Source organism: Cryptomeria japonica, chromosome 3 (assembly GCF_030272615.1).
Source record: "Cryptomeria japonica chromosome 3, Sugi_1.0, whole genome shotgun sequence".
Classification (NCBI taxonomy): Eukaryota; Viridiplantae; Streptophyta; class Pinopsida; order Cupressales; family Cupressaceae; genus Cryptomeria; species Cryptomeria japonica.
The window spans coordinates 323376779-323448867 of record NC_081407.1 but is presented as its reverse complement, the minus strand read 5'-3'; the positions used below and the strand labels follow the sequence as shown (position 1 = coordinate 323448867).

The 72089-nt window shown below is 37.4% G+C and overlaps 2 protein-coding genes across 2 annotated transcripts; both read right to left on the bottom strand.

Moving 5' to 3' along the window:
• Positions 1-38320: 38320 nt before the first annotated feature.
• LOC131036018 (uncharacterized) lies at positions 38321-40550 on the bottom strand. Its single transcript, XM_057967812.2, has 6 exons — positions 39378-40550; positions 39199-39276; positions 39013-39081; positions 38821-38904; positions 38632-38721; positions 38321-38527 (listed from the first exon to the last, which is right to left on the bottom strand). The coding sequence occupies exons 1-6, from the start codon at positions 39561-39563 to the stop codon at positions 38465-38467; spliced, it is 570 nt and encodes a 189-aa protein (XP_057823795.2). The 5' UTR covers positions 39564-40550; the 3' UTR covers positions 38321-38464.
• Positions 40551-50536: 9986 nt separating this feature from the next.
• Positions 50537-57837, bottom strand: LOC131035957 (ARF guanine-nucleotide exchange factor GNOM). Its single transcript, XM_057967746.2, has 3 exons — positions 57572-57837; positions 55418-56362; positions 50537-55224 (listed from the first exon to the last, which is right to left on the bottom strand). The coding sequence occupies exons 2-3, from the start codon at positions 56195-56197 to the stop codon at positions 51586-51588; spliced, it is 4419 nt and encodes a 1472-aa protein (XP_057823729.2). The 5' UTR covers positions 56198-56362; positions 57572-57837; the 3' UTR covers positions 50537-51585.
• Between the last annotated feature and the right edge of the window lie 14252 nt (positions 57838-72089).

The following is a 72089-nucleotide window of genomic DNA, read 5'->3' as shown; positions in this document are numbered from 1 at the left end:
GGGATGTCTCTGACTAGAGATTCTATCTCCAGGATGTCTTTGACTAGAAAGGCGAGGATGGGGTATCGTCACCTATTTGCATTTGCTGTCTGTGGATTGTCTCTTAGTAATGCTATGACTTGTCCAAGGATATGAGGACACTGTGAGTCTAGTATGAACTGGGGCATTCCTTGTTTGTGACTGTCTTATCTCCATGCAAACAGGTACAATGACTTTCTGGGCCGAACAAATGCCTCGATTGTCATAACCTATTTTGCCATAATAAAGCTCAATGATGATAACGCACAAGAAGCTCTTTCATGTTCATATTTCCTGTCTTCCATCCCCCTTTCTCGATTGACTTCCATTGTCCTTCTCGAGTCCGCGTAGCCCGCTATCACATGACTGAGTATAATGACACACCAAAAACATTTGCATTTCATATAGCTACATCTGCATCACCACATATAAGCATTTCATACATACATATAGATATCACAATTGCATCGCATCCTGCATACACATGTTAGCACATCTCACATTTTCATTATGTAAATAATCATTTGCATTATCATATTCATTTGCATTACATACATTCACATTTGCATCATGCATCACATATACAACATAAAAGAACAAAAATATATTGCATTGCATCATATAAGCATCCATATCATAAAACATGTATCACATGAAAACACTTCATCACATAAGGTACACGTGCATATAGCTGCCGCAAAAATGGATCATCTCTCATATATAATCAAATGTGTCATAATACAATGATGTCAAAAGAATCATATGGCTACAAAAGAATCACCCGCAGGTGTCTACAATACAATCATGGTACATATACTGATACAATGGGAGCCCACTATAGCTATGAGGAACTCCCTCCCTCGGAGCCGCCTCGCCTCGACGGAGTCTGAGCTGTAGATGGACCTGCCCCAGGATCCCCCTGCCTCTCTGGTGGTGGTGGAGGCCCCATAACCCCACCGCTGGATGCCTGTCTCCTGTGGCTCCCTCCCGTAGCCGTCGCTGTGCGCGACGATCTATGAAAGCTCCTAGCCCGCTGATCTGCTGGCACGGCTGCATAGTATAGATCCCTCCAGTAGGCGATCTCCTCTCCAACTCGCAAAACATATGCGTAGCTTGCCCCTGCATCCTCTGCTGCCCGCCTACCTGCCCTCAGAGCTGTCTCGGCCTCGGTGTATCTCTGGATGGCCTGATCCCTCTCCCGCTCTGTGTCTCGGACCCTGATCCTGAGGTGGTTCCTCTCTCGAACCAAATCCTCAATCTCATCTGCCTGGCCCTGGCAGATCTCCCGCAGCCTAAGCACCTCATCCTCCTCAGAGTCTCCGCTCTCCGTCCCTGCCTGTGGCTCCTCCTCTACAGGTGCCTGTCCCTGTGCCTCTGCCTGCACCTGTCCCTGTGCCTGTATAGGTACCTGTGGCTGTACCTGTCTCTGTCCCTCTGGCTGCACCTGTCTCTGTCCCTCTCTGGGACCCTGTGCTGCTGGCACCTGTAGGGGCAGTCCACCCCGCCCTCTCACCACTGGAGCTGCTCTCTCCTGTCCTCCCTCCCTCCGAGGTGCTACCCGTCTCTCTCCCACCACTCCCCTCTGCCTCCGCCGGCCCCTGCCTCCATCCCCTCCTCCATCATCATCCTCTCCTCCACCCTCTCCATCTACTGGCTCTACTGGATCTGTCAATCTAGGAAATGGATGCTCTGCCCAGTACGCAGAGTACTCTGCGTCCATCCCTGCATCATCTACCTCTGGCCACATGTCCCATGGCATCGGCATCATCTCCGCTAGCTGCATCACTGCCTGATCATATGATAGCAGTGGGCCAAACTGCACCTGATCTTGGACCGTACAGGCATACATGCCCGAGCCTCGGGGCATCCTCTGAATCCTGCCATACTGCCTGCATACCCTATCCACTAGATGTCTCTCTAATATATAGGGCGTCCGCCCAATCAAGTACCTGCTCCGGAAGGTGTAGGGCAGCTCCAATGCGTCGTCCTCCCACTCCTCGCACCCCAGGTATGGCCTCCAGATCACCAAGTCAATGTCATCAATGACTCTCCTCCAGTACTCCAATCTCCCAATCCGAGGCTGGGATGTAATCATGGCATATAGGTGTACAAAACTCTGTCCCTGTCCTCTGCCTCTGAAGTGAATCGGCCGTGTGATGGGAAGGTGCTCATAGGCCCACACCTGCAAGAGAGTCACACCACAGCCCAAACCCACTGATCCATGATATACAAACTGATGCAGCTCATAATACAAATGTGCTAGGACACATGGCCCCCATGCATACCTAGTGTGCTCTGCCATCAGCGTCTCCAAGGCCCCTCCCCAGCCCACTACCAATCCTCGTGTGGCCCTGTCTGGACACAAGTATCCACTGATGACTCCCCCAACAACTGCCGGCAATGCTAATCCTATGGCAGTCATGGTGTCCCAGGCTACATGACCTGCTCGCATCTCCAACCCGGGATCCTGAAACACCCATCGCAATGCCTCCCTGTCCCCGTCACGGTCGTAGGGGATCAACTCTCCATCAATGGGAACATGTAGTATCCTGTATACATCCTCCAGTGTCACTGTCATCTCACCCATCGGCAGGTGAAACGTGCATGTCTCTGAGTGCCATCTCTCGGCCAACGCAGTCAGCAACCCCATGTTTGCCCGAAACTCGGGCACATAGAGCATATGTGTGAGACCCATCTCCTCTATGGAAACCATGTCCTGGATAGACAACTCTGGTCGCAGTCTCTGAGTCGATGGGAATCTCTCCCGTGACTCCAACATCGGCAAATACTCCTGCAGTCAAGCAAATCAATCATGTCAGTTATCGTGGCATTCACTATTTATCACAAAATGCTACTTGCTACTTAAATGCATCTGGTTATCTACCCTAGTGACACTCACTGTTCATCACAAAGTGTTGCTATTTATCCTAGTAGTGCTCCCTGTTCATCACAAAGTACTACGTGTGTGATATTCCCTGTTCATCACAAAGTGTCACTCACATTCGCACTCCCTGTTCATCACAAAGTGCTGCCTATCCTGGTGCTCCCTGTTCATCACAAAGTGCCTTGATCTATCCTAATCTTCCTAGAGGACCTGCTTGAGTGTATCCTCTCAGCAGCTTATCCAATCGACAGCGTATGTTCATCACAGAACTGCCGATTTGACCTAAAGGACTAAAACCATGCATTTAAACACACAAACGCACTGTTTCAACACACACGCGCTTTTAACTCATAAACGCGCTTACAGATTTCATACACGCGCCTCTGCAACACAGACGCGCTTCTTGAACACAAACATGCCTATGCCAGACACAAACGCGACCAGGGAACACAGACGTCCCTACATGACATAAACGCTACTACAAATCACAAACGCTTCTGCATTTCACAAACGCGTCCGCATTCAACACAAACGCGGTTCCAGGCACAGACGCGCCTGAACCCGACACAGACGCGCCTGGCGCTGACACAGACGCGGTTGCGCGTTTTTGCAATTTTAAACTATCCTATTCCTAGCGCATTTATTGCTCCTAAACATGCATTTATGACAAAACTCGAAATGCGTGAAAGTACGAGGAGGTTTTCGGGTACTTACCGGCTCTCCTGCATCAGCTGGTCGCTGGAATCGGCGGACACGGTCGAATCTATGAACGAATGCCATCGCTGCTGACTGCTGTTGCTCTTTTCTCGCTCTGCACTGTGATCTTCTAAGGGTGTGGATGACAATGAGGATGTCTTTTGCCCGTGGTCTATCTTATAGCCTACCCTAGCCCTGCCCTTCATTTCCTGAGTCAGTATTCTTCATCCTGTGACTTTGTCACATTATCCACTCAACCCATTCTATCCCGTCTTTCTTATCGAGAGATTGTCTGCAATCTTTTCAGACATTTTCATCCAATCTCTTGAGGGGGCAAATAATTCCTTATTCTGGGGCAACTCTGTATCAGTTCATCTTATCTTCTTTGAAACAACGCGACAAGCCGCATTGTCTCAAAGAGGGGCAAAATGTAGACACCCAAAATTGTCATGTTTAATTAAATAAATATTTTATTTATTTAATTATCTAAGCCTAATTCTTCTATTAATTAAATAAATCTTTATTTATTTAATTAATTCATTTATCCTCTTCTAGCCTTATTTCTCATTTGAAATACATTTATTTATTTAAATTATCCCTTTCCTAAATTAAATAAATATTTTATTTATTTAATTGTTCTATTTCTTCTATTAATTAAATAAATCTTTATTTATTTAATTAGTTCATTATCTTTTTCTACACATGACACATGTCATTCATCTCTTAATTCCTACACTACCTACCTCTTTCATTATTTTGGTATTTCTTATACCTACCCTCTAATCCTAGCCGACCTCTCTTTTTACACCTCTCAATCTTAACCCTCCATTTCATATTGTGTCTTCTATTTAAGAAGATGCTTTCTTCATTGTAAAACCCTAACTACTTGATCAATTGACTACACTACAATTCTACTGGCAACCACATTCCGTTCTTTGTTGAGCTCTTGTGCATACAAAAATCTGAGAGCAAGCATATCAAACAAGATCAATGGAGATAGGAAGAATGGAGATCAAAACCCTAGTGGACATGTGATGGTATAATCTTTGTGATTTTGAGTTATTTGCATTGTCTTAGGTTATCTTCATATGTTATGGTGGATCTTTGTTCATTGTTAGGCTAGGGTTTTGTGGTTGAATCCATTTTAGTCTTTCAAATATTGTTGTTTATTGCTATCCATTTTCACCATATACAATAAGGAATAAGGCTAGATTGGTTTGTAAAGGATATTCTCAAAAGGAAGGAATTGATTATGGAGAGACTTTTGGACATGTAGCTAGGATTGAAGCTGTAATATTATTCCTTGTCTATGTTGCTTACAAAAACTACAAAGTTTATCAGATTGATGTTAAATGTGCATTCTTGGATGGAGATCTTGATGAGGAAGTTTATATTGAGCAACCTGATGGTTTTTCACTATTAGATGATACCGATATGGTTTTCGGGTTAAAGAAAGCTTCATATGGATTGAAACAAGCACCTAGAGCTTGGTATGCAAGGTTGGATAAATATCTTTTGAAGCTTGGTTTTACTAAGGGAAATACTAACAGTAATTTATATTATAAAATCATTGATGATGATATATTGATTGTTGAAGTATTTATTGATAACATTATTTTTTGAGGTGAAGATAAATTATGCATAGAATTTTCTAAGAATATGGAGAAAGAATTTGAGATGTCTATGATTGGTGAGATGAAATTTTTCTTAGGTTTGTAGATTACTCAGACTGACAAAGGCATTTTTATTTGTCAAACTAAATATGCTAAGGAATTGTTGAAGAAATTTGGTATGGGAGATTCTAAACCAGTAAGTACACCTATGGTTACAAGTGAGAAATTGACAACGAACGATGTTTCTGCACCGGTAAATCCAACAAGATACAAATCTATAATTGGTGGTCTGCTCTATTTGAATCAAACTAGGCCTGACATTATGAATGTTGTTTGTATTGTTTCAAGATTCTAGAGTGATCCTAGAGAAAATCATGAGATGGCGGTGAAAATGATTTTTAGATACTTGCAAGGTACATCAGAATATGGTTTGTGCTACCCTAAGGATGATAACTTTACTTTGTGTGCATATGCAAATGCTGACTGGGATGGATATGTTGATGATCGGAAAAGTACTTCCGGCAGAGTTTTCTTTCGTGGAAAGAAGTTGGTTTCATGGATCAGCAAGAAACAGACATGTACTTCTCTATCTACTGCTAAAGCTGAGTATGTTGTTGTTGCTACTAATTGTACACAAGTTTTATGGATGAAGCAAATGTTGAAGGATATAAAGGTGGATTGTGATGCACCGGTAGTTATTCACTATGATAACTATTTTGTTATTGATATATCAAAGAATCTGGTATTTCATTCTAAAACAAAACACATATCTATCAAGTATAAATTTTTGAAGGAGAAGGTGGAAGCAAATGAAGTCAGACTGGTTTATGTGAACACTAAAGAATAGATTACAGATATTTTCACTAAACCTTTATCCAAGGAATAATTTGAGTACTTGAGAGACAAACTGGGGGTTTCCGCCCCTCCAGTAGAGACTTGATTGATGCAGTTTGGCATCAGTCCGACATGCATTATCTGAGATACTATTCATTTCGGCACTGATGTGGGATGCTACTACTCAGGGGGAGTAGTCAGCTTTGAGATTCAGAGGCTTATGTTTTTGTTTTTATATTTCTATCAGATTTATGGCATTGATGTCAAAGGGGGAGTGATATTGATGTGAAAAAGTAAAAGTCAAATGGGAGATATTGATAAGGGAGAGATATTTAGAATTCTATGTGGGTGATTGTTGGATGTCTTCCATAGGGGGAGACTTGTTTGGTGTTTCTCGGTACTTATATGTTTTTCACATCTAGTGTTGCCATCAACTCCAAAGGGGGAGTGTTGGCCATTTGGTGGAATTGATTATGTGTTGCATTGATGTTTTGTCATTGATGTCAACATTATCTGTTTGGATGCTTTACCGGCACCCTTCTGGTCCCAATAGGTTGAGTAGTTTCTGGTTAACTTGGATATGGCTTGATCTAGTAGGCTCTAGTATAATTTGGTGATGGAATTGGCTTGTTCATGATACTCATACTCATATTTGATCAGTTGGTTTTGGTCTGGTGATCAGATGTTGTCCTGCTTGCTTAGAAGCTTGGTTTCTGGTTCCAACGAGGGTTTCACCGATAGAGCTTTTGGTGGAGATCTTTCATGAAATGCATAAGTGGTATTGGTGCAGCTTCTGATGATGTTTTAGGATTTCTTTGGTGATCATGTTCGAGACTTGGCATTTGGAGATCATTGCTGAAGCGTGTGGACCTATACTTGGTCCCAGTTGATCTAGGTTATGGACCGGAATTTATTTTACGTGTGGATAGGACCTATTGATGTATTTCTGGGATGTCTTATGTGTTGATATTACCTGCTTGGTCTAAGGCCGACATGTTTGTAATTATGTAATTATTTTTTTGTCTGGTGGCCAACCTGATTGTTTGTGGTCGAGGGTTTGTATAAATAAATGTAAGATCTCATTGTAGATCATCATGGTTAATGTAAGAGGTCATGGTCAAGGAATGTAATGTGTGAATAATGTAATATCATTCAAGTAGAGGATTTGGTTGATCATTGGAGATCGAATTGGGTTTGTGTAAGGGGATTTAGTCCTCCGGTATTGAGCTTAACCAAAACTGTACTCAGGCATAGGAGATGCTATCTTTTTCAATTCAACATTTCTCTGGATTGTAGTCTAGATTTATATGTAGTCAGTGAGACTCCTTTTGTGATGAGCAGTGTGCTCTAAGCTATTGGCCTTCCTGCAAGTGCATGCCCCTTCATTTTAATTCACATACTTACTGCATAATTATTATCAGACTTTGGGTAGGCTTCCCACCGTGGTTTTTCCCTTTATCAGGTTTTCCATGTATAAATCTTGATGTTGTGTGGATGGCTTTTATTTTGTGATTATTGTTTATGCTTAATTGGATTAACTACTATTTTGGTATTATTGTTTTGGGTTCTGATATTAAAGTTTAAATTGTTGATTGCTTCTGGTAATCTGTGACAATTGATTCACCCCCCCTCTCAGTTGTCTTCCGGTTATCTGAACTATCTAACAACCTCATTGTCTTACTAAATAGAGTTATGGGAAGCCAGCAAGGTGCTCCCTTTCAACCATGGATGTACTAATTTATCCATGAAGTTACAGCTGGCGCAAAGATGATCAACTGGGCTAGGATCATTAGTGATAACTTGGATTATCAACTTAGGAACCTAGAGAAGAATAGAACATTTTACATGTGTTCCTACTTTATCTATTCCTTGGCCAGAACATATAAATACATAGGCCTAGTATGTAGAGTAATAGTGGGAAACAAGAAGAACCAGTTCCTTATTTATGACTACTACCCACAGTTGCACCTAGAAGAAAATTTTCATTTTAAGAGGGTCAATGGTGTATTTCTTAAGCATATCACAAGAACCCTTCAGGGATGCCTTCATCAATGCCTCTCAAAAGAGTCCAAGGATTTGATTAGAATATTTGGATATTGGTATATCCAATACCCTAGGTTCACATATTTACGAATCCAAGGATTTGCCAGATCCATGTACAAGTTGCCCATGTTTCTCACAAACAGGATGGTTTTACTTGAGGTAATAAGGCAATTGAAGACTTTTTTAATTGTGCAGAGAGGAAAGAAAAAGATAGGACCGTCTTTTCTTCTTAATGTTGGAAAAGGATTAGAGTCTTGTCCATCAACCCAATCTGCCACACATGTCGACAAAGAGATTCAATGGTACCTATTTCTGCAGTATCAAGAAAGGAGTCATTTTCATCTTTTTCATCAGATGGGAATGGTTAATGGAGATAATTTTGAGCATAGGTCAGACCTTGAAGATTATTGGGCCAATGCTACTGACAACTTTGAGATAAGGAAGAGATTATGATCTATAATCCCATTGAATTTGATCAGGTCATCTGAGGTATTCTGAGTGGCTGACCAAATTGAAGAAGATGATGAATTCAAGCAACCACATTTTGCTAATTTGAGAAACGAGCCCCTTGCTCTATATCACTGGACACATTTTGAAAGATATAACCTGGGAGATCTAATAAGGCATGTGATTGAATACTCCAAATGGTGGGCATCTTAGAAAATAAAATAACTCAAAGCAAGGAATATCACCCTCACTTATGATCTCATGAGGACTGATGAGTCCATGTTTTCTAATCACTGTGTGACATCTAGTGGCCCAAGGAATTCAAAAAGTCTTGGATCGAGGAAGAGGAAGGAGCCCACTGAGAACTCAATAAGGGAAAAAGGAAAGAAGATTGTTGGAGAGATAGATGTGAACAAGTGGCAGAAGTCAAATGAAGGCCATTCGACTATCAGCACTTCATCCACTACTCCAATCAAAATTTTGATTCATGAAGATGAAGAAGATAGCGAAATGGGAGGCAACGAGATGGAGATTTCACCTCCCATTATTGAGGAACCAATTCAAGAGCCCATTCCCACAAAAGTTGTACAAGCAAATAACCTTGAACTTGAAGGAGAATTCCTAGATGGCATAATCTTTGGTGAAAGGAATTATGATAGCGGCATGGAACAATCAACCATCCTTGATTGGTTGAAAGAGAGGATCAAAGATAAGGTTCCTGAGAAAGTTCACCAGGAAGATAAAACAATAGCACTCTTGATTAAATTGAACAAACCAAGTGAAAAGAAAGCACCCAAGCCAGCCAAAAAGTTTTCTTTGATTCAAAGAAACAGTGCAGGATTCAGGTCAGTTCAAGTAGTAGTACCGAAAGTAGATAAATCTCAGCACAATATCACTCCTAAGGAATATGAGGTCACTACCATAATTCTGGGAAAGACCACCAAAATCCAAATAGTCCAGGAGTTTGATGATTCCTACAACACTCTCAAGATGAGATTGAACAAGGAAGTTGAAAAGAGAAAAAAACTAGAGGTTGAAAATGAGCAGTGGAAGAGGTATGGTCAGCACTTGACAAACCCCATTGATTGAGAGGAGGTAGCAGTTAGTCCACCCACTCCCCTTCCACATGAATCAATGAAAGAATATGAGGATATGAGAACAACTTTTGGATAATTCAAAGGATGGACTTTAGATGCCTTAGAGCATGATGATATACTTGTTGAGAACCTAGTGTCAGCATATGATTCCACCTCTTCACTCTTGAGCAAAATCCAGGATATATATGAAGCTTGTGAGGGCATTGAAGACATTTAGAATAGAATAATATTATGTTTTAAGACCATTAGAGGGCTTCCCCAATAGGATTTAATTGATGGAAAGGTTATTCATCCTTGTGACATATATGACTTCAACACTTGGTACTTTGCCTTGACTACCTGAGTTGAATCTCTGAGGAAATCAAAAGCTAAATGTTTGGAGATAGAAAAGACTATCATGAGTATTCAAGACAAGGTCTTCCTAATGGAAGAAAATATATTCTAGTAGGGTGAAGTGCGAGGGGAACATTTACGTGCAGAGAATCTGAAGGCCAACATTCAAGGAAACTTCTTCAAAGTTTTAGGATTGATTCTGAAGGATGATCTCACCAGGATTTCAAGTTTCTTTCTCATTGATGAGAACTTCCTAGCACAAGCAGCTAACTGGGAGAACACTCTTGCCACATGTATCGATGACATGGACATGGTTGATTACCAAATTGGCAGCTTGCCACATGTCACCATGGAGGAAGTTTGAGCGCTCGCGTCTAGATACATTGAATTTGCAACTTCCAGAAAGGAAACTAGATGCCCACTTTACTAAAATTAGCAGTTGTGCTACTTGTTTCATTTTCTCTTGTTTGAACTAATAGAGTTCTAGGAAACCCTAATAAGGGTTTTGATATCTCGGCCCTTGATCACTGTTCGATCTCAGTCATTCAAAACTTTGTGTGTAGAGGTTTCCTCCTCTCATTTGGAGAGTGAGGTTTTTGATAGATTGTTGCGAGAGGTCATTTTGGATAATACATTGCTTGTGTGCTTCTAGGTCTTGTAATCTCTTTTATCTTAATGATTGGCATGGTTTACAATTTCTTCAACAGAATAGATTAGAATTTTCTTTAAGTTGTTAAATGGAATGCAAGATTTGATAAGTGTTGATTCAAGGTGAAGTTATTTTCTCATACTTTTGATGAGTGGATGATTTTCATTCATTATGCAAAGTTAGCCTGAGGTATTTTATGTGGATTTTTAACTTTTGTCTAAGTCTATTGTCACACCCCGCTATGAGGCCAAGAGGACTTAAACAACAAAACAAAGAATATGCGAATAATTTTTTTTTTTTAAAGATAGTATTACATATGCAAGAGAGATACATCCATCGAGATAAATAGTGATACACAATTAACAACTAGCATTCATCCTCAAGGCCCCATAACGATGTAACTCAAGGTAGAACAACAACCAATACTCATCAAGAAACATATATACATAAAACATCATTGTTCGTTACATAAATACAAGATACAAATTACATTGTTGAAGAATATACAAATGAACATCAATACATTAAAATGGATCCTCAAGATACAAATATCCAAGAGTCTCAAGATGGGATGAATGCATGAATCTAGTACAATAATAATAGTCTTGAATCTAAACATGCAAAAATATTCTCTTCCTCCTCTCACTCACGTAACCCAAAATACACATATCCCCGAAAAACTTCACGGGGAAAGGCATCCCAAAACAACCTCCTCCCCCCAATTTTCAAAATCAATCTCCCCCCCCAAAAAAAAAAAAAGAACCTTTGCCATGCATGTGAGATTCCTCTCCAAAAAAGTCATTTAATTATTTCTTTAACTCTCAACATGCACCAGAATAGTTAAATGCCCATATCCGATTTTTTATTTTTTTAAAATATTATAATTATTTTAATAAAAGAGGGGAATTTATTTATTTATTCTTTTTTTTTAAATAAAGAAATAATTATAGAAGTAGATTCACATAACAACTAAATTATTAAAATGCATATATAAATATATATATTTAAAATCTTAATATCTTAAAAGCAATAACCAATTTAATTAATCAAAATAATTTAAACAAACATTATAACATGTGTGGGGGAAAAAGTGACACTAAGCAAACATGCCCTAATCTCACTTTCAATCACACACTTGTGGAATACGAAAGAGCCTAGAGGTATCACACAATTGGCTACTTATTTTTGTGGAAGAGAGAGCCACGGGCTACCTATTAGGATTTCTATTCCTTTGTTGTAATTGAAAGATAAAATGATGCAAGTTCAATTCCCAACCCCAAAGTGCAAGTATGAACTAATAACAAGATTGCAGAATTGAACTTAAACAATGGAAAGTTGTAAACACAAGGACAAGACAAGAATGTAAATGCGTACCCGGTGTTAAAATATGAATGAAAATGTTCAGGACGGGGGCGTGGGCGCCACTGTCCTGATTCTGCCCCTGAAATTGCTCTGGAAACTGCTGTTTTGCAACCTGGAAAGCTGTCAAAAATGCTGAAAAACTGTTGTCTGTCAAGGGGACCAGGGCGCCTAGCGCCCCTGTCCTGGCAGGACCAGGGTGCCCCATGCCCCTGTCCTGATCTTCTGCTCCAAAATTTGGTGTGAAGTTCGGTCTTAGTCTGCTTCTCCTCGATCTGCAACCTGCGGCGTCGTCCGAGTCCTGAAACCTGCACTTATATCTGAAAAGGGTATGGTGGGCGGCTATATAGGGTTTTGCCTTAGTCAAACCCCTGCTTCGGTGATTTCCACCTCCACGAATAGCCAAGTTGTATTGTAATAGTAATGTGTGTGCAGACCTTGTGTGTGTGCAAGATCCTAAAATGCAAGTAAGCAAACTAGAGCAACCTAGAAAGTAAACCCTAATTGCTTGTAAATGATAATGTAAATGCTCCAAATCAAGATGCAAAGTGATCTAAAGCATGAATACAAATGATATAATGAAGCTTATGCAAAGACATGAAAACAACATGAAATCATACCCAACCCCAAGGGAGGGGTACAAGCCAATCTTCAGTCGGTAATCCCCTATTGCTCTTCAATGTCTTCAAAGCCCTAAATGGATGAATGAAATTGATGAATGCTTGATGGATGGATATTGAATGTTGTTGAAGTCTTCAAAGATCTGCTCTTTCGCTGCATAGAAGGTCCTTGAAACCAAAAATCGGATCCTTTCAAATGAAGAAAGAGAGCTCTTATGTATGAAACCCTAGGTCGTAATTTCGACTTTTGGCCGACCTAGAGATTGAATCTCTCGCCAATATCTTGGGGTTAAGCTTTATTTTATGATTGGATCGTGCTCCTAAAATTTTGGGAAAAATGTCCGGGACCATGTGCACGCCGGGCACCATGGTCCAGACAACTTTTCACCAAATTTTCAGGGCCGTCAGATATGATGATTTTAGAGAGAATCCCGAAGTTACAAGTGATTTCGAGATGTTTTGACCCCCGAAATCAAGCCCCCAAGTTCAAAATAGGACCTAATTAGGGTTTTTGATTAAATGATGTATTGGAAGAATAAAATGAAAGGGGCACACTTTAATGAAAAGGGCCCAACTTTATGATATGGGAGATGATAAAATAGAACCTTAGACCTAATTAATTTAATTAATTAAGTGCTAAGGGGAAATGCAATGCAAAATGCAAAATGCGCCAAGGCGGGTGCTAAACTAGGTGTGAAATTGTACCACCCTAGCAAGTGCGTACAATTTATGACGCTACATTTAGCCCCCACTTTAGCAGTCATATGAGTACTACGTGCATATGCAAGCTAAAGTACAGAAAAGTAAACATTATTTGAAAAAGGATATATCCATAAGTCTGTCAAACGAAGCCCCTAGCGGTATCTGCAGTACACAGTTAGGAACCGCACCCTACAAAACACACGTTAGATCACAAAATCACCTAATGCTTACTAAGGAAGGTGATGAAAATTCAAGGGCAGCTATATGCCCCCCCTGTTTAGGCTTGCTAATTTTAGTGAGTTGAAACAGGGTATCATGTTTACCACTTCGAATTGTTAAAGAATATTGATGAAAAATGCTCACAAGAAGATTTGATATGAGATCAAAAACTAATGGAGAATCATTTGGTAAGAAAGAGGACTAAATCTCAATTCCAACACAACAAAGAGCATGAGGATTTGAGAGTTCTCTAACACAAGATGAAGTATGTAAATGGAAACAAAATGCAAAGAGAAGAAAAGAAAGGAAAAAAGCATGAATACACACATTGGTGATCCATGAAAAGAATAGTGAGAGAGAAAACATGGACTTCTCGCCCCTAGACCTTGTCTAGGTGATCCATGAAAAAAAGGACATGGAAAACTAGCCCCTAGAGTCTGTCTAGGTGATCCATGTAAGGGAGGAGAGTGAGAAAGTCTAGCCTTATGCCGCTAGTTCCACTCAACCTCGTGCATGTGTGTGTAAGTGAGGTTAGAAGCGTCTCATAGGAGTCTATGCCCGAGTATGCTACAACCTGTATATGTATAGTACAAAAGCGTGACATCTCGCTCTAAGAGTCTGTGCTCTGGTTCCGAGAATAATCACCTTGCATAAAAGAAAAATGGAGAAATCTCGCTCTAAGAGTCTATGCTCTGGTTCTGAGAAATACCCATTGCTCAAAAAGTGTAATGTTTATATCATAAGCAAAGTAGAACAAGGATACCTACCTTCATCACAAAAGAAGATACCCCAAAAATGCAACAATGTCATAGATCCAAGCAAGAGAGTTTTGCACTCTTTAAGCAAGGATAAGATAGTTGAAAAGGGATGTCTTGTAGTATGTGTAAAGGAGATCCTTAGAGGAGAAGAGATCTTTGTACAAAAGACACCTATCCCTGAGAGGAATTGTCTTAGACAAAGAAGAGAATAAGAATGCAATACTTCCTTCTTTTGTGAGGTGAAAGTGATTCTTAATGAAGGATGATGCTTTTTTTAACCCAATTGGGAGAGTGAATTCATTATGGATGTATTTTACCAAGTGCAAAAGAGGTTGTAGTCAAGGACTTACACCTCTTGTAAGAGAGAATCCTTGAACAAACAACAACAAATGCATACAAGGAATAACATCAAGTAATAAAGTTCACACCATCCACAAAATAAGAAAAAAAGTGGATCCTTAGATAAAAATAAGAAAAGATCATTGCCTCCCAAGGATAAGGACAATGAGAAGGACTTACACAATCTTCTAGGGAGAGATTTAGACATAAGCAAAATGTACTACATACTCACATGAGTTCATGCAAGCAAGACATTAGTGTATGTAAAATGCTCCTCACAAGAAGTGGGTAAGGTAAGAAAGAGAATACACATCTTCTCCGATATCTAGGAAAAGAGGATTCTAAAGAAAAGATGATCAATATTTCCACATTATTACCCCATAGGAACAAGAGATAACATAGAAAAATTAGGCTATTATGTTGCTTCAAAAATATGATTGCACTTGAAATTGTACCATCATGAATGACAATGAGCCCCCAGTAAATGAGCTACCAATGTCACATAATGATGAGCAACATAATAGCCATTAATGTTATTTAAAGACATGATAGATTGAATAAGGTATTTGAATATGACATGCTAAATGCTCAACTATAAGTGAGATCAAAAACATGTATAAAGTGATAAAAATTGAAGAAGGAAAGTTACGAGAAATCTTAGAAGAAAGATGAGTGTAATTTATTAGAGCCTTATCCCTGGAGGAAGGGACTTTATGATGAATAGGAGATAAAGATTCATAAGTGGATTTAGAAATTTGAGGGGAGTCATAAAGAGATTTGTTCATCGCCAAGATTTCCTTATGAGGGGAATGAGAGTTGATAGAAGTAGAAGACGATTTAGTTGAAGTGAGATCATCATCACCACTAAATATAGCATTCATATTGAGAGATGGTCTTTTAGATGCTTTGGTGGGCTTAGAAAGATTATATCCAAGTCCAAATGAATATTTATGCATGTTATTTTCTAAAGGAACTTTAATTCCTTGTTCATTTGCGCCACAACCATTTCCACTATAGCCACTCTTAGCCAAAATGTGAAAACCACGACCATAACGATTAGCCATTTCAGAAAGAAAAGGTGGTTTTTCATAAGACAAAGAATCAAATTTTTCAAAATTAGAGGTGTGAGGAGAAGAAGTTTGAGAAGCGGCCACAAAATTATTGCTCATAGGTTCAGGTAAGACAGATTGATCTCTAGTTTCTTCGTTCTTTTTAACTTTAAGCTCTCTAGGAGGAACCCTATACTCACTTACAAAGGTGGGATTGAAATCAAGAGATCCCCAATCATCTTCTGTGAGAACCTTCTCAGGATCAAAAACCTTTTCATGTGTAGATTCAAGTTGAGAAGAATCTTCTTCAGGAGCTTCAGACTCATCCAAAGAATTTTGATTATCAGAGGGTGATGATTCATCCATAGGTATCTTGTTTAACAAGTCATCACTAGAAGAGGGAGGCTTAGAAGAACTCCCTTTGGAAGTAGATGTTTGCAAACAAGCTTGAAAATTAGTATCACCTATCAAGGTATATGTCTTATTATTATAAATAAATTTAACTTGCCTATGTAATGTAGAGGGGACAGCTTGCATTCTGTGAATCCAAGGTCTCCCTAATAACAAGTTGTATGTTAGATTTCCCGACATAACATGGATAGGAGTAGGCAAAGTAACAGGTCCCACTGTGATGGGTAAGGTGATAATACCTAATGAAGACTTAGCCACATTATCAAAGCCTCAAATGGGACGAGAGTCAGGCTCAATAAGGGATGTATCCACATTCATCTTATGCAATAGATTAATGCTACACACATTAAGGCCAGAACCATTATCTACCAGTGTTTGTCTTATAGCAGTGTCATTATGATAACCACAATCATCAAGGGATCATTTTGATGTTGAATTTCACTAGTAGGCAACTCATCTTGAGTAAACACAATTTGAGCTTTAGGATTCATCACAGAGTTAACCAAAGACACTATATTACTAGATGTATTAAGTGGAGGAACATTCAAATCTTTCAAGGCATCTTGTAACATTCCATGATGAGCGGAAGAAGTTTGGATCAAATCCCAAAGGGATATCTTAGCAGGGGTAGCTTTAAGTTGTTCTATGAGATCATAGTCCTTACTAAGCATTTGTGAAATACGAGGAGCTTGAGGAAGAATAGGTTGAGGATTAGGAAGAGAAACTAGAGTAACAGGAGGAGGATTAGGCTGCCTATTATTTCTAGTATTATAAGCATGGTCAACCGCATTATAACTCTCTTTAGTCAGTTGCTTAGCATACTCATAAGGGCTCTTAGTAGAATAACCTCCTTGCACAGTAATAATAGGTTTCTTAGGAGTGCAAAAAGAATCATTAGCATAACCACCTTGAACCACTAAGATAGGCTTATTTAAAGGTTGAGAATTTTGAGAAGGACAAGCACCTTGGATAGTGAAGAGAGGTTTGTTAGGTGTTTCATTCACATGTATCAAATTGATTGAGGATGGTTTAGAGGAATGAACAAAAGTGTTGGAAGAATTGTTGATAATCTTCTCTTGCACTAAAATCTCATCATGGATTAAATCAATTTTAGGAGAGAGACAAGGGATAGGCATTGATGTTCTAGTAGGTAGAGTAATACTAGGAAAGGTCATATCATCCTCTATCATCAAAGGATCTACATGGGGAATAAACTATCTAGGAGAAGGATCAACATTACTCTCTAAAGTCTCACTTTTGAGATGGAGATCTTTGAAAGAGATGTTAACCATCTTGCTTTGAACTAGGGTATCCTTATGAGTAGAACCAAGTTGAGGAGAGGGAGATGCTTTATTTTTAGAGGGAGAATAATTGAGATTCAAGGAAAGTGAGAAACTATCAAGGGAGTTTTCAATCTTGATTTCATCCCCTTTGGCCAGGGTTCTCTCATGGGGAAGAGAATAATCTACACCTTCTTCTAATGGTTCATCCCAAATAGTGAGTTTGTTGAAGGGAATGTCTGAAGTATTGTCAATTTCGGGAGAGGAGATAACATTATTTATTAATTCCTCATCCTTAGGAGGGAGAGCATCAATAGATGTGTTAAACTCATCCTCTTTGCTCAAAATATATTCAATATGATCTTTAGGGGAGAGAGAATTAAGGAAATTTCTTATTATTTCATCTTCTTTCTCTAAGGGATGCTTATGGGTAAGACAAACTTTAGGAGAAGGGTAAGCATTTATCATTAATTCATCATCTCTAGTGGGAATTTTGTTGGAAAAGGAAATGCCATCACTAGGAAATATAGGGATCATGTCATCTTCTTGCACAAAAGGATCCTCATGAAGGGAGTGTTTTTTAGGAGGAACATGAACATATTTCTCCAAAGATTCATGCTTAGGAAGGAGATCTTTGAAAGAAGTGTTCATAACCTCTTGTTGCACTAACATGCCCCCATTGGAAGGACCAACTTTAGGAGAAAATAAGTCAATGTCTATCAATACCTTTTCACTTAGAGAGGCATCATGTAGGGAAGGTGAAGTAACATTAAGAAAGGTGTTTATGATATCATTCTCTTCCTCTAGGATAGCTAAATAGGAAGGGCACATTTTAGGAGAATTGTCAAGATCACTCTTAAAGTCTTCATCCTTAGAGCATGGGAGAGTCTCAAAGGGATTGGTAGCAACTCTTTTAGGCACTAAAATGTTGTTATAGATGGGGGGAGGTTCTTTAGGAGAAAGAAAAATTGAAACAAGGGAAGCTAACCCATTATCACATCTATGAAATGAATGCATCATGACAACAATTTTCCTCTTTCAAATGATAACACATGCAAAATAGAAGGAAATGTTCAATTTTAACCAATGCAAGCACTTAGAATGTAGATTTAGAAAATGAAATTTATGATTCAAATGAGTTCCTAAATCAGATTTGAAATTATTGATCCAATTAAGCTATCCACAAGTTCAACTTTGAATTGAAAAATTAGGGTTTTAGCAAAAAAAAATTTTGAATCTTGAAAGAAATTAAAACTTGTAAATACAAATTTGAATTTGAAGTAGAATAAACACTCAAATTTGAAAACATAAATCAGAATTAGAGAAGATTGGAGTTTCACATCGGGTTCACCAAAATGTGTGGGGGAAAAAGTGACACTAAGCAAACATGCCCTAATCTCACTTTCAATCACACACTTGTGGAATACGAAAGAGCCTAGAGGTATCACACAATTGGCTACTTCTTTTTGTGGAAGAGAGAGCCACGGGCTACCTATTAGGATTTCTATTCCTTTGTTGTAATTGAAAGATAAAATGATGCAAGCTCAATTCCCAACCCCAAAGTGCAAGTATGAACTAATAACAAGATTGCAGAATTGAACTTAAACAATGGAAAGCTGTAAACACAAGGACAAGACAAGAATGTAAATGCGTACCCGGTGTTAAAATATGAATGAAAATGTTCGGGACGGGGGCGCTGGGCGCCACTGTCCTGATTCTGCCCCTGAAACTGCTCTGGAAACTGTTGTTTTGCAACCTGGAAAGCTGTCAAAAATGCTGAAAAACTGTTGTCTGTCAAGGGGACCAGGGCACCCAGCGCCCTTGTCCTGGCAGGACCAGGGTGCCCCATGCCCCTGTCCTGATCTTCTGCTCTAAAACTTGGTGTGAAGTTCGGTCTTAGTCTGCTTCTCCCGAATCTGCAACCTGCGGCATCGTCCGAGTCCTGAAACCTGCACTTATATCTGAAAAGGGTATGGTGGGCGGCTATATAGGGTTTTGCCTTAGTCAAACCCCTGCTTCGATGATTTCCACCTCCACGAATAGCCAAGTTGTATTGTAATAGTAATGTGTGTGCAGACCTTGTGTGTGTGCAAGATCCTAAAATGCAAGTAAGCAAACTAGAGCAACCTAGAAAGTAAACCCTAATTGCTTGTAAATGATAATGTAAATGCTCCAAATCAAGATGCAAAGTGATCTAAAGCATGAATACAAATGATATAATGAAGCTTATGCAAAGACATGAAAACAACATGAAATCATACCCAACCCCAAGGGAGGGGTACAAGCCAATCTTCAGTCGGTAATCCCCTATTGCTCTTCAATGTCTTCAAAGCCCTAAATGGATGAATGAAATTGATGAATGCTTGATGGATGGATATTGAATGTTGTTGAAGTCTTCAAAGATCTGCTCTTTCGTTGCATAGAAGGTCCTTGAAACCAAAAATCGGATCCTTTCAAATGAAGAAAGAGAGCTCTTATGTATGAAACCCTAGGTCGTAATTTCAACTTTTGGCCGACCTAGAGATTGAATCTCCCGCCAATATCTTGGGGTTAAGCTTTATTTTATGATTGGATCGTGCTCCTAAAATTTTGGGAAAAATGTCCGGGACCATGTGCACGTCGGGCGCCATGGTCCAGACAACTTTTCACCAAATTTTCAGGGCCGTCAGATATGATGATTTTAGAGAGAATCCCGAAGTTACAAGTGATTTCGAGATGTTTTGACCCCCGAAATCAAGCCCCCAAGTTCAAAATAGGACCTAATTAGGGTTTTTGATTAAATGATGTATTGGAAGAATAAAATGAAAGGGGCACACTTTAATGAAAAGGGCCCAACTTTATGATATGGGAGATGATAAAATAGAACCTTAGACCTAATTAATTTAATTAATTAAGTGCTAAGGGGAAATGCAATGCAAAATGCAAAATGTGCCAAGGCGGGTGCTAAACTAGGTGTGAAATTGTACCACCCTAGCAAGTGCGTACAATTTACGACGCTACATAACATTAAATAATTACTTCAAGATATTTAATACAATTTAAAATAAAATCAATTCTTTGTGACACTAATTAATTTAATCTACACTAGCACTATATTATTTTATTAACTCAAGTGAATAATCAAAAGTATTAAAATGTCATTTAATAGGAAAATTAACTTTACACTGACTAACAGAAAGACAACGACTATGGACTACCACATGACACAAGGGTAAACTGACCACACAAGGCTAACCACAACCTCAAGGTTACCTGACGGAGGGGGTAATGTCTAGGGTATGACTGATAACTCATTTTCCACTTTTCCATTGGGTCAAAGAGCATGTTGATCAGACCTGAAGATTCAGGTGGAGTCGATGCTTGGTACCTACAGTTGCATAAACAAACTATCGTGCATGCAAAATCATTATTCCAACATAACAGGCACATCAGTGGAGGAGATTCGTAGCAGTTTGTATCCCTCCAAAGTGGGTGACAGATGATCATCCCCTCGCACCCCATACAAACTCATACCCATCCAAGTAGATGAACACAAGAAATATCTCACTCATAAAGAAGATATGTCAGTCCAAGGTCAGTATACACATATAAGAGAGTATCATCTAGTCACATATACCATCGAAGAAATCAACCAGAGTCAAACTAAGTTAAACAGAGTCTGACCAAGGGAGGGGCATTACATCTATATTGTTTCAATTGATGGTATTTACTTCAGGCGTGAAAACTACAAACATATTCCCCTTGAATATTGTACCATGTTTTGTCTAGTTGATTTGGCAAACCAAAGTGAGGTTTCCCTTTGCCTTAGTCAACACCATCTCTCAAGTTTCCTAGGAGTAGAGTAGAACCTATAAACCCTTATCCCTTTTATCCTTTTTGAAATTCTAAATCCAAAAATCCAAAAAAGAGAAGAAAATAGCATCTAATGTCAAATTTGTCTGTCCTAAACTTGTGAACCATTCTACATAAGTCCCCCTTGTATTTCTGCAATACATGACCAAGGAAGCTACCCAGCATGAATTCGCTTGTTCACATATATAAACATTGGAGTCACTGTGTGGTCTTTCTTGTGCAATCTTGGCATATGTAGTGATTTTGATCAAGAGAGGGTAGAGTGTCCTTGACATTTTATTCTAATGTTCGGTGAATGATAAAATGTACACCAACATGTACCAATGTTCAAACAAATTTCATGCAAATTCTAGCAATTTTGCATCTCTTACCCCGACTAAATTATCTAATAACCTATCTTTTAGACCTTCTAGACCATACACTTGCAGTGGCACTCTTTTGCCTTGTAATTTCCTGAAAAGATTGTCATCTAGTTTCTGATAAGACCTGGAGGTTGAAGCCTTTTTACTCATTTTAGCATTTTTTCTTATTCTCATACTAGGGTTTAATATCTTTACAACCTAGGATTTGTGTTTAACTAGCCTTGCACATAGTTCCAATTCCTTTTTTTTCCTAAGACTTTAAGAAGCATACAATTTTGAACATAAAAATTAAAAGAACTCAAAAAACAAGTGTACTTACTACTCAAATTGTGTTTCCTTTGACTCCACTTGCAAACCCTAATTTTGTCTACAACATAATCCAGAGCCCCATTTAGCACATTATGACAGATGCAATAGAATGTGACGAGGAAAAAAATTTAGAATCCGTATTTGATTGTCTAAAATGGATGGAATTCAACCCACTGTCATCTCACCATTACTATGTGCATGCTCAAACTGCATCAACAACTTAGACATTTATCGACTCAAATGTGTGTCGTTGATCATTGAGGATCAAAGGAAATTGGATGGATGTGATTAAAAGATTTAATTTTGAAAAATGCCTTTAGCACACTTGAAAAATATCATCCAATAAGGATCCAACAAGTTAACCTCCACTTGGACATGTGTCGCATTTTAGCTATGTAATGGTGCTAAAAATATCTTGACACTTTGACAGTGCAAGGCCACGATAAAGGCTTTGGTAGAAAGTGGACATGCCACATGTCACAATTGTGTTACACCACTGGAATTATTAGGCTCTAACATCTCTGACACAATGGGGGAATGCTCCAATAGGAAGCAAAAAAAGTACTCTTACCTATCCATCTTGGCAGTGGACCCAAACAAGATCTTACAATCTATGGTGATCCATGGGCCTAACAACTCTAACACATGTTTGGACAATGGGAAAGTGCAATCCATTGATTTAATCAATGCAATTACAATCCTAGACTTAGGAAAGATTAAATAGAGAGTTAGGAAATATTTGGAAGGACTAAGCGATCAGGTTACTAGGACAAAGGGATTGGTAAAACATGGCACTTAACCATCAAACTCATAACTTAAGAGCCTGATGATAGGGTATCACAAGTCATCTTGCAAACATAAGAATCGAGGTTTTAGGACTAGCTTATTAAATGAAGGATTAGGGTTTAAGGTTTTAGGTAATTTTGGACATAGCTAGACTCTGTTGATGTTAGCAGCAGGAGATATCTTTCTCCTAACTGTCGTATTCATCATCAATAATACTTTGTTTAATAACCTACTTATCATTGACCTTCATCTACGATTTCTTTTCTATTTGTTTTTCCTCATGTTAATGTATTAGTTAGTATTAGTTTCTTTAACAAATATTTAATTAGTATTGAAAGAGTGTTGATTGGAATTATTTATCCTTATCGCACCCTTTGGTTGATGGGGTACCCCGATTGGGGTCATGTCCCTCCATTTGTCTTGGACAGGTATATAATTTGTTTGATCCAATCTTTAGAAGATATATCATTGTCAAAGTATATGTTGCATAAATATTCGTATAATACTCGATAAGAATTTGTTGTATATATATGTATGATGTTCGTGGAGATATAGCTATGAATATTTTATATTATCTTCAAGGGTTATTTGTTGTTCATATACTGCAATCGTTGTGTATCCCTTGCAGTGCACATTTGTGTAATACTATCGAAACAAATCTACTATGTGGATCATATATATATATACTCTACACATTCAAATATAACTTGAATATATACGCTGAGGTTTTTTTTGCTAGAAGTCAACAGACTGAAAAAAATTTCAAACCAATCTACATCCTCGGAATATAAACATATTACTTTAGAATTGATATATTTCAAAGGAATGTTATTTTGAAATTCTAAAAAAAAAAAAATTGATCCAAAACTTAACATGGTATCAGAGCCAGGTTTAAACAAAATCTTGATCGGAATTGTTTAAACAACAAAGAATTCATCTACTCTTCTCATCTAAGGGAGTTTTATCCAATTCTTGAAAATGGTGAATGGACTCAAGGTTGAAGATAGACTTGATGGTGTCTCTAACTTCACCTCTTGGAAGTTTAGAGTTCTAATTGCATTAGAAGAAAATGATATTCTCGAGTTTATCGAGAAAGAAATACCCGAGCCTTCTGGTGAGGCTGAGAAAACACATGGAGAAAGAATGGCATAAAGGCCAAGAAGATATTAATTGATTTTGTAAAGGATCACCTTGTACCTATTATATCCTAGTTGAAGATGACCAAAGCCATGTTCAAGACTCTACAAGGCATGTATGAGATAAACAACACTAGCAGAGCTCTTGCATTGAGGCAACAGCTTCATCACATTAAAATGGCTAAAGGAGAATCTATCATCTCCTTCTTCATAAAGATCACCGAGTTGAAGGATCAGCTAAGTGCCATAGGAGATGAAGTTGAAAACAAAGACCTGGTTATGTTGACTTTAAATAGTCTTCCACAATCTTGGGAGCCCTTCATCCAAAGTACTAGTGGAAGATATAAATTGCCAAAGTTTGATTGCCTTAGAGTGGATTGCATACAAGAAGAATCTAGGTTGGCAACAAGAGGTATTGGTCGTAGCTCTCACAATGAAGACAACTATGTTCTTGCTACCCAAACCTCAAAGAGGAAAAGGAGAGAAGGGAGAAAAGGAAATTTCAAAAGAAATAAAGATAGAAAATCAAATGTTGCTCATAATCAAAGAAGAAGAAGGATCTCTCTCATATTCAGTGCTTCAGATGTGACAAATATGGGCAGTTTGCTAGTGATTGTCCAACAAGACCAAAATCGCATGCCTCTACTTCGAATGTGGATGATGTCTATCCTCAAAAGGAACCAAGAGATGACTCAAGCATATTTCTATTCATTTAAACTCTTTCAAGAAATATCCCAGCCAACAGTAATACTTGGTTGATTGATAGTAGCGCTTCACGACACATTATAGGAGGGTATGTGCAGGATCATAGTGTGCCAAAACAGGCCCTTAAGTTGCAATCAAATTTAACAAAATCAAAGTTATGCAACTTGACATGAAAATTTGAATAAGTTGTGAACATTATTTTTAAAATATGTACCAAGATAACATATAGAAAATTGAATTTAGTTTCTAAGCTACTAGTTGTTTTTTGAAAAAACAAATCCTATTTGATGAAAATTTCAAATTTCAATGCAATGGTACTAAAATTTCAGGAAAAAGATAAGAAGTAGACGTATGTCTGACCACCCTAATCACAATCAAATCATAATATTTTTTTATAATATTTATAATATAAGTATTAGACTCATGTCTGCATGTGACACATATTTTTTTATAATTTTTAATAATGTAAATTATTTATTTATGATTTTTTTACAACAGCTTTTCAAAAATTCAGAAACTTCTATGTCTGACCACCTTAACTTGGTCAAAACCTTATGAAATTTAATTTTTATTAATTTTTCCCTATAGTAGACGAATCATAGGATGTGATTCATGTTCCAGATTCAAAAAATGTTATACCGTTTGAAAGTTATGAATGTTTTTCAATCAGTCTATCAATCAGGACTTTTGTCAAAATTCAATTAGAAAATAAATAATTATTATTTATTAAAGTCCAAATAAGACAAGCCTTATATTGTTGGAAATCTAAGAACGCCCTTAAAAAACCCTTTTCGTTTTATCAATTTTGCCTACAAAAAAAGTCGTCAGCCACTAGTGTAAAGTCTAGAAAATCAAGGAATACTGAAAAACACATTTTTTTAGTTGACTTCCCAGGCCTGTCACTTCCAAGCCAGATCCCAAAGCATTCTCGAGCCAAAATTTCAAATTTGAAATTTGTACAACAAAAATCGAATATCTGATTTTAATAAGTAAATTCACTAACTAAATTTGCACATAATTAATCTATTGTTTATTAATATATTAATATATAATATTTTTATATATTAATTTATAAATAAATTAGTATATGATATTAGGGAGAGGGAGAGGGGGGAGTGGAGAGAGAGAGAGAGAGAGAGAGAGAGAGAAATATTAGGGGAGAGAGATAGAGAGATTAGGAGAGAGAGAGAGAGAGGGGGGGATATATAGAGAGAGAGAGGGGAGATATATATATACATATAGAGAGAGAGAGAGAGAGATGGGGAAGGTGAAGGGAGAGAAAGATGGGGAGAGGGAAGGGAGAGAAAGATAGAGAAATTAGCGGAGAGGGAGAGAGATTATGGGTCCTATGGTGTCCTAAGGGTTCATATTGTGTCCTACGACCCCTTAGGGCACCATATAACCCCTTAAGACACCAAATTGTGTTGTTATGGGTCATATTGTATTCTAAGGAGTCATATTGCATCATATGGCCCCTTTAAGACACCATATGACCCCTTAGGACACAATATGACCCTTTACGACTCTATACGGTGTCTTTATGGGTCATATGACCCCTTATGACACCATATGGTGTCATTAGGGGTCATATGGTGTCCTAAGGGGTCATGGGACACCATATGACCCCTAAGGACAACATACGACCCCTTAGGACACCATATTGGGTCGTTATGGGTCATGTGGTATCCTAAGGGGACATATTGTGTCCTACGACCCCTTAGGACACCATATCACCCCTTAAGGCACCAAATTGTGTCGTTATGGGTCATATTGTGTCCTAAGGGGTCATGGGACACGCTATCACCCCTAAGGACAACATACGACCCCTTATGACACTATATTGGATCGTAATGAGTCATATGGTGTCCTAAGGGGTCATATTGTGTCCTACGACCCCTTAGGACACCATATGACCCCTTAAAACACCAAATTATGTCGTTATGGTCCATATTGCATCCTAAGGGGTCATGGGACACCATATGACCCCTAAGACCAACATACGACCTCTTACAACACCCTATTGGGTTGTTATCAGTCCTATGGTGTCCTAAAGAGTCATATTGTGTCTTACGACCCCTTAGGACACCATATGACCCCTTAAGACACCAAATTATGTCGTTATGGATCATATTGTGTCCTAAGGGGTCATATTGTGTCCTAAGGGTTCATGGGACACCATATGACCCCTAAGGACAACATACGACCCCTTATGACACCATATTGGGTCGTTGTGGGTCCTATGGTGTCCTAAGGGGTCATATTATGTCCAACGAGCCCTTAGGACACCATATGACCCCTTAAGACACCAAATTGTGTCGTTATGGGTCATATTGTGTCCTAAGGGGTCATGGGACACCATATGACCCCTAAGGACAACATACGACCCCTTATGACACCATATTGGGTCATTATGAGTCATATGGTGTCCATAGGGGTCATTTGTGTCCTATTCCCCTTAGGACACCATATGACCCCTTACGACACCATAATGGGTCATTATGGGTCATGTGATGTCCTAAGAGGTCATATTATGTCCTGCGACCCCTTAGGACACCATATGGCCCCTTAAGACACCAAATTGTGTCATTATGGGTCATATTGTGTCCTAAGGGGTCATGGAACACCATATGACCCTAAAGGATAACATACGACCCCTTATGACACCATATTGGGTCATTATGAGTCATATGGTGTCCATAGGGGTCATATTTTATCATACGACCCCTTAGAACACCATATGAGCCCTTAAGACACCAAATTTTGTTGTTAGGGGTCATATGGTGTCCTAATGGGTCATGGGACACCATATGACCCCTAAGGACAACATATGACCCCTTATGACACCATATTGGGTCGTTATGGATCGTATGGTGTCCTAAGGGGTCATATTGTATCCTACGACCCCTTAGGACACCATATGACCCCTTAAGAAACCAAATTATGTCATTATGGTTCATATTATGTCATAAGGGGTCATGCGACACCATAAGACCCCAGGAGATAACATACAACCCCTTATAACACCATACTAAGTCGTTATGGGTCATATTGTGTCAGGTAAGGGGTCATATTGTTTCATATGACCCCTTTAAGACACCATATGACCCCTTAGGACATGATATGACCCTTTACGACTCTATACAATGGTGTTATGGGTCATATGACCCATTATGACACCATATGGTGTCGTTAGGGGTCATATGGTGTCCTAAGGGGTCATGGGACACCATATGACCCCTAAGGACAACATGCGACCCCTTATGACACCATATTGGGTCGTTATGAGTCTTATGGTGTCTACACGGGTCATATTGTGTCCTACGACCCCTTAGGACACCATATGTCCCCTTAAGACACCAAATTGTGTCATTAGGGGTCATATGGTGTCCTAATGGGTCATGGGACACCATATGACCCCTAAGGACAACATATGACCCCTTATGACACCATATGGGTTGTTATGGGTCCTATAGTGTCCTAAGGGGTCATATTGTGTCCTACGACCCTTTAGGACACCACATGACCCCTTAAAACAACAAATTGAGTCATTATGGGTCATATTGTGTCCTAAGGGATCATGGGACACTATATGACCCCTAGGTAAAACATACAACCCCTTATGACACCATATTGGGTCATTATGGGTCTTATGGTGTCCTAAGGGGTCATATTGTTTCCTACGACCCCTTAGGATGCCATATGACCCCTTAAGACACTCCTACAACCCCTTAGGACACCATATGGCCCCTTAAGACACCAAATTGTGTCATTGTGGGTCATATGGTGTCCTAAGGGGTCATGGGACACCATATGACCCCTAAGGACAACATACGACCCCTTATGACACTATATTGGGTCGTTATGAGTCATATGGTGTCCATAGGGGTCATATTGTGTCCTACGATCCCTTAGGACACCATATGACCCATTAAGACACCAAATTGTGTCGTTATGGGTCATATTGTGTTTTAAGGGGTCATATTGTGTCCTAAGGGGTCATGGGACACCATATGACCCCTAAGGACAGCATACGACCCCTTATGACACCATATTGTGTCGTTATGAGTCATATGGTGTCCATAGGTGTCATATTGTGTCATACAACCCCTTAGGACACTATATGACCCCTTAAGACACCAAATTGTGTCGTTATGGGTCATATGGTGTCCTAAGGGGTCATGCGACACCATATGACCTCTAAGGACAACATACGACCCCTTATGACACCATATTGGGTCATTATGAGTCATATGGTGTCCTAAGGGGTCATATTGTGTCCTACAACCCTTTAGGACACCATATGACCCCTTAAAACACCAAATTGGGTCGTTATGGGTCCTATGGTGTCCTAAGGGGTAATATTATATCCTACGACCCCTTAGGACACCATATGACCCCTTAAAACACCAAATTGTGTAGTTATGGGTCATATTGTGTCCTAAGGGGTCATATTGTGTCCTAAGGGGACATGGGACACCATATGACCCCTAAGGACAACATACGACCCATTATGACACCATATTGGGTCGGTATGAGTCATATGGTGTCCATACGGGACATATTGTATCCTACAACCTCTTAGGACACCATATGACCCCTTAAGACACCAAATTGTGTCGTTATGGGTCATATGGTATCCTAAGGGGTCATGGGACACCATATGACCCCTAAGGACAACATACAACCCCTTATGATACCATATTGGGTCATTATGAGTCATATGGTGTCCATAGGGGTCATATGGTGTCCATAGGGGTCATATGGTGTCCATAGACCCCTTAGGACACTATATGACCCCTTAAGACACCATATTGGGTCGTTATGGGTCCTATGGTGTCCTAAGGGGTCATATTGTGTCCTACAACCCCTTAGGACACCATATGACCCGTTAAGACATGAAATTGTGTTGTTATGGGTCATATTGTTTCCTAAGGGGTCATGGGGCACTATATGACCCCTGGGGAAAACATACGACCCCTTATGATACCATATTAGGTCGTTATGGGTCCTATGGTGTCCTAAGGGGTCATCTTGTGTCCTACGACCCCTTAAGACACCATATTGGGTCGTTATGGGTCCTATGGTGTCCTAATGGGTCATATTGTGTCCTACAACGCCTTAGGATACCATATGACCCTTTAAGACACCAAATTATTTCGTTATGGGTCATATGGTGTCCTAAGGGATCATGGGACACCATATGACCCCTAAGGACAACATACGACCCCTTATGACACCATATTGGGTTATTATGAGTCATATGGTGTCCTAAGGGGTCATATTATGTCCTACGACCCCTTAGGACACCATATGACCCCTTAAGACACCATATTGGGTCAATATGGGTCCTATGGTGTCTTAAGGGGTCATATTGTATCCTACGACCCCTTAGGACACCATATGACCCTTTAAAACACCAAATTGTGTCGTTATGGGTCATATTGTGTCCTAAGGGGTCATATTGTGTCCCATACGACCCCTTATGACACCATATTGGGTCGTTATGAGTCATATGGTGTCCATAGTGGACATATTGTGTCCTACAACCCCTTAGGACACCATATAACCCTTTAAGACACCAAATTATGTCGTTATGGGTCATGTGGTGTCCTAAGGGGTCATGGGACACCATATGACCCCTAAGGACAACATACAACCCCTTATGACACCGTATTAGGTCGTTATGAGTCATATAGTGTCCATAGCGGTCATATTGTTTCCTACGACCCCTTAGGATACCATATGACCCCTTAAGACACCATATTGGGTCATTAGCGGTCCTATGGTGTCCCAAGGGGTCATATTGTGTCCTAGGACCCCTTAGGACACCATATGATCGCTTAAGACACCACACTGGGTCATTATGTGTCTTATGGTGTCCTAAGGGGTCATATTGTGTCCTACAACCCCTTAGGACACCATATGACCCCTTAGTACACCAAATTGTGTCATTATGGGTCATATAGTGTCCTAAGGGGTCATGGGACACCATATGACCCCTAAGGACAACATACGACCCCTTATGAAACCATATTTGGTTGTTATGAGTCATATGATGTCCATAGGGGCCATATTATGTTCTACGACCCCTTAGGACACCATATGACCCCTTAAGACACCAAATTATGTTGTTATGGGTCATATTGTGTCCTAAGTGGTCATATTGTGTCCTAAGGGGTCATGGGACACCATATGACCCCTAAGGACAACATACAACCCCTTATGACACCATATTGGGTCGTTATGAGTCATATTGTGTTCTACGACCCCTTAGGACACCATATGACCCCTTAAGACACCAAATTGTGCCGTAATGGGTCATATGGTGTCCTAAGGGGTCATGGGACACCATATGACCCCCTAAGGACAACATACGACCCCTTATGACACCATATTGGATCGTTATGAGTCATATGGTGTCCTAAGGGGTCATATTGTGTCCTACGACCCCTTAGGACACCATATGACCCTTTAAGACACCAAATTGTGACGTTATGGGTCATATGGTGTCCTAAGGGGTCATAGGACACCATATGACCCCTAAGGACAACATACAACCCCTTATGACACCATATTGGGTCATTATGAGTCATATGGTGTCCATAGGGGTCATATTGTGTCATACGACCCCTTAGGACACCATATGACCCCTTAAGACACCAAATTGTCTCGTTATGGGTCATATTGTGTCCTAAGGGGTCATGGGACACTAGATGACCCCTAAGGACAATATACGACCCCTTATGACACCATATTGGGTCGTTATGAGTCATATGGTGTCCATAGGGGTCATATTATGTCCTACGACTCCTTAGGACACCATTTGACCCCTTAAGACACCAAATTGTGTCGTTATGGGTCATATTGTGTCTTAAGGGGTCATGGGACACCGTATGACCCTTAAGGACAACATATGACCCCTTAGGACACCATATGACCCCTTCCCTAAGGGGTCATATTGTATCGCAAGGGGTCTCTCTCTCTCTCTCTCTCTCTCTCTCTCTCTCTCTCTCTCTCTCTCTCTCTCTCTAAAATATGAGTAATAAAATCGGATATCGGATTTAATCGGATATCCGATTTTTGTAAATAAAAAAGAGCCTTGTGGGCCATTTTGTGGATTCCAACGGCCCACAGTCTTCACATTCTATTTTTTGTCGACAATCACGGGTTTTCAGACAGATTGAGACAAATTTGTGCTTTTGAGAGATTCTTAAAGTCAAATCTTACATTGTCAATGCTTTAGGAGCATCTTTGTGGAGGTAAATGGGGAGTAGTAGTTGTCGGAAGTCTTAACGCAAAAGAAAACTTTCAAATGACCAAATTGAAGTGTATAGAGAAATAGATAGAGAAGGTCATAGGAGGAGAAGACAAGGTATGTTAAATATTGCTAATGTTACTTCAAGTGAAGAGGAAATTGAATTTGAAAATGTTGAACAAGTTATTGAAAATGAAAATGTAGGTTTTGAAAGTGAAAATTTTGAATGTGTTGAAAATGTTGAAAGTGATAATGAAAATGCTCAAACATGACGTGAGAATGGAAAGTGAAAATTTGGGAGTTGACAATGAAGGTGCCCATAATTTTGGTGTAAATATAAAAAAAATTGACATTGGAGGTGAAAATGTAGAAAATTTTGACATAAGAGGTGAACATGTGGAAAATTTTGACATTGGAGGTGAAAATGTGGAAAACTTTGACATTGAAGGTGGAATTGCTCAACCAAATGAACAATATGTAACACCTAATTACTTTAGAAATGAAGACCCTCTCATGGATGAAAGACAAATTCCAAATCCAAGACCTTCAAGAACCCCAAAATGGTTACTTGAAATTGATGAGAACATTATTGCGAATCTTGAAGGCAAGAGGTCAACAAGAATCATTCAGTTGTGGGCTACACAACTTTTTGACCAAAATTTTAGCAATAAGACATTGACCGAGCAATGCCAACTCTTTGTTAAATTGCTAAAGAAGATAAAGATGAGACCATTGCTAAACAAATTGAAGATTCATATGAACAAGAAGATGGAGATAAATTCTATCATTGCCAAAAATCTATTTGACACTCTCAATTGTATTGGAAAGAATACCAAAGAAAGAGATAAGAGATACACTTGAAGAGTGATTACAACCTCCTTAGTAAGCCATCAATTGAGGAAGGCTCGTCAAATTAGACAAACTTGACATAAACCGTAAAACTTTGGATAGAGCACTTGCACAAAGACAAAGACTTGACGATCCACTTCAACATGATACATGGGCTTTTGGTGGGAGGCTTCCACATGTTGATAGAAAGTTGACTGACAATGTGAAGGAGGAGATTCAACAATTTTGGCACTCTAATTCTAGAGTATCACCCAATGTAAAGGATGTTTTGAAATTAAGAATCGGCAACCAAGACCACACACTGCATCCCAAACATTTCTTGGAATCAAGCCAAACAATGTACAAAACAATTTGTGAAGTACATCCAACTTTGCAAATATCACAAAGGGCCTTTGAATCTTTGAAGCCATTTTATTGTGTTCCTCTTAAGATTCGTAATACTTGTTGTTGCAAGTACCATGTGGAGTTTTCAATGTACCATGAACTTTGATGCCATATTCGGTCTATGATGCATACTAATGAGATGTTGCAGGAGTGTGGTGCAATGCTATTTCTGAGATCATCAAGAGACTTGCAAGATCTATTTTTATGCCCTAGAGATGATGGTTGCTATTTCTATAGAAATGATTGTTTGAATGAGAAGTGCTCACGATGTGGTGGGTTCTCAAAGTTTGTTTCATGTTTTCATGAGGGCTGCGAACGCGAGTTTGGAAAGAATTATGTTGAGAAAAAAAGATATGAGACAGTGAAATATACTTTGAAGAGTGGAGTTCAAGGTTCTAGATGCGAATTAGTCTCAAGAGAAGTGAGTGTTGCTGATTTTATTTTGTATTTTAAGGAAAATATTTTCTACAAGTATGCAAGGCACACCCATAGGTTTCAGTGGTTGGATCAATAGTTCAGGATGTGTAAGAACTCTTTCCCGATTGGCACTATTGTATTGGTGGTTGATTTTGCAGAGAACTATACATTGCAACCATGGAATGAGGTATAGTCTCAGTACTACAATTCAATCCAGATTGCGATTTTTGTTCACATTACATATAGACATACTCCTGATAGTACAGAAGAGGACAGGAAGATAATCAAGGAGTATCATTTTTATATGAGTGATGATAGATCACACTCCTCCGAGTATGTGCAACATTCTTTCAAGAATTGTTTTGAGTTCTTGCATGAGAAAGACATTGTAATTGATCGACATATCATATGGTTAGATAACTATACGATTCAATTAAAGAATGCCCGTATGTTTTATTGGTTGAGTAGAATGCATGTAGAGGGGTGTATACCTCATATTCGATGTTTTTTTGAGGCAGGAAATGGGAAGGGAGAGCATGATGGAGCAAGTGCATGTTTGAAGAGATCTCTAGTTAAGGAGCAATTGAGGATTTCAGGTGCAAATTTCTCTGATGAGCATTCTATTGTTGATTGGTGTAGTTCAACATTGTCACATGGAGGTACTCTTGATTCGACAGTGACCAGATTCTTTTGGTTGGTTGAGGAGAGAACAATGGGATACAGATTGGATTGTCAAACAATTAAAGATTCTTCAAAGATACATTCATTTCTTAGCTCAGATGCAAGTACATGGTCCATTTGGACATTTGATATGATTGGGATCAGTGTGAGTCAAGTGAGTGGGTTGATATGTGGGTTTCCCAATATCTAACTCCTTTATCTCAAACAATATCCTTGTCAAACGATGACATGGAAAGTTCACTTGAGTATGACCGTCTATCAGATTTTGTACAGCCAGGACATGTTTTTGTAGTTGTTGCACCACAATGGAATGAAGAGAGATCAGAATATTGGTTGGCACAATGTGTACAGGGAAAACAAAATCTAACACAACCAGTGACAGATGATGATGGGTTCACATATCCTATAGGCTCAGTTGTTGTGGGAACTTGGTTGCGAACATACATGATTAGAAAGAATGACATACCTGCAGTTGAAGACTATGAGAGACACAAAACCATTCTAATGTATTCACACCTTATTATAGCTACAAATGTCAAGTTGAAGACCAAAGACCTATGGACAGTGACTACTGTTGATCATGAAGCAATATTGGATACACTTAAGCAAAGAGATGACCCTTCAGGCATACTTGAGTAGTAGGTATTTAATGGTGCCTTATTTTTTTATCATGCATTTCATTTCAAACAATGATCATTAAACCTTAATGTTCAAGTTTGTTACATGTATATTAAGGATGTGTTCAAAATGCAGGTCTATTGATAAATGTTTTTTTTGGCAACATGGTTTTTGCATGTACATAGCGGGTACACTCAATATAATTGGAAGGGACGTATTTTTGCAACACGACTTATTATCATGCATTTGATGAGCTTTACAGTTTTTGTTATTAGACAACACTATTTGACAATTTTTGATGATATAATTATCGCAAAACCTTTATGCTCATGCAAGTCTTTTTTGATAATATACAACAGTATCGCATTATGATTTTTGCATCAACATAGTGGGTTCTCTGGATATAATTCGAAGGGACGTATTTTTATGGTATATAATCCCACCTTTTCATTTATTATCATGCATTTCAGTTGAAGTGATTATCATAAAGCCTTTATGTTCATCCATGCATTTTATGTGTAGACTAACAATTCTTAAAAATACAGGTTCACGCTAGATCATTCATCGTTGACTAGTTTACTCTTGGTGATGGTACATATTCCTTTGTGCATTAATGAGATTAAATTTCGTGCATAAACACTAAGTCAAGTGAATGTATTGCTATTTAGAAATGACCATATCTACCATCCTCTTCAACCATGCAGAGAAATGCAGTGAGAAGGGCTTTAATCAACATGTGTCTTTCTTCAAAGTTATGCTTGTATACTTTGCAGAGAAATTGGTAAGTTTCGTAATTATACAATCTTGTACGTCTTAAAATTGTTTCAAATGATCTATTTATAATTTGACAATAATTTGTATTAATTGTTATAATTTGTTTCTTGTAGCACATTCATTCCGCATAAAAAGGTTGCTTATTTTGGTCTTCATTTATATGCAGCCATTGTTGTACGTAAGATTTTCTCTTAGGACATGAGGATGTCTGATGCAGATGAAGTGGGATGTTGTATTTGTATATGGATATGAATTGATGTAACTTTTTTATGATGATATACAATGTCCATGAGAAAATTGGTTTAGTTATATTGATGATATACAATGTATCTGTACATGAGTACATTGGTGTAGTTGTATTGATAATGAAAAAAATCATGTTTGCATATCCTTCATGGGTGTCACATGCAAGTGTAGTGGTAATTATGTGTATACAATACATGGAAATATTGATGATCATTATGTGTCTACAGTGTAATGCTTGTTTATCTATATTTTTCATTGAATGAGATTTACGATTTTTTTGCCAACTTTGCAAAAAATGTTGCCCTAATAAAACCATAGGTAAAATTGAAAAACCGAGATAGGCTTTTGTAGGGACCCCTCTCGTGGCCCCATAGGTTCAAATGGATCATTCGCAGGTGCCACGTATTTCGAGTTAGGTCCTGTCAAAGTTTGACAATTTTTAGCACTTAGGGTGCTCAAGGGATGACACTAGTAGGGTATGACCCCAAGCATTCAACTGGGTGGGGGGGGGGATAGGAGCATGCATAGGGTAATAATGCCTAATTGGACATGTATGATCTGACGGTTTGTTATCACGACGAGCAAAACGAGAAATTTACCATGCGACAACATTCAATTGAATGAGACTGATGATTTTTTTGCCAACCGAAAAAATCCCTCCCTAATAAAACCATAGGGAAACTTGAAAAAATGAGATAGGCTTTAGTAGGGACCCCTCTCGTGGCCCCGTACGTTCAAACGGATCATTCACAGGTGCCATAGATTCTGAGTTAGGGCCCATCAAAGTTTGACAATTTTTAGCACTTAGGGTGCTCAAGGGACGACGCTGGTAGGGTATGACCCCGAGCATTCGACCGAGTGGGGGGGAGAAATAGGAGCATGCATAGGGTAATAATTCCTAACTGGATATTTTTGAGCTGACGGTTCGTTATCATGATGAGCAAAACGAGAAATTGGCCACGTGACAACATTCGATTGAATGAGACTGATGATTTTTTCGCCAACCGAAAAAATGCTTCCCTAATAAAACCGTAGGGAAACTTGAAAAATCGAGATAGGATTTTGTAGGGACCCCTCTCGTGGCCTCGTAGGTTCAAACGAATCATTCGCAGGTGCCACGGATTTTGAGTTAGGGCTCATCAAAGTTTGACAATTTTTAGCTCTTAGGGTGCTCAAGGGACGATGTCGGTAGGGTATGACTCCGAGCGTTTGATCGAGTTGGGGGGGGGGGGGGTGGGAATAGGAGCATGCATAGGGTAATAATGCCTAACTGGACATGTCATAGCCCATGGTTCATTATCACGATGAGAAGAACGAGAAATTGGCCACGCGACAACATTCGATTGAATGAGACTGATGATTTTTTCGCCAACCGAAAAAATATTGCCCTAATAAAACCGTAGGGAAACTTGAAAAACCAAGATAGGCTTTTGTAGGGAGCCCTCTCTTGGCCCTGTAGGTTCAAATGAATCATTCGCAGGTGCCATGGATTCCGAGTTAGGGCCCATCAAAGTTTGACAATTTTTAGCACTTAGAGTGCTCAAGGGACGACGCCTGTAGGGTATGACCCCGAGCGTTTGACTGAGTGGGGGGCAAAATAAGAGCATGCATAGGGTAATAATGCCTAACTGGACATGTCAAAGCCAGCGGTTCATTATCACGATGAGCAGAACGAGAAATTGGCCACGCGACAACATTCAATTGAATGACATTGACAATTTTTTCGCCAACCGAAAAAATGTTGCCCTAATAAAACCGTAGGGAAACTTGAAAAACCAAGGCAGACTTTTGTAGGGACCCCTCTCATTGCCCGGTAGGTTCAAACGGATTGTTCGTAGGTGCCACGGATTCTGAGTGAGGGCCCGTCAAAGTTTGACATTTTTTAGCACTTAGGGTGCTCAAGGGACAACGTTGGTAGGGTATGACCCTAAGCGTTCGACCGAGTTTGGGGGGGGGGAATAGGAGCATGCATAGGGTAATAATTCTTAACTGGACATGTCCGAGCCGACGGTTCGTTATCACGACGAGCAGAACGAGAAATTGGCCACGCGACAATATTCGATTGAATGAGACTGACAATTTTTTTGCCAACCAAAAAAATGATGCCCTAATAAAATCGTAGGGAAACTTAAAAAACCGAGATAGGATTTTGTAGGGACCCCTCTCATGGCCCCGTAGGTTCAAACAGATCATTCGCAGGTGCCACAGATTCTGAGTTAGGGCCTGTCAAAGTTTGACAATTTTTAGCACTTAGGGTTCTCAAGGGACGACGTCAGTAGGGTATGACCCCGAGCATTCAACCGAGTTGGGGGGGGGGGGGGGGCAAAATAGGAGCATGCATAGGGTAATAATGAATTGTATTTTATTGTTCATTAAATGAATTGTATTGTATTGTTCATTAAATGAATTGTATTGTTCATTATACAACAACACTTACGATGAAATGAAATGAATTGTATTGTTCATTAAATAACCATTATTAGCCATCGTTAATTATTGGAATGAAGATTAAAGATTTCCATGATAACACCATGCACATATGAGCAACAATTTATATGATCAAATATCAACTTCTGTATATATGAAAATGTCAAATGATTACAAGTATATGTCCATACACAAATATGGCATAAACGCCAACTCAAACAAAATGTATGTCTATATACATGAATGTATGTCCATATACAAAATATACATGCCAACTAGACATGTAAGCATCCCAAAACTATCTATAACATCCTAAGTTGTTGATGGATCATCAAAATCGATCCTCTTCGCCGCACTGCTCGGCTCTAAAGGATCCTGCACAAGAAAAAACAAACCACGATTAAGATTAGTTATATTATATAGCTCACATTCGAAAAGTTAACATAAAAATGAACTATAATTGAACTATTCTTATTTACCTCGTCTCCACGTTTTCTCTTCAGCTTTGCAGGACTCTTGATGTATGTCTTTGGTAGAGGAGGTATGTTTTCAATATTTTCATACACAACCTACATATGTTCACAAACATGACATTGATACAGGTTAGATATAATTTTCATTGATAATAACAAATTATATCTACTAAACACAAAATAAAATAAACACACATGTACTCGAGGCATCTCTTCTTCTTCTTCTTCATCTTCAGGTATAGTGGGTTTAGTCAACAAGGATGTGAAGCCAAGAATTCTCTGTACATATACACAACAAGTATATGAAACTATCAATCTATGTCTAGACGTGTATAATCACTATAAGTTATTTAAACTATTCATTAAATCATATTTGCATTCAATTACCTTTCCCTTGTCTCCAACTGCACTACCAGATCCTAAATCACACAACCCCACACTCGTGATGCTTGTGCCCTACAAGAGTAAAATAAGATATACATGCAAGTTACTACATAGTCTAATTAATACCAATATAAATGATGAGCACATATGTACAATAAAATACAAACGACTAGGTGCAATAATATGTACCGTCAAGCTATCAAGGCCAAATGAAATGGTCGTCAAGGTGCCCTCCTGGATCTGCGTCAACTCCTCCTCGGTCATCAACTATTAAATAGACCATGTAAATAAATATAAGTACTTAATATTATCTAGATTATAAATATTCATTTAAAATATAGAATGAAATGTGAAAATACAAATCTTACCACTACATCATCAATGTATGATGAAGGTGCCTCCTCACCTCTAGCATGCGAGGACTCCCCAGGGTATCCTCCAGTCTGTGTCATAACATCTGGTGCATCGTGCATCTCATGCACCTCATAATTTGCACTGTGCACGGGAGGATCAAGAGGTTGTCCAACTGGACCCAAGCATACGTGCCCACACATGACACAACTATGGGGCACGCAAATGTGTGGAGCCAAGGAGGATGTGTCAGCACCACCGGATGCACCGCTACCATCAAAAGTAGGTTGAGCTACTGACCCAACCTGAGAAACCAAAAGGCTACTCAAAGAGTGAATAGCCGATATGGTCTGCGATGCCACCTCACAAATGATATCTGGATGTTGCACTGGAGGTGGGGGATCAACAAGAGGAGGGGGGACATATGGGCCCTGGACTACTCTGACTGCCTCGGTCTATTTTGGGGCATATACCTAAACCCACACCCTGGAAAGGTTGGATGTCAAAGTAGTTCACATGTTTTCCTAAAACAAACTCATCATACAATTTTTTTATGAAGTAGAAGGGGACATCAAGATTGTTGTTGGGTAGTTTGTCGAAAACCATCCACCAACGATCCCAAAAGTTTTTCACAATACCATCATTTGTGCACCATTTAATCGAAAGTTTTGTTTTTTGGGGGTCTACGGGTTGACCAGTGCGAGGATTCACAAACAATACGATGATAGCGGCTTTGGATATCTCGAGATCCTTGATCTCCTTATAGGACAAGCCATCTACATATTGTTCCCTCATAGAATATCGCCACAAAAGAGCGACATTGTGCTCCTCAGTGATGGTTTCCATACTCTTTATGATCAACGTGAGGGGATCAAACATTGGGTTTAGGCGAGGGATCATATGATAAACATCTGCAATCCTCCTCAATTGGTTCAAATTTTGTGCAATTAAATCCTGAATTGAGGGGGGTTTGGCAAAGGAGGGTTTGGTTGTTGCGGTTGTGGTTGATCAATGTTTTCACTGTTATCCCCCATTTTTAACCTAATTGAATGTAAACAATTGAATTTAGTTAACAAATTTGAACAATTTTGTACTTGATTTAAAAAAACCTAGTTTTCATGAAAAAAACTATATTTTCAATGAAAAACAAATAAACATTAAAAAAATACAAAAATTGAATGAAAATGAGTGAAAACAATAAAAATCCTACCTTTTAATGTATTTTTTAGCAAATTTGGGTCAAATAACCGGATATTGGGTCCACCCGGATATCGGATTCCAAAAAAATCACGCAGCCCGTGGGTTAAAAATAACTCACGAGCTGTCACAATCCAATTACATTGTCTCTGAAAATTGGATATCCGATAAATCCGATTTTATCGGATATCCAATTTTTATACTTAAATTATTTTAAAATAACATTATATTATATAATATAATAATATATTATATAATATTATATTATATAATATAATAATATATTATATAATATAATAATATATTATATAATATTATATTATATAATATAATAATATATTATATAATATTATATTATATAATTATATAATATATTATTACATTATATATATTATATAATATTATATTATATAATATAATATAATATTATATTATATAATTATATAATATATTATATAATATATTATATTATTATATTATATAATATATTATATTATTATATTATATAATATATTATATTATTATATTATATAATATATTATATTATTATATTATATAATATATTATATTATTATATTATATAATATATTATGTATTATATAATATGTAATATATAATATATAATGTGTTATATAATATATAATATAATATAATAATATATTATATATTAAATAATATGTAATATATAATATATTATTATATTACATTATATATTATATAATTTATTTTTTAATTTAAAATTACTTATAAAAATTGGATTTTAATAGGATATCCGATTTTATCCGATTTGCTTAGGTGTTTACCATGCCAAGGTGTACTGACACCCAGGCCAAGCAAAAAGTCAACACGGATTTTCGTGTTTTTAGGCGAGTGGAGAAGGCTATTTTTTTCACATCACCACTTTTTGGCCCCCCATGATCCTGCACTAACCCAAGATATCGAGAGCATCTTTTTGACTTGGTGGAAAGAGAAACCAACTTGAAAGTAGTAATTGGAGATGATGCTTGATATTCAATGAAAGGTGTTGGAACCACCTCTCTTCATCTAGACTTTGGCATCCCTCTTCACCTGAGTGATGTCTTGTTCATACCAGGTATCAAGAGGAACCTTGTATCAATTTCAGCTTTGGAGGACAAAGGATATCAAGTTGAATTCTCATAAGGAAAAGTTCTTGCTTGGCCAAAGAACTCTAGCATTAAAACAAGTAAGGTGATTGGTGTTCGCCAAGAGAGTCTATATAGACTTTCTACTAGCCCAACTCAAGCATTGATGCATGATTCTGCCAGTTCGAGTGAGCTATGGCATAGGAGACTTGCTCACCTTCACTTCAAAGCTCTTTCGTCAATGGAGAAAATGGTTACCGGCCTTCCGAAACTCAATTAGGAACATAATGGTACTTGCAAAGGATGTGCAATGGATAAGAATACTAAGGGTCCTTTTCATAGTAGTGAAAGTAGATCAAAATGTATTCTAGATCTTGTTCATTCTAATTTATGTGGTCCAATGTTTGTGGCATCCTTAAGTGGTATTTGGTATTATGTAATTTTCATTGATGACTACTCTAGAAAGACTTGGATTTATTTTTTGAAATCTAAAGAATCTGAAGAAGTACTTGATAAATTCAAAGAATTTAAAGCTCAAGTAGAAAACTTGTTAGGAAAAAGGATCAAGGTTCTAAGATCTTATAACGAAGGAGAATACACCTCTGGAAGCTTTCGTAATTTCTGTATTGAGGCAGGGATTAAGAGGAAGTTTTGTGTTCCTTACAATCCCCAGCAAAATGGAGTTGCAGAAAGAAAGAATTGATCTATAGTTGAGGCAGCCAAAGCTATGATCCATGATCAAGACTTACAAACCTTTCTTTGGGCAGAAGCATCCAGAACTGCAGTATATGTTCAGAATCAGAGCCCTCATTGAATATTGCAGAGTATGACTCCTGAAGAAGCATTTACAGGTGCGAAACCTAAGGTTAGTCATTTGAGAATCTTTGGTTGTCCTATTTATATTCATGTGCCTAAAGATAAGAGATCTAAGTTAGAACCATCCGACAAGAAAGGAATATTTGTGGGTTACAGTGAATCTTCAAAAGCCTACAGGATCTACATTCCAGGACAGAAACAAATAGAGATCAACAAGGATGTCTCTTTTGAAGAAGATGTTGCATTCAAAAGATCTAAATGCTCATACATGGAAATAGATAATGAAGACCAAGAGACTCCTCGGGACATGGGCATTGATCATACTCCTGAGATTTAGAGGGAGTCTACTAAACCAGAAGAGGCTATTGATCCAATTGAGCCTTTGGAACCTACAAATGTTCCAAGAGATATTCCTATAGGTCAAAAGAGACCTCTATGGGCTAGACAGACTATGCAAGATATAGAAAAGTATGCAACTCCTAGAGGCGCATTCAGAGAAAGCAAAAGACCACACAAGTTTCTAGGATGTGTGGCATCAATGAGTCACATCATTGAATCTGAACCTTCCAGTGTTGAGGAAGCATCAACTCAGCAAGTGTGGAAAGATGCTATGACAGAAGAATATCAGTCCATTCTCAAGAATGATGTTTGGGGTGTTATTCCTAGACCAGAAGGGAAATCAGTTGTATCTTCCAAGTGGCTTTTCAAGATCAAGCACGTAGTTGATGGGAGCATTGAAAAGTACAAAGCAAGATTTGTGGCTAGAGGATTCTCTCAGAAAGAGGGAATAGATTATGAGGAGACCTTTGCCCCTATTGCTCGCTATACATCCATCATGACTATTATTGTTATTGCATCAGCTAAAGGATGGAAGCTACACCAAATGGACGTAAAGACAACATTCCTTAATGGTGTAATTGAAGAAGAAGTGTACATTGAACAACCAGATGGGTTTGTGATTCATGGAAAGGAATCTCATGTATGCATATTGAAAAAGGCATTGTGTGGCCTTAAACAGGCACCTCGTTCTTGGAATGAGAGGATTGATCGATACTTGATGAGTTTGGGGTTCTCCAAGAATGATGTAGATTCAAATATCTACTTCAAGGTAATTAATGGTGAGACTCTAATATTGGTTCTTTATGTTGATGACTTGTTTCTTACTAGTGAAGATCATCTCATTGTTAAATGAAAGGAGTTAGCTTATGAATTTGAGATGAAGGATTTAGGTCTTATGCATTACTTTCTGGGATTAGAGGTGTGGTAGAGACCCAATGAGATTATTCTAAGTCAAGGAAAATACACCATAGATGTCTTGAAGAGATTTGGGATGTTGGATTGCAAATCTTTGACTACACCAATGGAAACAAATTTAAAGAAATTAAGTGAGTTTGCAACTAGTTCAAATCTGGTAGATCCCAACATGTAAAGGCAATTGATTGGATCCTTGATGTATCTAGTCAATACTAGACCATACATTTTCTATGCAGTGAGTGCCCTCAATCAGTTCATGTGTGAACCAAGGCAAATTCATCTAGTTGCAACTAAGCATATCTTGAGATACTTGCATGGGATAGTTGGATATGGTTTAAGATATTCTTCCAGTGTAGATCTAAGTTACAAGGCTACTCTAATTCTGATTGGGTCGGGAGTGTAGTTGATAGAAAGAGCACATATGGATGTTGCTTTAGCTTGGGGTCTGCAATGATTTCTTGGTGTAGGAGGAAGCAATCCTCAATGGCACTAAGTACAGCGGAGGCAGAATACATTGCAGCATGTGTAGCAGCTCGAGAAACAATGTGGCTTCGAAAGCTCCTTGCAGGATTGTTTGGACAATCATTGGAGCCGACTGTTATTCATTGTAACAATCAAAGTTGTGTAAAGCTATCTGTCAATCTAGTGTTTCATGACAGAACAAAACATGTTGAGATCAAATACCATTACATCAGAGATATGGTAGCTATTTAGTTGAGATATATTTGCACTAATGAACAAACGGGTGACATTCTCACCAAGCCTCTCTCCAAAGTGAAGTTTGTGCATTTTCGAGACAAGCTTGGAGTTGTGGAGAATGAAGCCCTTGCTGAGAGGGAGTCTCAGTATCAGTGATCTTTTGTAATTTGCCATAATTCATATTTCATTCATATTTCTTTGTGACAAAGAAATTTGAGGTGAAAGCCCTTGTCCATCTCTGAGACAGAGATGTGGTTCTATCCACCCTCTGGGAGTAGCCATGGTGGATGTCATGTTGAGTGACTCCATGACAACATCACGTTGAGAAACTCTATGGTGATTCTCTTACTTGTGTTTATCCACCTTCTGGGAGTAGCCATAGTGGACGTCATGTTGAGTGACTCCATGACGACATCACGTTGAGTGACTCAGTGATGGACACTTGTGCACACATTCCTTTCCACTCATGGGAGTAGCCATGGTGGACATCACGTTGAGTGACTCCGTGATGAACTCTTTTCCACAAATGGGAGTAGCCATTATGGATGTCATGTTGAGAGACTCCATGATATGTATATATGGAAAGATACCTCCCTAGCTAAGAGGTAGTGTTGATATTAGTAGCAGGAGATACCTTTCTCCCGACTGTCGTATTCATCATCAATAATACTTTGCTTAATAACCTACTTATCGTTGACCTTCATCTATGATTTCTTTTCTATTTGTTTTTCCTCGTGTTAATGTATTAGTTAGTATTAATCTTTAACAAATATTTAATTAGTATTGAAAGAGTGTTGATCAAATTTATTTATCCTTATCGCACCCTTTGGTTGACGAGATACCCCGATTGGGGTCATGTCCCTTCATTTGTCTTGGATGAGTATATCATTTGTTCAATCCAAGCTTTAGAAGATATATCGTGGTCAAAGTATATGCTGCATAAAGATTCGTATAATACCCGATAAGAATTTGTTGTATATATGTGTATAATGTTCGTGGAGATATAGCTGTGAATATTTTGTATTATCTTCAGGGGTTATTTGTTATTCATATACTGCAATCCTTATGTATCCCTTGATGTGCACATTCATGTAATACTATCGAAATATAAACATATTACTTCAGAATAGATATATTTCAAAGGAATATTATTCTGAAATTCTGAAAAATAAAATTTTGATCCAAAACTTAACAGACTCATCAAGAGGACTCAATTTTTTCTCCATTAAGTTATTCATCTATGCTCACTAAGAGGGTATTTGGATTCATGAGGGCAGCAAGTTGATCTTTCTCTAGTTCTAGCTCTACCAAAAAAAAATTGACATTCTTACTCAAAGTGATATAATACCTCTTCATATTCAATTCCTTTTTTATATGACAAACTAGGAGGAAGGAGATAGTAGCTAGTATCACGTGCTTTGATGTCTTGATATCTCATACCAAAATTTTACACATTATAGCATATGTCCCCATTCAACATACCAACAAGAATATCATTTTTTTTTAATTGAGCCTCTTGTAGTTCAAATTTTGTTATAGATTCTTGTTCCTCTTTTTTTAAGCGATCTAGAAATTATTCTTATTTCATTTCAAATGCATATGACATACTTAGAGGAGCGGGACATGGGTGAGGGATGTGTATCATAAAATCAATCCCCATCTCCCCCACCAATATTCATATCATTCATTTTATCTTAGTACCCTTATTGTTATGATCTTCATAACTATCATAAAGGGACTCATAAATTTTTCTTAATTGGATACTAGAGACATATGTTCAACTATTGCTCTTTGAGTTTCCAATAACTTAGTGTGCCCAACATTTTTCAATTTCATCTTCATATGATGTGTTAGGAGAAGAGGCATCTTGGTCAATAATTTCTTGATATTTAGTGTGAAAATATTGTATACACACATCAAGGATTTTGTTCACATTTCTTCTACAAAATAACCATATCATAATCTTGTATACAAGCCTTCTGGGAATCAACTATTATCAAAATTTGTTACACCTTCCCTTTAAAGAAACATAAAGGTACTCATGATCAACTCATATTTTTATTATGTCTTGAGAGAAGTGGAATGGTCATCATCAAAATATGTTATCACATCCTGATATTGCATGTGTCAACTTTGCAAATACTCATCAATCACTCTTTGCACCTTTTTCCTCTTAATAAGCATATCTTCTCTACTTGGCTCATAATCAAACCATTATATGTTTCTAAGTTTTCTGATTATGATATTAGTTGAGCATTCAAAAGTGAACTACCTCTACCTAAAGTTCCCCATTCTAAAATTGGATAGCTAAATATGAATGACTTGCCGTAATTTTGAGCTTGCCATGTCAGACGTCTTTGTGGACCAATAGAAGCTTCATTTTGTTCTTGCTAGTATTGGAGTTCCCCATTGCAAAGACTTGATCTACAAACCAATTCTAGGTTGATTAAAATAGAGTTTCCACTCTTCACTTACAAAGAGACCAAAAAATTCCCAACCACCAAAACTTTAAGGTACAAGACAAAAACCTATTTCCCTATTGTGATTTTTTGAGGTATTTGAGATGTTTCTAGAGTCAAATCCTCCCCCACAATGGTGTCATTTTGTTGGCGTAAATTGATAGGAAATCAAACTTACCCAAGCAAAATACACAATTCCAAACTATTATATTACTAAGGTTCTTAAGATATGCACTGAATTCATGCTTCACCAATAATAGCTAAAACATTTCCTCCCCACCAATGATGTCATTTTGTTGGTGATGAGAGTTGTAGGTCCCAAACCCCTAAGGCTTTATTTTCTCCCAAGCACTACAGGTGTCAGACTTAAGAAAAAAAACACGTACAAGTTATGTTCAAGTTGGGCAACAACAAACCAATTCTTGAGGTGGGTAAAACCTCCTTCACCTTTTAGCTCTACTAAATCAATGAGGGCTTCCCTAAGGTGCAACTAAAGATGCTACCACAAAAATTTAGCACTTACCCTAACACAAACCACACACATTGCATAATGCATCCTTATTTAAATAGTCACTTAATATCTATATACTAGTTTGAGGAGCTCAAGGTTTAGCATTTGATTGTGTAGATGGACTATCACAAAGGTGTCTAAAATATGCTTTTTTATAGCCCCTATTATTGTTGTACATCTTTAGACATGGCAATGAATAATCTACTAATAACACAAATTAACATGTTTAACTTCAACTTGTTTTGGGTGTGTTGTGGATACTAAAGGGAAATCAACAGTAGATCAATGTCTATATTTAGTTGGACGATAGAGTCGCAAATCATACAAAAACATTTAGCAATTGCAACCAATGATGATACTTCAATGAAGGTGCCCTAAAAGACTATGTTCTCCAAAATGCATATGCAAACTAAGTTCTACATATTTATCCATAAAATAATAGATATTTGCAAAATATTAGGTAAGTCTACTTAGTAATCCATTAGCAAAAACCATGCATTTCTTTTATAGTCCTAAAAAGCTACCTAACAAAAGTGTAGATTTTACAATCTTCTAACTAACTGAATAGTTTGCAATATAGATTTTACAATCTTCTAACTAACTGAATAGTTTGCAATACATGTAGAAATGCATAGCACACACAGGGAGACAATTAATCAAGGTTAATTATACCTTTAATGATTAAATATTCAAAAACTACAAGTGCTATTACAAATTTAGAATGAAATCAATCATTACACTATCTAAATTCTAGACGAAAAGTTGAAATTTGAAATCCTAAGGCTTTTGGTCCTTACAACTACCCTATTACACTTTTTTCCCTTTTTTTGTAATTAAAGTCCTTTTGGGTTCTTAATACCATTGAACGGGGCATAGAGATCGGCATTTAATTTGAAAATTATTCAATTGGTACTCTAATAAGGACATATATACCCCCTAGAGGTCATTTTCCTTGAATCACACCTAAAAACATAGCTCGGAAGTGTCTAGATGTACCAACAACACATGCAGGAGCAACTTTTCTTTGCCTTGTGAAATTTCTAATCTATTAATAGTAACCAGATCTTAAAGTACAAGGATCTAAAAAGGAAACCACGAAATCGATATGAAAAGCCCTTAGAGACAATTTCTGGTAATTGAGCCATCCAAAAGTAGAAATGAATAGTAATAGTAGTGCAATGAGCTTGAATATCCCCTTTGGCACCCTTTCCCTACATTCTAAAACTTCATTACATTTTCCTTTTCTTTGCTTGTGGGAGTTTTGTCCTCTGCACAAACCATGTTGCAGTTTCTACAAGTTCACAAAATTGCAAAATAAACAACATATTGGACTTGGCCATTTGCTTTTTTCTTTCTTTCTCTCATTTTCTCTTTCTCTTTGGCTTGTCACATTTTCAATGAAATGAATAACTTATGAACCAATGTCGCATTTTCGATAAATTTGTAAACTTGCAAACTTACTAACAATGTGAACCTTATCTCCTTGTGTCTTTCTTCATCCTTTCACACCTTTCATCAGCCATGTGTCCATTCTCCATGTCGCACTTTCACACTTTTCATGGATTGGCAAAACCTTAAGAACTTTGTCACACTTTTGAGGGCTCACGAACCAGTGACTTTTGTGACACGTTGAACTTATCCCTCCTTTGTTCACCAACATTGATTTAAAAAAATTATCAGAGTTTATATGAATTAAGCTTCTAAAGCCAACTTCATTGTTAATTCACTTATTGTTTAGCGGTTCAAGAATGTATTCCTCCTAATGAAATTAATTCTTTGTTTATTGAAGGCAATTTGATTATTTTGACAAAACTATGTATATATTGATTTGAATCTTGTATGCCTCTCAAGGTTTAACAAGGTTGCATAAATAATGCTTGTCCTTCACTTATGGATGTATGTAGATACAAAGAACATTTGAAATATAGAAACCAATTGCAATGGTGCGACATCAAACAGAAGAGTGAGACATGTAAAAAATAAAATTCAGGCCACACCATTAATTCCTAAGGGTGTAGGGTTAATTCCTAGGGGTGTAGGGTGTGTTAGAAGTAAATTCTATTTATTTAAGTAATTGAACAAGCATCTCTTTTGGAGTGAGTGATATTTCTTCAGACAAATAGGGTAACCACAATGTTTTTGGCGTTAAAAAAATAAATCTAAGCATATAGCAGAATAGTGCCCAACCTTGACTTTGGCTTAAATTGAACAACTTTAGTTTCTAGTTGGAAAAGATGGATAACTTAAGCATTTATACGTGACACGGCAAATTGAGTAAGATTTTGAAACACAAACTTCCAGGATATAATAAAACAAAAATTATACGCAACTGCTATGGTAAAACAGGCAATATGAAAACTCAACCTTTGATACTAAAACTCTAGGCCTTGGTGCCAAATGCAATTTGTTTCACTGGGAAATAAGGTCAACCATATGGATATCAATGCCTGTGTTTAACTTGGATTTTCCTTTATAACAGTAGTAGGAATATGGTACACAAGTTGAGAAGTCGGAAAGCCATGTGAAATCATGGAGGAAAGGGTCCTCCGAAAGAACTTATAGAGACAAATTTTGTTCTATTTGGAGAAAACAAATCGCCAGTCGATACAATGTAAGGCACATCAAGGTATGTGCATGATAAATTTGTATTACCCATCAACATAGTCGTTCTTAAAAATCCCTTTACTCTTAATGTAAGCACAATCTCCATCCTCTCATCTTTTCAAAGGTCTCGGAAGATTTCTAAGATTGTATTTATTGCTTAACATTAATTACACTTATGAATTTATTTGATTACAATGATTCACATCAAAGTTTAATACATCGACTACAAGGATTTCAATTGCCCCATGCATTGCTGCCTTCTCCCAACTAAAATAGTTCGTGTTCCCTCTGAATCCCTGACCCACAACATTATCTTAGCAGACTGTAGAATATGGTGTTGCCTTATTGGGTTGTGTTGTCAAACTATGACATACGACCAATACATGTCATGCTACTACAATGTGTACAATTTTATCATGCATCCAATCAAAATATAGACAAAAATTGTGACTCCTAAAGTTACTCTATAATTGTCCCACTTTTCAAATATCACAAATCAACGAAAAAAATATAGAGGATTCAACTCCGCAACAGATAATCAAAGTAAATTTCTTTTTATGTAGTTTGCATGTGAATAAAATAATACTAAAACACCCCCAGTTTTAACCAAAGGTGATAGCCTAACTGCAACTTAAATCTCTGAGGCCTGTACAGCTATTTTGCACAGATATCATCCCCAAGGCAGTCAATCATAAATAGTTAATAAAACTACGCAAGAAGTATGGACAATAGATGATCTCAATACATCATTTGAAACCTGCTTAAGTGATGATATGCATTGTTAAGGAGCTGCAAAAATGTTGATGGAATGTCTTGCATGTCCCAAGGTTATGATAACTTAAAAGAGAATGGCACATCAAATACCTTTTTCAGGGTACTTCCAATCACACAGCTAGCGCTTATTATAAGGGGGCAGATTATACTGCAATCAAATAGAACTTCTGACTGGGACAACTATCATACAAGGGTTAGATCAATGAATTATTAAACCCTGAGCCTCCGAATATACATATCCTGACTCAAAACTTTCCATATGTGAAAACTTCTTGTGAAGATAATCTTTGAAACAGGTTGTCACCTTTTCAGCACACAAGTTTAATCCTTGCAGGATTGAGATCTTCAAGACATCTATAAAACCTGATACAATTCGTGTACTTGAAAGGGAAAGTGGATGCAACCACAATACATTGTGTACAACAACCTGCACTATCTTCTGGAAGTTGACCTCTGGTCAACACTACTTACCTCAGAACACCAGACATAGGGTCAAAAATCCTTTCATTTTAATTTGGGGATGGAGTAACTGCCTTGATGGGTGATACATAGGTTTTATAGGCCAAATGACTACAACTGATTGATATTAAGCCCCTTAAAGCAAATTTGGAAGGAAAGAATAGTGCATTACAGCTGTGAGAGAACAAAGTCATTAGTCAACTGTACCTGTGGAAGAAAGCTGTGTCCTCAGGGAGTCAAGGTGTAAATTATTGCCAAAATATTGTGCCTCTGTTAATAGAACAAATGACCACCGAGAGCCTATTAAAACCTCTTCTATTCTGTATTTTGTTTTTTACCTCTTTTCTGTCTACTGCTCAACAATAGCAACAGGAGCTTCAAAACCAATTTCCGAGTCCATTACAGACTCACCAGACTTTGTCTTTAGCTCTGTCTCATGTTCAGGATCTTTCTCAGGGAAAAGTTGTTCTTTTAAAGAAGGTGAGATACCTTGAACATGTATCCATGTCATCTCCCACAGGCTACTATTTTCTAGTGCACTTTTTTTTGCAAGCACTCCTCGATCATTCAATATTAATAGCATGTTCTTCAGCAATTCTGGAATAAGTTCCTGAAGCTTTTCATTTCCTTTACCCCTAAGCTTTGAGTTCATATATTTCTCCATACAGCTTAATACCCCAAGCCACAGTTTTCTGAAGTTTGGCAATGACGACAGCTGATCTAATAATTGTAAGAATAATTTTGACAGCAACTTCATTGCATAGTGAAGGGTACTCTCCATGTTACGATATTCCTTTGGAGAGTGTCCCTTGGCAATCTCAAGCAAATCATCAAGCATTGTAAAAATTATTTGATCAAAAAGCTGTGTCCATGTAGAAGGTGTTAAGCAGGTTACCTCTACTGCCGACAAGCACTGCTGTAGAGACAAAACAGCATGATTTCTGACCTCTTCTCTCTGATCTAAAGAAACCTTACGGAGAGAATGTGCAAATCGCAACCACATGTCTCCTATTTCTTGGGAGGACTTTGATGCATCCTCACCCAAGAGATTAACGTTTTCGTCAGCCTTTGAAAATTGCACCAGACATTTGATAGATCCAGCAATTAAGTCTAATGCTTGCAGAGACCTGTCTGTCATGCCAATTCGAGATTCAGCAAAAGCACGAGCAGCATCAAGGCATAACACATAGTTTGCCCGGGTCAAGTGTGCACAATCAGCCATAACAAATGATAATGCCTCAAAACCAGGCTCACAAGCATCAGGATGACGAGCAGTGATGGAAAGCAGAGATGTTACAGTGCGCCATCCCCCTGAAGATCTAATGTGCCCAGCATTTGTTTTTACAAGCTGCATAATTTCTTGAGTAATGCGCTCACAATAAACATCTGCTACCCTCGCATCTAGTTTTAAAATAAGCTGTAAAGATCTCAAGAGCTCCTCTGCAAGGTCTTCCTTGTAGGGTAACAACCGTTGACAGATCCGTAGGAGCCCAAAGACAGCCTTTTCCACAAGTGCACAAGGCATAGTAGTTGTCTGTACAATGCTTCCAATGTAGTCATGAACACCCTGCCACAAAATCATAATTCTATCCCGATTGTTCAATGAAATAGCAATCAATAACTCAAGGCAAAAAACAGGAGTGTCCTCATCTTCAGGTGAACTGCTTTTCTGTGGTCTTCCTGCTGCCCAGATGAGAGCCCTAGCTAATTGCAATAAGGAATCTGCTTGCAGAAATTTACTCTCTGTGAATATGTTGTCAATATTGCATTGTTGAATGGTTTGCATGGTTCTCTGATGTGCAGCAAGTTGCTCTTCAGTTGGCTGAGTCCTTGGTTCATCACTTTCAAGAGACAATAACTGACTGAATCTACCCATTAATCCTGATGACCGCCTTCGAGTGATTGAAGGTAGGTGAGATATAGGTGGAGCATCGGACAAAGGTCTCCCATTCACAGGATCGTTTATAAGATCTGGATCATCAGCTCCATCACTTGCTACCCGAGCAGGCAACAGACCTAACTTGTGTAACCTGAGAATACAGTCCAGAATGTTCCTCCATCCATTCCGAATAAAATCACCAAACCTATTGGCTATGGTGAAAACTGTGACAGTCACCATCCTTGCCTTTGTGTCATCACCAAAGGCAAGAACATCCTCATCAATGGAGGACGATGGGTCCAGAAGTGTTGTAAATTTGCAAAGAGACACGACCAAGTCATCCAACACATCGACTAAATGATGGCAAGCACACATTTGGGCAACAGCAAGAAAACCATCCACACATTCTCGGAAAACATATTCATCCTCTGCATGGTCAAATACCACTGACATGGCAGCAATGGTTGGACCTGATATTATAGCAAACAGGTCATGATCAAGGAAGGGTTTGTCATCACAAATGATATAAGGAGGAGTTTTCTGAGATTTCCGAATGAGATCAATCCACCTGCTTGTCGTCATCTCAGGAATAGCTATACTTTGTTCATAATTTGTTCGAATTTCATTCTTGAGAATAGAGTGATAGAGTTCTGATAGAAATTCTCTAGGAAGATCTTTCCCACCATTGATACGCCGGTTATTCCTGATAAAATCTTCTTCTGTCATTTTTCTCTTAACTTGAACATTGTGCCGATCAGTATTAAGAATGATAAGGGAGTATGATAGCACAAATGCAGCATCCTTATCTGCAAGAACTTGTGGTGACTGCTCATAATATCTTTCTGCGAAGGCCTCCATCACCCTCTGTATTTTTTGTGACTCTCCTGGCAAACGAAAGGTCTCAAGGAATGTGCGAAGTGCTGTGTCTATGCTCATATCAACAAAGTCAAATGATTTTGAAAATTCCTGAAGCACCTGTACACAAAATTCATCATGGTTGCCCAAGAAATCACCCACAAGATTCTTATCCAGACAAGATGTATATCGAAAAAAGCAAGCTACACTATGAGGATCAAGTTTCTCTGGCAAAAGATGAATCCCTTGTAGGAACTCAAGACCTTTCTTTGGGTCCCTATTAAAATGGTCAGCCCCAAGCATCAACTTCCTTTTGATATACTTTTTGCGTTGGACAAATGGCACCCAGTGGGTAGGATCCTCATTTTTCTCACAAGTTACTGTCCAAAAAGGTTCATACTCTTCAATATCCCTTATTGGGGTTGGTTCAGGAAGTGAGGATGAAGCATTTACCCTGTCTGCCATGCTGTGAATAACCGCAATCAGCCCTTCCAATGCCAGAATGTGCATAGCAGACAAAGGGGAATTTACAGGAAAGGCATTCTTTGACAGCAAGTTGCCAATATCCTCAAACACATTACTGCAAGTAATCTCACAGTCGTAATTTGCATACATCTCAAAGATAAATGTTGGTTGTCTGCAGAAGTCTACCAGTGCTTCCATTGCAACTTCTTGCTGTTGATAAGATGCACCATACTTTCCTTGTGCCAGTCTAATTATGACACAAGTGAAAAAGGCTTCAATCTGTAACTTCAATTCATGGCGTAAATGATGATAGAGATTCAGAACAATGCTACATACTGTGGACAAAATAAGAGGACTTGATGACAGCCCAAACTGAATCAAATTATGGAAAAGTTCATCCTGCACTAGTGCTAGTAACTTTGGGTGCCTACCTATTGATGATCCTCCTAATTCAATAGCAGAATTTATTAGACCCAAAGCAAATAGTGGAACATCTTCGGCAAGGGCTAAAAGGTTTGACCCAGTTCCCATACCCATAGTCTCAACAATATTTAAAAGAGAGCATAAGAAGTGAAAGATTTCAACAATGCCAGCTACACCATATGGCTCCCTGAGAACTTCATCATTAGCTAACTCCTTCCCACCAATTTTGCTATCTGCCATTTTATCATCCATTTCTACTGAAGAACTGACAGAAAATAATTTCCCAATATCAGCATCTGTATTTCCATTACTAGTGCTACTACCTTCATTACCATCACTTGTATATTCTTTTCCAACATTGTCTGACTGCAGAGAAAAAGAAAGCAATGAAATACAAACCAAATCACATGGAAATATTATCTCTGGTTTAGTAGTTTTGAAAGAAACTAAGGAAACATAAAAAGAATACCCAAGTAACATGCAGAAAGTAATTTTGCCAGTAAATCTAGCTCACAAAAGGTGGAAATTCTTAACCTATAGGAAAGTAAAGTTGGCTTACATGAGAATTGGACGTGAGAGAAGACCTCTTCACATAATCTGTGTGTGCACCAGTGGAATCAAGATCAGCCAGGTGAGCAAAAATGGATCTCACAAGCTCATGCATCGTGTGGCGTGCTGTTCGCTGTAACAGCTCCCCTTTGGTTCCTGCTTGATGCACCACTCGAAAGCATGTATTCACTATGGTGCACACATCTTGGTTATTTAGAACTAAAGACATCTTGCTTTTCATGCAAGCCAAAAGCACTTGTAGTATTTTCATCAATACCACCTCTTCAGATGCAGGATCTGTTACCTCAAACCGGCAACCAGTCACAGCATCCACTACAGAATGCATGGCAAGATCAACATGCACAGTATGCAGATCAAAGACTTCCATTGTCAAAATCTTGTACACAGCAGACAAGGCAACCCCAGTGATTGGTGCCCCTGTCTCGTCAGAACGGATCACATCTAGAAAGGGTTTCAAATAAATAGAGGGATTGATATTTTGCCATTCTTGTTTCCAGCTGAATATTTGTCGGCGTAATTCCTTGAGAGAGTGTATAAGTGAATGATCCAATTGATCATCTCCTGCCATATAATGACCTGCCCATCTAGCATTTCGCCTCATCACAGCCAACACAGCACTTACTTCCGTATTAACTATGCATGCTAAAGATCCCCCTGTTCTTGTCATGAAACCATTTTGCTGGGGCTCTTCTTCTATTGACCTCATTGCAATTGGAAACTTCAAATGCGGGGATTGGCCACCTCTCAGATACTTCCAATCAGCTAACATTCAATGATCTTTCAGATGTTTCATAAATCATTCCTACAATAGCTTCCAGCAAATATGGCACAATGCTGCTGCTGCATTTTCCCTGATTCAATCACCTATCAAAATGAAGTTCTAATAGCTCACAGTCTGCAGATCTGATAAGCTTCCAGAAAATTCATCAGATTCCTGCATGCCAAAACGTCTAAACAGTTAATATTATCAATAGACCTCAATCTAAAGAATCAATATTTGCTAATTGATATGACTTTCAAAAAAAGTCCAATGAGAAACAGTTAGAGCTAGGGCAGCAGGAGTCTAGCAGTATCAAAATTAATTATATGTTGTTCTAATCTTTCATCAAGCATCGAACCCATGTAAACCAAAGAAACCAAGATTACTTTCATATTAAACCTACAGTATGTTATAGCAGCATGGAGAGCTTACACACCAATACTTTGTCAAGGCGTTCAAAGAAAAATGCACGCATCACCATCGAATCAGAGGTGCTATTCGTGATCAAAAGTTACTATAGTTACATTTATTTTACCATATTTGCAGGCCCTGAATTAGTGATTTTCCATGACGAACAGACTTAAAATTGAGATTCGCAGTGTAAGTACAATTTTCAAACTTAATTGCAGCAGATGATCATATACTAGCACAGATCCATCTTTAACCGAGATCTGCTATTGCCGGGAGGTATCCAAAATACTCGAGGGATCAAACCCTACGTTCCCAGCTCATATACAAGGTGCACTAATAGCAATGCCTCATTCGTATGTTTATAGCCAGTCCATCGGCATGTGTCAGATGAACATTTTTCCTAATTCCCAAAACGAAGGTTTCATACTAAAAATAGGTGTGCTTGTTAGGTCATGGCCTAAAAAATCAACTCTACCTTTTTAACGGTGAAGTTTCCCCACCTGGTCTGCAGGATAGACGCGTAAATATACGTTTCCGTTGTACAAATCATTTAATTGGGGATAACTAAGGATCGCGAAGACTGGCAACGATCCATGTCATAAAAAAGAGCTAAATTATAAACATTCCCAATGCAAGAAACCACATCAGTACACGCCCAAACCTTTGGACTAATCATACAGCATTTTACCACTCGATAACATAAATTCAAAGACAAATTTGCACTTATGGATTCAAGAAAAAGACCTTAACTGTCATTTACACCCTAAGCCATTATATGAATCGAAATCCCATTTTAAAAAATGTTGCGAAATTAGGTCAAATGAATAAACCCGCTATGGATCTGATCCAGATCGGATCTTTTAAATCTCAGAAATTATAAATCTCAACGAATAACTAAACATACAGAATTTTGCAAAAACATAACCAAATCAGAGCTTTATAAGCTTGAAACAGGAAGCAAAAAGATAGTACCAGGTAATTAAAACGAAGATGGCATTCAATTGAAGCTCTTCTTCTAAATTTTGGGTCTGAAAATCAATCAGATGAGTGCCTGCATCTTCATTCCTCCTCTACTTCTTCAGAAATTTAATATGCTCCTTACATTTCAAGACTTATTTTGCGGCATTTTTTCTTTAACAGCTTTGAGAAAGCCTACCTCACCTCGAGAGGAGCAGTGCTTTCCATTCTCTCGCAACTCGAGAGAATCGAAATTAATTAACATTCAAGTAAAACATTACTACAATACCTAGGTTTGCAATTCAGTTAGTTTATTAAATTTTTTGTAACGTAAATGTAATTTTTTGTAAAAAACAAAAAAAACGTGTATACTCTAATTGGCTATATAGACCTCTTTATTTTCATGAGGTTAAAGTTATTAAACGATAATAATATTATATTATTAAAAGTAGAGGCTGTTACCTATTCTTATTATTTTTAAATCCATATCATCAAATATAAAAGTGTATGAATGTTAAAATATTTTAATCATGGTTTATGTTAGGAGAATTATGAATGTGTATAATAGGTTGGTACACTAGAATTTGTTATCTTTTGTTATCTTGCATATATCTATTGTAGTAGTAATAGTGTCTTTCTTTAAGGGTGGTTATTTTTAATGGTATCCAAGTATTTCAGTTCAAATATAAATGCTAAAGCATTAGGAATTGGAGTGAGCAATGGCACCAATAAAAAAACCTGGAAAGCTTGTTCCCAAATCATTCCACAAAGTTGTCTTATACTAGTTCGTTAGATGTTCTTTCAGTGCCTAATTTTAATAATGCATGTGGCTTGATCTGTGTATGTTGTTGCTTTGTTGAGCATTTGTCATATGAAAGAATGCTCTATAGTTACAATAACACTCCATCAATTCTCCACGGAGTTTAGCTCAATGTCATCCATAATTTAGCTAAAAGATTTTCTCTCTTCCACTTTGTAGAAGTTGGTCCCTACCACATTTTTTCTCCTTGGACAAAGAGTTTCATGTAATATACATTCAACAAGCTCTTAAGTTGCTTGTTTGGCTCATATTTCTTAGGTTACCTCTTGATACATATGAAAATGAGATCATAGACCTATCAATGCAAACTAAAGATCCTAATTCCCTTCATAACTTTAGAAGACAAATAGGCCTAACTACAATCTTGATAGGAGAGCTAGGGCACTAGGGTTTTGTTCTTTTGTTGCAAAAGAAATGAGATTGTGAAGTGTATGTATGCGATCTAGGGTAAATGATTGAATTTCATAGAAAATAAAAAAATATAGAAATAATAACCAAAACAGTAAGCTAGATCTAGAACAAAGATAAAGAGAGGAACCTAAATCTACAATTTGGAGAAAAAAATGCCAAACATGTGTGCTAGGTGCACTAGTATAAATGTGTATGAAATTGAAGAAGGTGATTAATAATGTGATCAAGAGGCTCTAAAACACTCTCTCCCATAAATACAACTCAAAATAGTAGGACAAGGGTGCTAGGCAAACTATTCCAAGGATTTTCATTTATTTAAATCTTGTTACAACTTGTAACTATTTGCTCTACAGTCTTGTAACCTTTTTCCTATTGAATCTAAACCTACACACATAGAAAACAAGAAAAAGGGTTTTGATATATAGGGGCTTTCCTAAGTCAAACCCCATGTTAGTCTTCACACCTCTATAATAGATATGATGATGGAAAGAGTGTGTGTCCTCAGAAGGACAATAATAAAATGTTGACTTGACAAGATTTACCTCCAGTATGAAACACTTTTGCATGGAATCTCACACAAGGCTTGATGTGATAGAGAAAAGTCTTGTAACATGTTAGTGCATGATTTAAACATGAAGAACGCGATATAATTGATCATGATTGTTGGAACAGACTTGTAAGCTCGAATTTTTAGCTCCTTGAATGCAAATCTATGCTTGAATGATTGCGAGAATGATAAAATGTTTGCTTGAAAGGCTTAAAGGATGTTGGGGGTCTTGAAATTGGAAAGAGAGTTAAATTTCTATGCGACTTACACCTTTTCAAAATCAAATTTTGGGGAAGGCCAACAATGGAAGGCAAATTCCCACTATTTGTAAAGTCAAATTTTATTCTTCAAAAGTTGGGCTCAATTTGCAAAGACAGGGGTGTTGGGTGCCCTAATATTAGCAAAATGAGCCACAATAATGGTCAGGAATAGAGGAATAAATAAAGTTTATGGAGACAGTCCTGAAACTAGGCCCAATCATACATAAGTTAAGCACCTCTAGCAAAGTGGGTCCAGATCTAGTGTGAAATTATAAAAGTACAAAATTTACGACACTACATTTAGCCCCCACTTTAATGGGAGTGTGAACTTATGTTGATACTTGTGATAAAGTATGGAAAATCTATAGATTCTTTCATCAAGACATTGAAGAGACAAGATGACTCTAAGCTCGACAAGGCAGTAGCCCCCAACACTTAGGATCTTACCAGTCTACAATATCAAGATAAAAGGAAAGCACAAAATGAGCAATATAATCAACATTGGGAACATACATGGAGCATACACAAACACAAGGTATGGCATCTAGGACTAGTAAGATATACAAATTCTCGTTAGGAGAGATATCAAAAAAATAAGGCTTGACATTGAGGACTAGTAAGATCCCTAGATGCTTACTAGGAATCATGGAAAAACAAACAAAGTGTGGCTTTTAGGACTAGCAAGATCCTCAAATGCTTACTAGGATCCATGTCCACAAGGGGGTTCATAAGTCACAAGGCTAGCAAGTTGTGTTATGCTAGGTGGTACATGAACAAGTGAAGCTCTCACAGGGCTAGTAAAAATCCTTGGATATATTAGGTGAGCTTCGCACCATTGGTATTAGAGATTACATGGCCAAAAAAAACTCTTTGTTTGTTGAGTAATGTTGATAGAATGTTGTAAAATGGTTGCGATAACACAAACAAGTTCTTGGTGTATGGTCAAAGTGGACAACCAATCTCGTGGTGTGTGCACCAAAAGAAATGCATAGAAGTATGTATGCCCCCACCTTAAAGTAATTGCATACACTAACCAAAAGAAATTTCCTTTAAGGTAACTTATACACTCAAAGAGAAGCATGTCACAACAATAAAAATGACCCCAACATAGGCAAACCAAGGTGATATGATATAAAAACAAGAGCATGAAATAACACATAAGGGGTTCAAAGATCTAGGGTTAGTGTGAATACAAGATAAATAATCTATATCAATACGGTTGTTTTGAATGACCTCACCCCCTAAATACAATGGAACTACAAGTACAAAGGAGTAAGACCACATAAGAAAAAACACATAACTTTTAGATCAACATTGGAGAGACATAAAATGCCTCAACACTTTGCATCATCCCCAAAAGACAACACAAAATCACATTTACAACAAAAGTAGATTTATGACAAAACATATTTACAACTAAGAGAAGAATGAAGATATAAATAGAATTATGTCACAACAAGGTTAGTCACTTTGTATCCTTTTGTTAATGGAGAATCAAGGGTGATCCAAAGAGAGCTTAACAAACAAAAACCATGCCAAGCAATACACAAAAAGGCAAAGGGGTACTGCACTAATGAGGTAATCTACACCAAATCATCCTCCTCCCAACCTTTCTCATCATACATAGATGGCAAGCAAGATGCTAAAGGAGCTACTACTAGTACCATATAAGGAGGTATATCTAGTTTCAAACATGGACCATTCCCTAAGGAAGGATCACTGCATGTGTCACTAGGAGATAAAATCAACACTTTAGAAAGCATTAATAATAACTCAAAATCATTCTCTATAGTTTCAACTATGTCATCTAAATCATCATCCAAGTTTATCATAGTAGTTCTATTAGTGTCATCGTGAGTATTATTGGCCATAATAGAAGTTTAGGAAGAGAAGAATCCATTAGAATCGACAAATTAAGCTTTCAATTAGGTTGGGCAAGATAAGGGTCAATCTCAAGTGTAGGTGAAGGTAAAGAAGGTTGAGGAGGCAGGGCTATATCAACATCCAAATTCTTAGAAGAGGACTCACTTCTTGCAACAAACTCAAGCCATAGCATGATGTCTTCTACAATGTTCTCTTGCACTATGATTTCGTCGATTGCAATTTAGTGCTTCTATATAAGGGAATGGGGTATCACTCAACATTGATTCCTTTTCTTCCTTTTCTCTAGGAACAAAAGGAGGAACGAAAGGAACCTCTAAAGGTTGAGAGATAAAATGAGGATTTGATGGTGTCAAAAATTTTCCTCATTGTCCTCTATAGGATAGAAGAGGTGGAACTATGGAACACTAGACACTCTAGGAAGGGGACGAATTCTAAATCTAGGATGTGGTTCACTCATTATTGGTGGGACAAGAAGAGTTATTGTCATATCCATAGACATTGTAGGATCCTTAAGGGTAGCAATCAAAGTTGGACCTAAGGATAACTCAACTATTCTCTTCTCTTTTAAATTTTAGTAAGAAAGGAACAAATAGTCTTCATGAGATTAAATGGGTTGTGGTGGTTATGGCCAAAAGTAGTCAAGTGCAAAGTTTCCACGTTCAAATAAGGGGTGGAACCTAAAAAATATACATTATGCATGTGTCCTTCAAATGAAAATTTTAAACACTATTGGACTATGGAAGGGATTGCTTTCATGGAGGTGAGCCAAGGATGACATAACTTTACATGAAATTTGTTCAATGTAGGGATTATGGTGTTGGCAAGCAAAGGATCAACAACAAAGCCAACTTAGGCCACTAGATATGGTCTGTAGTATATAAATAGATCATTAGCTAACCTTAGGAGATATATCCCATCTTGGTAATTGTATATATATGCATTGTACAAATGATATCCTAAAGATACAGATGATAGATGATATAGAATATTTGAACAAAGATATATATTGTAGATCGTAAAGAAGAGACTTGCACATACATTTTGGGGTAGAAGATATAATATAATGAAGATTTTGTTGTTCCAATTATACATGTTATGATTGTTTCTTCATTGAAGTTGATGAATGAATGGTTTATTTCTTAAGTTACTTCTGCATCTGCTAATTTCCCTTACTATGCCCTCTGAGCTATAAAGAATGCATAAGATATATTTGGGGTATAGACCACTAGATCATAGTTTCTCCATTCCTCTTGCTAACATTGGTTTCATTGTTCGAACCTTAGAGTGAATAATGAAAAAAAATTTAAGTAGAAGGAAATGTGACTTGAAAAATTAATTTGTGCCAGACCTTAAGGCCCACCTATGTGAGAGGGGGGTTGAAAATTAGGGGATGGCAAATAGAATGAGGGTTGGGAGTCAAAAGGGCCCTTAAAAAGGTGTGACTGTTAAGATTCTGAAAGATGATAAAGTATATATGTGGAATTATGAGAAATATCAAAGAAAAGTACTATGGCCAAAGGAGATAATAAAAGCAAGAGAGAGACTAGAGAATTGATTGCAAAGGAAATGGACAAGAACATTGATCAAAGGAAAGAAAAGAAAACTCTAGAAAGAGATGAAAGATACCATAAAAGAGCAAAATAAGTAGAAAATAGGAAAAAATAGTGAATTGGCAAGATGGGGAAGAGAATTGTATAGGGAAAGAATTTGTGTGCCAATGAGGGTGCAGTTGAGTGCACTAACGTGAGTGCAGACAAGGATAGAAAAGGAAAGATAAAGGAATCAAAAGACATGAATGCCACAAAAGGGAAAAGTAAAGTTACGGAGGAAAATATCCTTAATCCTAAGTAAATATTAGAGGAATTTGAATCAACACCAACTATTAGTCAAACATTGTCTTTGGAAATTGAAGTGGAACTTTGAATAGTCACTACCCTCATACAAGGAGTCATTCCCTATGCCAATTACATTGAATACAAATATAACAAGTGGAGAAGAGTTGGAAGGAAGTGCACATAAAGATAATCTATGGACAACATACATTGTGAATTGAGACAGTTTCAAAAGCAATGATTAGGAAATTGAGTGGAGAAATCGAGGGAACACCACCCCAATAAATTCAAATATTTCTAGAATTCAAGGAGGGAATAAATCCAAAGAGGAATACACAAAGATCAATATGAGGAAGATGATCATCTTTGAAAAGAACACAAACTATGCCACATAACATATATTCTTATTGGGATCCATATGAAAAAGTAGAAATGAAATGTGCGACAACACCAAATTGTTTGATTTAATTGGCTCCCTAAGGAATGAACTATTAAAATGGTATCACAAAATATATCCATAAAATGATAAATAATTGGATGAAGTGAAAAGATGAATTTTGGAGAGTTTTGATAGTTTAGAGCTACCTATAGAAAAGTTACTAAATTGCATGAACTATCCCAACGAGAGGATGAATCAATCATTGAGTTCAACATGAGATTCAAAGAAGTAATGTGAAAGCTGGAAGAATCTCTCAATGAAAAGAAAAATATGGAGTAGTTCATTTTTGCAGTAACACTAGAGCTAAAGATGGCTTTAAAAGGACAATATTTTGTGTCATATTTAGAATTGATGATATTAGCTTGTCAGATAGAGAACCAATCATGGCACAAGGTGAAGAAGGAAAGAGAAAGAAGAAAGATAGAGCAACTATAGTTGGAACTTAAAAAATTATGGTTGCATAAAGAAATCATGAAATAGGAGATAGGGCCTCAAAGGCCAAACATCAAGTGTTCTTATTGTGGCAGAGGGAAATGTGCAAAATGAATGCCCTAAGGAGATCACAAAAAAGAAGGTAAATGCATTAAGAGTTGATCTTCATAAAGTCCAGAAACCAAATTCTATGTATTATTAGCATTGTGGAAAATTGTATGTTCATAAGATGGCATATTGCCCTTCCCATCGATTTTGCATGAAAGAGGTATCAAACTATGATCAAGATATGGCATGTGTGAAGGGATTGACAGAAAGTAAGCTATATGATCAGCATGTTGGATACAAACTTTTTCCATGGTAGCAAAACCAAATAAATGCTAATGCAATACAAAATCTAGAGCCCTATAATAATAATTGATCATACCATGGAGGAAGAGGTCGAGGATGAGGTTGAGAAAGAAGATCATATGATATCAATTGGTTTCAATCACAACAAGATAGGCCATTGTGCTGCTAAATATTTAGCAAAACCAATTTAAAATAGTTTAAAGCCACATGAAACTATCCTTAAGATCAAGTGTGCAACTTATACTAAAGGTTTTGTCCATGTACTACCCACATGGGAAGTTCAACATAAATATTTGATGAGGTCTATAAAACCCAAAAGGTCCAAAATCCATAAGTGTCATAAAATTCAAAGATATCTGACTAGACCAAGCATACTATTAAACATGATATTAGGGACATATACCAAAATCCTAATAGATTAAGAAAATATCAAAGAAAATAAAATTGTGTCCATCTTTTCTAAGAAGCAATTAAGGCTATGTTAAGAGCTTGATATAAAATATGAAAAGCAAGCTCAACCATAAATCAAAATCAAGTTACTAAAAAAATACCTATATATGAGCTTGTTATTAAGCATATTATTGATAATGATATTATATTTGCAAACAAGGAGAAAAAACAAACTTCATATGGCTTGGGTTTAACCACCTTGATGCGGTTTGGCCTTCTTGCAAAAGAAATAGATCTCTCTACTAAATAATGGTTTTCTAATGATGGATTTACATCTTGTTTCAAAAAAGAAAATATCCTATGGCAAATAATTTTTTTTTAAGCATGGGCTACAATGGTAAGGGGTGGGGCCTTCATGAACAAGGCATTCTATAAGCAAAATTAGTATATGAAAATGGCATATATCAAGGTCTTGGCTATACATATCCAAGAAAGAAGTCTACCTCATCTGAAGAAGGAATAAAACAAAGGTCATCCATAACTCTTTTAAGAATTCTCAGTTCACCCATCTTTTACCTATTTTCTCCATCCATACTTGCAACCTACATCCACATCATCCTAAATCCCTTAATCGGGACTAGAACACTATCCACTCTATAAAGTGAAGACTTCACACGAAGAAAAAAATCACAGTCAAGTACCAACGAAAAAAAATGCAAACTCCATATCAAAATCAAAATGAATCCAAAAGGAAACATGCATCCAAAAATCAAGAAGCAAGTAAAAAAGAAATATGGTTCCTTTAAACCAAACAAAATTGATGAACAATCAAAGTGACTCATCAAAAGAAATCCATAAATCAAAGTTTACACATTACATATGATAGGTATGCACCACCTTCTCAATTATCATGAAAAAATTCACAATACAAAAAGATTGTTGGTTCCAATCCTAAGCCTAATCTCAATTCCAAATATAAATTTCCCACCTAATTCCATCATCCCTCATTCTAATTGAGATATAAAATCCATAATTCTAAAATTCCTCAATCCACACATTCACCTTCAAAGTATCAATTATCAAGTAAAAAATCCAAATCCTAATACTCAATTCTAACATATAAATCCATATGAATCCACCCTAAATATAACCCAAAACCTAGAATTGACTACATTCTTACAACAACACTTTATAATAAGAGTTATAATTGTACTCTATCAAGATGTTTATATTCAAACAAGGCCAACCCAATTATCAAAGTGCATCATCATAGTTGTAAATTGTATACTAGGGAAATGATCGTAGAAAAGAAACTATGCAAAGTAGAATATTTTTGAGATGTCATTATTGAAATACCTAGATTGGTTACATTATATGTCTATGCATGTGACACCTAAGGAAAAAAATTACAAAATAAGCACAAAAAAAAATCCAAAAATAGTAAAGAGAAATAATTCATCAAATGGTGAAAGTTTTTCTTTGTCGTGCCTTGGGAAAGTACCATGATGAGAACTCATTTATGGTAATCATGAGTAAAACAACTAGCTATATGAACCTTGCAATTGGGGACAAATTGTCTCACCCATTCCACCACACCTATCCCTCCTATCATGTAATTCCATCATACGCATCCACCATATTCATTTAGTCATGTCTCATACATCGTCCCTCCCTATGTTGATCTTAATAAGTATTGGGAGTACACACAAAATGCATACTTTGTAAATCCCTCGACATAGCCATTCTTTGGTAACACAACTTCTACCATCCCTTTACATGCCTACATAGCACTACTTAACCCCCTATATTGGATTAAAAAATGCTAATCCCATATGATGTAATCTGTTGACATCTCCCCTTAAATCCTTTCATCAATTCATACCCTTTCCATCCCATCCAATTTTTCAACCATTCCATCTAAACCACCTTCATCCTTGTCACTAGGATTGCATTATCTCTTGTCATTATTTCCAACACTAAGGTGACAATCAAAAGAAAACAATTATCCAAATATACTTATCCATAGCATGACTCCAAAACACATCATCCATATGCAATCTAGCATGTCATCTAAAACATTCCTTGGTTTTGTTCCTAACCTTATTGCAAACCTTGATCCTTTTTAGTCACATTATCATCCTTGGGATATGTCTTTCTCAATCATCACATTATTTTTGAGATGCATACTTTGATATCAAATAAAGTTGTCATTCTTGTCATGAACTGGAGCAAAACCTAATCCAATCATCATCACATATTCTTAGATCCTCACCATCTAATCCATCTCCCATCCCATATTCCTATGTGTGCTTGGATTCAACATGTCATTAGATTGCAACTTATGTTTTCTTACTTTTGATTTATTTTTTGTATTGGTTTGTGTTTGTTTGTTTCTTATAGTCCTAGTGTTTGATACATGACATTGTCATGGTCACCTTCACCATTCATATGATGACATGCCTACAACAATGTGTTTATTGGATCACGATACTAAATATAATTTTTCTTATTTTTTCTGCAATCCATATGCACATGGTGCATCATAATCATGATGCATTATATCATGGTGCATAGCATGAAGTACTGCAACAAAATAAAAGGTCGCTCCTTCCACATGAAATAACTACAACAACATTTGTCTATCATAATTTTTATCCTTTATCCTCATTCTTCCATAACCCAAATCATGTATTATATTAGTTGCATTGTACACCTTGTGGGATTTAATGATCTAATATGTACATCCATGCACTCTAGAATCCTAGCATTCAAGTGACATCAATGAATATGCTTGTATTGTATGAAAAGTGGAGCAAGGTAGGATTAGGGCCAAGATACACTTTCACACAAACACTAGAATATGAATACACCAAGGATGTTATTAAACTTAACTAACGCTTGTCAAGGAGAGTCAAATAATGTCTTAGGGCTTCTATTCCTATGTTTCTTTGGAAAGTGTATGGGTTCGAAACAAGATCAAACTAAGATCTAAGTGTAGTACAAATGTAAACTACCAAAAACTATAACAGACTGATGTACAGACAAAAAACCAATAGTAAGTACATATTTACACAAAAAATATATAGGTGCACCTATAACTACAATTTGGAGCTAAATTCACGAGACTGGGATGCTCTGAATGCATTGGTCCTCTGACATTTTCACACAAAGTTTACTGAGACCTCCTGATATCATGCTCTCTACTCCCTGCATACTTGGTACAAAATTTAAGGAATCAGGATGCCCAAAATGCCCTGGTCCTAGACGAGGGCACCCAGGTTGCCTTGGTCATAATGTTTATGGATTTGCTTTTGAATATGGCTTTGTATCAGTTTTTTATTATTCTTTTGTCTTTGTGTCTTCGTCGAAAACATATAGCTACACCTGTAAGACAAAAAGAGGGCATGGTGGTGGTTATATAGGGTTTGCCTTGGTCAAACCCCTATTTTGGTGATTTCCACCCCCATGAATAGTCATTATTGAAATTAGAATAATGTGTGCTCTTGAACCTTAAGTGTGTCTATGATTGCTATGAGCTAAAGTACATAGATGCAAACTAGAGTCTACTCAAATGTGTTAGAGAAAAACCCTAAATGATACGATTTTAATGTGACAACATACGAATCACATAACTTGAATGATAAAATATAGATATGAAGCTTAATGATAAAAATATGCGAACAACATGAAAACATACCAAATCCCTCAAGAAGAGGTAAAAGCCAATCATCAAACAGTAATTCCTTATTATCCTTCAATATCTCTTAAATCTTTTGTGGATGATGAATGTTGATGAAGATTTGATTATGAATAAGTTGTGGATCTAGAATTCTCCTAAAAGAAGCACCTTCACTTCATAAGGATATATCCAAATTCGCATCAATATTGTATATGCTTACTAGATTAGATATCACAAATGAGGAAAATAATTTCCTTATATATACGAGATTCTACCTGTTTGATTTGATAAATGACCAACCCAGATTTGTTATTTTTCGCACGAAACTAGATTTGAATAGGATAGGGTCGTCTCATTATCCTTCCAAAGTTCAAGATAGAAAGTGTGGAATGTGGTAGAAAAAATGTTGCGGTCTTGACATTTTTAGCCCAACTTTTTAGGAATGCGAGATAATAGAGTTCTAATATCAGAATTAAGTTTTTGCAACCATATATGATATTTAGATAAGGGAAAAATGCATTGAGATTTAAAATACCTATGATAAATCAAGACAATTGAAATATAAAGGGCACACTTAAAAGTGAGGGCCCAAATGAGAGGGTGATGAGGTTAGAATCAAGAGAGGACTCATATTTTAAATTAATTATTAATTAAGTGCAAATGATAGTCCTATAATGTATAGCATAATGAGACATACTAAAATGAGCACTAACAAAGCTTGGAATTGGACACCTTAATTAAAGGTGTACAGTTTATGATGCTAAATTTATCCCCCACTTTAGTGGTCATATGACACTACGTTCATATGCAAGCTAAAGTAAATAAAATTAAACATTCATATAAAAGGATATTTCCATAAGTGTCAAATGAAGCCCCTAGTAGTATCTGCAGGACAATGTTAGGAATCACATTCTACAAAACCACTTTGTTGGTTGAAATTAAAAATCTCCTAGAACACTTACTAAGAGTGATAAAATTTGACGATAGCTATATGCCCCCTATTTCAGCTTGCCAATTAGGAAGTAGAAACAAGGTATCATGTTTACCATATCGAACTATGAAAGATGGGTGATGACAAATGCTCTCAATGAAGTCTGATACAAAACCAAAACTACTTGAAGCATTTGGTAAGGGAGAGAACTTAATTACAATTCCAATGCAACAAATGGCATGAAAATCAATGTTCTCTAGCTCAAGATATGAGATGATAAGTAAAACATAGTAAATTAGGGTTTTGAAAGAACTTATCTTAAATTGTAACAAGGAGGCCATGATGTAAACCCCCCCCACCCCAAGATGTCAACATAGCCCTATGTTGATGTCTTAAGATAGAAAGATAGAAACAAGGATATACGCCTTTATCACCATGGAGATATCCTTGAAGCAACAATATACATAACTCCAAGCTAAAGAGACATAACTATTATGAGCAAGGAAAAAGATAGTTGTAAAAAAGATATTTTGCAACAACTGTAAAGGGATCCTTTTAAGGGATGCATGAAGGAATAGATCTTTACCCAGAGATATCTAACTCCTAAAAGTAGAAGAGATCTCTAATAAAGACAACATCTTTGAAAGGAGAAGGATAGAAAGAATGCACTCCTTCCCAATTCCTAGGAAAGAGTGGATTTTTTGTAAAAAGATTGCACACATTCACTAAGGAGAGATTGTTCATTAGAGATGTACTAGCTCAAATAATAAGTCCAACCAAGGGATATATATGTACTCACATGGAGGACCACCTTAAGTAAGAAAGGACCTCAAGTTATGAATGATGCATCTCAACAAAGAAAAATACAATCTTAGAGAGAGAGAGAGAGAGAGAGAGAGAGTTGAAATATTATTCTTTCTCCCCAAGAATGAAGTCAAGGACACCAAAGAGAGATCATTTATAAAAGATACATTCTTCTAAAATAAGGAAAAGATCCTTATCAAGGATACATTTTCCTATAAGAGGGATGGGATCCTCAATAGGGTTATGCACATACACAATATAGAAGGTTCACTATTAAAGATACAACTCCTAGGTCCTTAAGAAAGAGGAAGATTTGAAGAGTGATTATAGACTTTCAAGACCAAACAAGAAGTCATAATCAAGGATACGTACTTCTAAAGTGAGAATAAGATCCTCATCAGGGATTCTTGTTCCAATAAGAGGGAAGGGATCCTCAATAGGGATATACACCTCCGCAATGAAGAAGAGATCCTTATAGAAGACACAACTTCAACAAAGGGAAAGTTTTTTCTTAAGAAGGAGAAAATGTTTGAGAAGTATTCTTGCCCCCAACATAGAGACAAGAGAAGATATAAAATAGGCTATTATGTTGCTACCAATTATGATTGCACTTGAAATTGTACCACCATCAATGACAATGATCTCCCAATATGTAAGATACTAATGCCACATAGTGAGGAGCAGCACAATAGCCATTAATGTTATTTAATTACATGATATATAGGATGAAGAAGTTGGATATGAGATGTTAAATACTCTACAATCAATGAAAGTAAGACCATACATGAGATAATAAGCACAAAAGAAGAAATTTGTATAGTCAACTTGTTGAGTTTCATAATTGGTAAAGTTGAAAAAGTGATCAATTGGTCTCTTAGGAATGTTAACAATATTCCGTCTTCTATAAAGAAAGGAGGGTGATTAGGCACTATTTGTTGGAAACAATGCAGAAAACTGAGGGTGGGGGGGGTGGTTAATCAGTTTTCTCAAAAACTTGTCTCAACTCAAACACAATTTCAGATATGATAAATAACAGTGAAAGCATAAATTAGCACCACATCAATAACACACATAACACCAAGATTTTTGACGCGAAAAACCCAATTAAGGGAAAAACCATGGTGGGAACCTACCTACAATGAGATAATACCCTATTAGGAGTAAGTGAAATATTATAATGGGGAATGCACATGCATTCAGGCACACTGCAAGCTCAATGCTCAAATCACAAAACAAGAAGGGCTACAACCATTGGGAAGGCTCAATGCCTTACAAGAAGACTCACTATCTTACAATCACATTAGGATTACATTCGCAAGATCATGAACTGATAAAATAACATCTCCTAATGCCTGGTTATAGTTCTAGTTAAGCACACAATATGCACTTCTTCGCACTTCTACTTTGCTACCAAATGATCATTACATTATTCGCTCACAACATTACCTCACTCAATGATTATTACATTTATTTACACATGGCATCAACCTATAATTCAAGGTCGGCTCAACACATATCACAAATTATAGGAGTACAACAATATACGCTACAACATTGCATGCAAACCAAAACAATGTCATCTAAGACATAGTATGGACCTAAATAAACATCTCGAACACGAAACACCTCCAAGAATTATGCTTCGAACATCCGCAACACACTACAATCATCAGGTCAGACAAGAACATGAAGAACACCATCGGATTAGGAAACTTATCCATAACGTGCTCACCAATCAATTCAAACCACCAAA

Coding starts and splice junctions, on each gene's coding strand:
- LOC131036018 (XM_057967812.2), bottom strand. CDS start 39,563: ATGTGTGGGCACGTATGCTTGGGTCCAGTTGGACAACCTCTTGATCCT. Junction 39,277..39,377: donor CATACATTGATGATGTAGTG/GTAAGATTTGTA, acceptor TCTATTTAATAG/TTGATGACCGAGGAGGAGTT. Junction 38,905..39,012: donor CAGTTGGAGACAAGGGAAAG/GTAATTGAATGC, acceptor GTATATGTACAG/AGAATTCTTGGCTTCACATC.
- LOC131035957 (XM_057967746.2), bottom strand. CDS start 56,197: ATGTTAGCTGATTGGAAGTATCTGAGAGGTGGCCAATCCCCGCATTTG. Junction 55,225..55,417: donor CTCTCACGTCCAATTCTCAT/GTAAGCCAACTT, acceptor TTTTCTCTGCAG/TCAGACAATGTTGGAAAAGA.